The sequence below is a fragment of the Oratosquilla oratoria genome, chromosome 33, assembly GCF_046742065.1.
Source record: "Oratosquilla oratoria isolate Oo_2021 chromosome 33, ASM4674206v1, whole genome shotgun sequence".
Classification (NCBI taxonomy): domain Eukaryota; kingdom Metazoa; phylum Arthropoda; class Malacostraca; order Stomatopoda; family Squillidae; genus Oratosquilla; species Oratosquilla oratoria.
In genome coordinates, this window is record NC_134809.1 from 29797375 (window position 1) to 29869463 (window position 72089).

The 72089-nt window shown below is 39.5% G+C and overlaps 2 protein-coding genes across 4 annotated transcripts in view; both read right to left on the minus strand.

Annotated features, from left to right (window-relative positions):
* Positions 1 to 29191: 29191 nt before the first annotated feature.
* Positions 29192 to 58124, minus strand: LOC143017822 (enoyl-CoA delta isomerase 2-like). 2 transcript variants are annotated; one of them, XM_076172742.1, is made up of 9 exons: positions 57941 to 58124; positions 52109 to 52227; positions 49451 to 49644; positions 48472 to 48600; positions 45965 to 46143; positions 44592 to 44709; positions 36935 to 37054; positions 32838 to 33008; positions 29192 to 29912 (listed from the first exon to the last, which is right to left on the minus strand). In XM_076172742.1, the coding sequence occupies exons 1-9, from the start codon at positions 57982 to 57984 to the stop codon at positions 29820 to 29822; spliced, it is 1167 nt and encodes a 388-aa protein (XP_076028857.1). In that variant the 5' UTR covers positions 57985 to 58124; the 3' UTR covers positions 29192 to 29819. The 2 variants fall into 2 exon arrangements, with proteins under 2 accessions (XP_076028857.1, XP_076028856.1); XM_076172741.1 differs by having other exon boundaries at positions 48472 to 48603.
* Positions 58125 to 69976: 11852 nt separating this feature from the next.
* The window catches only part of LOC143017823 (putative gamma-glutamylcyclotransferase CG2811), a 23876-nt gene continuing 21763 nt past the window's right edge, over positions 69977 to 72089 (minus strand). For both annotated transcript variants that reach the window (XM_076172744.1, XM_076172743.1), the window contains exon 4: positions 69977 to 70873. In XM_076172744.1, coding sequence (XP_076028859.1) covers positions 70652 to 70873 — 222 coding nt within the window. In that variant the 3' untranslated portion in view covers positions 69977 to 70651. The remainder of the gene's footprint in view (positions 70874 to 72089) is intronic.

A 72089-nucleotide genomic window follows, 5' to 3' on the forward strand; every position in this document is an offset into this window, starting at 1 on the left:
AGGTTTCTCACTTCCCAGTTCATGTACTCTCTCTTCCCTGCATGTGATGATCCTGCAAGATAGAAAGTGAAGCTACCCATTTTCAAAACCCATCAGTCCCCTTGCCTCCATCAGGAGGTGCAGCCCTGACACTTGGTCTCCAAACTGGGCCCAAGATCTCTCTTTTTAACTTCAACTGAATTTCTTACACTTTTTTATGCATGGAGAGCTGACAACTTTTCTCCTCTCCCTAATACTTTCAGTTGATGACAAAGAAACAGTCCTATACTGATACAATACAGACAACAGTCCAAAATTTCTTCCCAGAGAGATCTACGAGAAATTCTAAGTACTTGCCAGCCACTGTGAGGATGCAGAATATCAACGTAGTGAAATTCAAGGCAAAAATTGAATAATTGCCTGCTTCACTGTCATACCATATATTCAAAGCTCTTTTCAAAACATAAATTTCAATCTAGGTCTTTCGTTTAAATGCAATCCACTTCTGATTCTGGCATTTTTCACTGGTCTTTCCTCATTCTCAATACTTTTGCCATGTATATTCATATGCCAAGACAAATAACTGTCCATTTTCATGCACTCTTGTATGGGGAGGATCTTAGTTTCTGTGTGTAGATGTTCTCTTGAGATGTAGTTTTAGTGCACCCTGTTATTATTACCCCCTGTGCTGGGGGGAAAGAATACTGCCACCAAGTCTCACTGGAGTCAAAATAGTTGACAAAAATGGGACTGGGATTATGACTAGGCATCCTTCTTCCTGTGGCTCCAAAGGGGACATTCCTAAAAAATGTAAAGGCATAAGAGGGTCTTGTAGTTTTCCAACCAGTACCCTAATGTTTGGGTCTTTTAATGTGTGTGGATGTGGTAGGGATGAGAGTAAAAGGGAAGAGATAGGCAGTATGTTTGTGAGAAGAAAGATGGATGTGTCGGCATTGAGTGAAACTAAGTTGAGAGGAAGGAGCAATTGTGAGTTTGGGAGGTTCTTAGGAGTGAAGACAGGATGAGGAAAAGATGGAGTAGTTATACTAGTAAGTGAAGAGATAGGTAAGCATGAAGTGGAGTGGAAGGAGGGAGGTTTCTTCAAGGTCAGATGTGGGTTTTTGTAAGTGCATATGGGCTTGGTAGTGAGAAGAGTGTAGAGGAGAGGGAGACTTTGGATGGATTTAAACGAGTGCATAGAGGGATTTGGGAGGAATGTCAGTGTAATGGTATTGGGAGACCTTAATGCTAGGGTAGGAAATGAACCAATAGACAGAGTGGTTGGGAAGTGTGGAGTTCCAGGAAAAAATTGTTGTGGAGAGTTGATGGTAATGTGTCATGAGTTGATGATAGCAAATACAGTGTTTAGGAAGAAAGTCAAGCATAAGTACACATGGGAGAGGGTGGTAGATAGTGTTAATGGACTGTATAGTGGTAACCAGGAGTATAGTAGGAAGAGTTAAGGATGTATATGTTCTAAGAGGAGAGAGTGGAGGAATATCAGATCATTTTTTGGAAGGTAAGTTGAGTGTGGAGGATAGATGGAGAAAGAGGAAAAGGACGGAAGGTAGGGAGGTGTTTAAAGTGAGCTGCTTAAATGAGAAAGAAAAGAAGAACCAGAGCCAAGAGTAGGAGGGAGTGAAGGATAAAGTAGAACTAGGAGTGGAGGAGGAATGGGGATGGTTCAAGGAGGGAGTCACAAGGTGTGCAAAGATGATGTGTGGAACAAGGAGGACAGGAGGAAATCGAAGGAAGGGTAGTGAGTGGTGGGATAAGGAAGCAAAGAAGGTTGTAGAAGAGAAGAAGCAGGCTTTCACAGATTGGTAACAAAATAGAATGAAGGAATCATATGAGAGGTACAAAGAAAAGAGAAGAGAAGTAAAGCATAATATAAAGGAAGCAAAGAGGAGAGCAGATGTGAAATGGGGTAAGAGTGTGACAAATTTTTTAAAGTAATAAAAAAATGTTTTGGAAAGAAATTAAGAGAGGAAGAGGAGGCAAATCAGATAGAGAAGAAAAGGTAAAAGGTGCAGATGGAGAGATCATAATGGAAGAGAGGACAGTAAGAAGAAAATGGGCAGATTATTTTAATGAGTTGCTAAATGTGAAGGAGGATAGGGAGGGAAAGGTAATTGCAGTGGGAAGCACTAAGAAAATGACCGTGATGAGTCAGAAGAAATAAGGAAAGATGAAGTGAAGGCAGTTGTTAAGATGATGAGAGCAGGTAAGGCACCTGTGATGGATGGATGTCATGCAGAATGTCTGAAAAAGGAGGTACAGTGATGGTGGACTGGCTGGTGAGGCTATAAATTGTTTGTTTAAGAGAGGGTAGAGTGCCAGAGGACTGGAGGAGTGCCTGTATAGTTCCACTTTAAAAAGGAAAAGGGGACAAGTGTGAGCGTAGTAGTTTCAGAGGGATCACCTTGTTAAGTGTAGTTGGGAAGGCTTATGGGAGGGTGTCAATTGATAGGATTAAGAGAGGAAGAGAGGGAATAATTGGTGAACAGTGTGGGTTTAGGACAGGTAGGGGTTGCATAGATCAGATTTTTGTGGCAAGACAGATATGTGAGAAAGCTATAGGAAAAGGTAAAGATGCTTTTTGGGCTTTTATGGATCTGGAAAAGGCTTATGACAGGGTAGACAGGAAGAAACTGTGGGAGGTATTGCAGGTATATGGGATAGGAGGAAAACTGTTAGGAATAGTCAAGAGTTTTTACAAAAGTAGTAGATCATGTGTTAAGATTAGAAATGGAGAGAGTGGTTTGAGGTAAAGGTGGGACTTTGTCAGGGATGTGCTATGTCATCTTGGCTGTTCAATTTATAAATGGATGGGGTGGTGTGAGAGGTAAATGCAAGGGTAGTGGGTCAGGAATTGGAGATGGTTAAAGAAAATGGAGAAAAGTGGGAGATAAGCCAGTTGTTCTTTGCTGATGACACTGTGCTTTTAGCAGGATCAGAGTAGGGATTGAGGAAGTGTGTCAAGAGTTTGGGAAGGTGTATGAAAGAAGGGAGTTGAAAATGAATGTGGGTAAAAGTAAGGTGATGAGATGTACGAGGGGAGAAAGAGGCAGCAGATTGGAAGTGAGTATTAAGGGAGACTGGAGAAAGTAGATAGTTTTAGATACTTGGGTGCGAATGTGACAGGAAAAGGAGTGGAAGTGGAGGTAGAATGTAGATTGAGAGAAGCAAGTAAATGCCTTGGGTGATTTAAAAGTGTAATGAGAAATAGACATTTGGGAATGGATGCCAAGAGGAGACTGTATGAAGGAGTGATGATTGTGCTGACAGCACTGTATGGGGCAGAAACATGGAACATAAGAGAGGAAAAGAGGAGTTTGAATGTGTTTGAGATGAGGTGCCTGGGATGTATGACGGGGTTACTATGCTGGATAGAGTGAGAGGTGAGGAGGAGAACAGGGGTGGAGAGTTGGGAGACAGAGTTGATGAAAGAGTATTGGGATGGTTTGGATACATGGAAAGAATGAGTGAAGAAAGATTAGTAAAAGAGGTGTGGAAGGAATGAACATGAGAGGTCAACCAAGGATGAGATGGATGGATGGGGTAAAAGGGACATTGGGAAAGAGGGGAATGTCTGTTGAGGAAGAGCAGGAGAGGACAGAAGACAGGGGTGAATGGAGAATGATTGTGTATGGATAATACTGTGATGCATGAGATGGAGTTGGTGGGGGATAGGGGTGAGATAGTATGTGTGAGGAATAAGTTGATGCAGCCCAAAGGGATTTCTCCCCATCTTCTTTTCTGCATGAGGGGATGGAGAGAGGGTGGTCATTGATTTAATGAAACGACCTAGTTGTGGTTGTGCTGTGTCTTGCAACACTGCTTCTGACCCAGGGCAGTGGGCAAGATGCAGGGATGATCCGTCATCTAGGAGGTGCCAAGATAAGAGGGAGGGAAGAGGGTGGAAGGGAGTGGAGTATGTTAGGGATGGAATAGGTGGGAGTGGTTTTTATGCCCTTGTTTTTTTGGCTACCTCCCTTATAAGAAGGAAAAAGCCTTTGATGTATGTTATTATTCATTTAACTTTGTTTTCTGTAGATTTGTAGGGTGCCTATTTTTATTTTCTTGATTGCAAGAAATAATGCCAAGGAGGCACAGTCGAAAGTAGTTCTTATGAATTGCTTGTGGATTGATAGGCTTTCCACTGGACAAAACCTGTGGTTGATACTGATCTTAGTATTTATCCATTTGTTAATTTTTCATTGTTGGATCTTCATATATGGGCTGAACTGTAGCCCTAAGTATCCTTGTATTCCTTGATCACCCCAATCTGTTGGCTCTTCTTTTCACCATTGCTCTCTGCCTCACCTCCACATTTGTTACTCCATCCATCCTTGTAACCCCAATCATACTTATTAAACACTTCTCCTCAAATGTATTTAGGCTTTTCCTTTCTGACTCCTACAAATTGTAGCTGCTCCATACAGTGTCATGGATATATCCACTCCCTCATTCAGTTTTCTCTTGGTTTCATCCCAAGACCATTTTTCATGATGCATGTCATCCCCACACCTTTTATATGTTCTTAATAACTCTCATCCAACCCAACTTCTCCATTCTCTATAATGTGTGTCCCCAAATGCGGTTTTCCACTTTCTCCAGCTTCCTCACCCTCTAAAGTAACTTCCAAACCACTGCCCTCATCACCCTTTGTAAGCTTGCCTTGCTTTTACCCATTGAAAAAGCATCCGTCAGTAAATTCCTAGGCGTGTACTTAGACGATCAACTTAATTGGAAACATCATATAAATCACGTGATAAATAAGATATCCAAAACTTTAGGAATTATGCATAAAATGAGAAATATCCTCAATGAAAATACCCTATGTACCATTTACTGTAGTCTACTACTACCATACCTAAACCATTGTTCAGAAATTTGGGGTAATACTTATCAAACTAATCTTCAACGCATAATTACCTCTCAAAAAAAGGCACTGCGTATAATCTGCAATGTAGGTCGTTTAGAACATACAAATCATTTATTTAATAAACTAAATCTACTGAAATTCAAGGACTTAATAAAGTACAAAACTGTCATTGTTATGCACCAAATCTACAATAAACAGATGAATCAAAACATATTGAAATTTTACTCAACTTACGAAACTCGCTATGCGACTAGGAATACAAACGACTTCTTTAAAACTCAATACAGAACAACCAAAAAAGGCCAATGCTTATCTATTATAGGTGTTAACACATGGAATAAACTGGAAAAGGAATTACCTAAGACAAAATGTTTATCAACATTCAAACGATACTTAAAAAAGTCTTTAATCTATAAGTATTAGTATATTGAACATTTCAGGTCCATTTCATGATTGTATTCATGGAGAAACTGTCATGTACCACCCAAGTCTGCCGCTCTTTTTTTTTTCTTGTTCCAGCAGGTCACGGTGACCCGGACCTGCGCATTAAGCAATTATCGTCCCGTCAACAAGCGACCTGACTTCTCACCTCTCACCTGACCCCCACAAGATGCGATGCTCACACGTGACCCCGATTCCTATGTGAGGTCGGAGTTAGCGGACGTCGTGTCGCATCTCATTGTGTGTGTGTGTGTGTATATGTGTATATGTATGTGTGTATATATGTGTAGATGTGTATGTAAGTATCATACTAACATGTACATACATACATACATATACCAAGGCTTTTTCCCCCTTACAAGGGAGGTAGCCAAAAAGAACAAGGCATAAAAATCATCATTCCCACCCATTCCATCCCCGAAAACACTCCACACCCCTCCACCCTCCCTCCCATCTTAGCACCTCCTAGATGACGGGTCATCCCTGCACCCTGTCAACTGCCCTGGGTCAGAAGCAGTGTTGCAGGACACAGCACATCCACAGCAAGGCCGCTTCATTAAATCGGCGACCCCCCCCTTTCCGTCCCCCCATATAAAGGAGAGGATGGGGAGAAATCCCTTCGGGCTGCGTCAAAATTTTTGCTCACACACACTACCTCACCCCCCATTCCCCCGTCCATTCCACCTCATGCATCACAACATTTTCCATATACAACCATTTTCCATTCACCCATCTTCTGTCCTCTCCCATCCTTCCTCAACAGACATTCCCCTCTTCCCCAAAGCCCCCTTCACCCCATCCATCCATCTCATCCTAGGATGTCCCCTCATGTTCACTCCCTCCACATCTGCCTTCCATACCTCCTTTACTAGTCTTTCTTCACTCATTCTTTCCATGTGTCTAAACCATCCTAATACTCTTTCATCAACCCTATCAGGCCTTTCCACCCCTGTTCTCCTCCTCACCTCCTCATTTCTCACTCTATCAAGCCTAGTAACCCCCATCACACTTCTCAGACACTTCATCTCAAACACATTCAAGTTCCTTCTCTCTTCCTCTCTTATGTTCCATGTTTCTGCTCCATACAGTGCTGTTGGCACAATCACTCCTTCATACAGTCTCCTCTTAGCATCCATTCCCAAATTTCTATTCCTCATTACACTTTTTAAACCACCAAGGCATTCACTCGCTTCTCTCATTCTACATTCTACCTCCACCTTTTCCTGCCACATTTGCACCCAAATATCTAAAACTATCCACTTCCTCCAGTTGCTCTCCCTTAATGCTCACTTACAGATTACTGCCACTTTCACCCCTTGTCATGTTAGTATGCCTAAGCAAAGGCAGAGGCATACTAACATGTAACAAAAATAAATAAAAATAATTTTTTTCCTTAAAGGGAGAGCAACTCCCCATAAGCTTTGCTTCTCGCTCTCCCTTTTCAACTACTAATTTTGTAAAACTTTTGTATACATGTATGTCTAAATTGTATTTTATATTGTTGAATAAACCTTAACTGTTTCCTTTCAACTTCCTCTTGTCACATACCCTCCCAAACTCTGCCACTAACAGTTTGTATACCCTAATCAATTTTAGTAACACCTATCATAGTTCTTAAACACTTTAGTCAACATTCACTTTTCCTTTCTACTTCCCATATATTCCAAGTCTCTCACCCATTTAGTGCCATGGGTACACCCACTGCATGCACCTTCTTTTTGCCTTCATCCCCAAATGCCTGTTTCTCATAACCCATCTAATTCCTCAGAAATTTACCACTTCACATGTCTTATATGCCTTCACATCCTATCATCTGTTTACTGCCATGTGACCCCATATATATATAAAACTTCACTCTCTCTAAACTATATAGCCAGGGATTACCTCCCTTTTAAGGGAGGTGGCCAGTCAAGGCATGCACACACTCCCACCCATTCTTGTCCACTGCTTGGAACAGAAGCAATGCAGCAAGACTATATCCAAAGCAGGGATATACTGTGTCTTGCTGCATTGCTTCTGACCTGGGCAGGAGACAGGGATGGTCCTGCTCTCACCAAACAGGGTAATAAAAAGAAAGAAAAATAAAAGCGAGTTTCAATGTTTAATTGTCACTGTACAATACTAAAGTCTATTCTAATAATAACCTCAGTTTTTCAAATTCTATAGAAAATTTGTTCAGGTACACGCTGTTAAACTATCAAGCAAATTAGGCAATTTGCACAATAGATATATAGTGCAAAAATGTACGAAAGACAATCTGATCTGCTACAATCTTAATACAAGATCACACCACTCAATCAATCCGTTGCCCCTGGTCTCTTACAGAAGACTCACAGATTAAACAAGCCCTAGTGAAAGACTAATACCAACCCATTTCACAAAATGGTCTTCATGGACAGAAGCAGATACAAATTTTCCAACACTTAAGGAAAATAAGAGAATTTATCATTCATCAAAAATTCAGAATGAAAGTAAGATAATGATTACCTGCTCCTCTTACATGTAAAGGGAATCAGCAAATCCTATTTCTTCTGGCATTCATGGTAAAACTTCAGATTTATGATAGATACAAGAAACAATAAATACTTCTGATAAATATAAAGTCAATCTTAAGCATACATACATATACAAATGAATGTTCCCCCCTTACAAGGGATGTAAAAAAAAAAAAAGAATCCACTCCCACCCATTCCATACCCACATCCTCCACTCCCATTCACCCCCCTCCCTCCTTATCTTGGGTCCTCCTGGATGATGGGTCATCCCTACATCTCACCCACTACCCTGGGTCTAAAGCTATACAGCAAGACAACACATCCACAGCAAGGTCACTTCATTTAATTGGTGACCCTGCCTCTCTGTCCCCTCATGCAGAAAAAGAGAAGACAGAGAAAAATCCCTTTAGGCTGCGTCAAAATATCATTTGCACTTCCTCACCCCCTGCCCACTCCCTTCCATGCATCACATCATCATCCATACACAACCATTCTCCACTCACCCCTATCTTCTGTCTTCTCCCTTCCTTCCTCAACACACATTCCCTTCTTTCCTAATGCCTCTTTTACCCCCATCCACCTCATTCTTGGTCACCCTTCATGTTCACTCCTTCCACACCTCTTTTACTAATCTCTCTTCACTCATTCTTTTCATGTGTCCAAACCTTCCCTATACTCTTTCAACCCTATCTCCCAACTCCCTTTCCAACCCCACTCTGCTCATTTCTCACTCTATCCAACCTAGTAACCTCTACCATACTTCTCAGACATTTCATCTCAAACTTAGGCAATAAACATATTTACCACATTGCTAAAAAAAATTCTGTAATCAATACACATGTTTTGGCTGTACATTATATGTCAATAATGAGCATGTGTACTCAAACCTGTTCCCCTGAGCACTCAAGAGGGTTCACAGCAACCAACAGTCAAGTTTTAAGAAAGGAAAGAAAAGAAAAGAAAAGAAAAAAAGTAAAATTCATCTTGGTAAGTATATCTAGGTAAACACTTGAGTGGATGAGAGATTTTCTAAAGGGAAGATACATGAAGATGGTAATAAACGGTGGAGGGCAATGACCTGTGAAATCCCACAAAGGTTGGTACTTGCACCTGTAATGTTCCTTATCTACATAAATGACATGATGGATGATACAAGTTATGCCAACATATTTGCGAATGATGCAAAGAGTATGAAAAGTGTGAGAGATATGGAAAACTATAAGTTACTGTAAAAATATCTAAAAAGCATAAATACCTGAACACAAGTGTAGATAATGGGAAGAAGAAATTACAGAGGCAAAAGAGGAAAAAGATCTAGGAGTACTGACAAGCAACAACCTGTCATTTAAAAAACATCAGGTTGATATCACTGCTGAGAACAGGAGGGAAGTGTGAGACTCAAACCCACAATTAGAAAGATACAAGACCCAAACCATTCCAATTGTGCCACCAGCACAAGAAAAATGTCAAAATAACCGAGGACAAGCAGAAATGGGCTAGAAAGGATTAAATGAGAATTTATGGAGAGAGGAATTTGGAAATGGGTATTATTAATAAAATGTAAAGGATCAAAAGATTGTACAACTGGGTCCCCCCAAGGAACAATGCTATCATCAATGCTATTTAATTTATTCATAAATGACCTCATCATACCAAACCCTGAGCATAACATCAAAACTCAACTATACAGACAACCTAACAATTGCAACCCATCAGTGGTTACAAAATAGCTCCCAAACACACAAATATACTTTGAAAATTATGGCTAAGACAAAACAGATTGATGGCTTCCATTCACAAGTCATGAAGCACCAGTCAAATAAAATGGCTGACTTCTCCCACTTGAAGAGAACTCAAACATACTGCTTCACTTTTGACATGCATCCTTCAACCCACACATTTATATTCAATCCATTGCCCGCACATCAAATACCTAACAATGAAGACACAAGGAGCTTAACATCCTAGGAACAGTAGTAAGAACATATTTCAGTCAACAGGAGATATTGATCACTGGGTACACACAACTTATATAAACCACATTAGAATATGCCTCCAAAGCATGGTACCAAACAGTCAGGAAAACAGACATTCTACAAATGTAAAATGAGGCATTAAGAGTTAGCATCTATATCTATATGCCAAGGGCTTCTTCCCTCTTAAAAGGAGGAAGCTACTCAATGTGCATGCCAACTGCCATCCACCACCCTTGTTTCCCTCTCATCTTAGGTCTTCACAGATGAAGGGTCATCCCTGTCACCTACCCACTGCCCAGGTCAGAAGCAATACAGCAAAACACAGTACATCCACAGCACAGAATAACTGTCGGCATTAAAGCTACCCCAATGATATATCTGAACTCGGAACCAAAATCCTTCTTAGAGAGCAATACATGAAAAATATTTGAACATAGTTCTTCACAAGAGCCCTCAAATCTACCCATCCTTTACATTACATATAAAGAACAAGCAAGTAACATTACTCACACATCCACTATAACCTGCCCCAGTACCTCACAATACATTCATTCAAAAATATGCTCAGATTACAAAACAAGTACTACTTGACAGATCCCCAAATTCCATACTCCCTAAGACCTAAATAAGAAATCACTCACAACAACACTAGCATAATCTATTTACCAAGAGCTTATTCTCCCTTATAAGAGAGGTAGCCAAGTCAAAGGCACACACCCACTCCCACACATTCCACCACCCTTGCTTTCCTCTAATTATAGCTCCTCATGGATGAAGGGTCATCCCTGCTTCCTGCCCACTGCTCAGGTCAAAAGCAATGCAGCAAGATACAGTACATCTACAGCAATGCCACTTCAATTAATTGGTAACCCTGCCCCTCCGATTTGGGTCACAGGCATGATGGCATTCATAAAAATAGTACCAATACAGAATTAGCCTGGCCACAGACACCAACTGCCTCAGCTGGAACCCCTATATGGAAGACACTAAATGCTTTATCCTATACAGTCCCATTCTCATCCTACTCAGACAACACAAAATCTCTTCTCTGAGTGACTTATGGGCCAATCTGAGGGCCATTACTAGTTACCTGAAACCCAAGGGTCTCCTGTAAGACAAGACCTATATCAATAAATGGATTTACTAAACAAGGTAGATGCTTATCTATATACCTGGGGCCTCTTCCTCTTATAAGAGATGTAGCCAGCCAAGGCATGCACCCACCCCATAGTAGATAAAACTGACAAAGATCTCTTGTTTGGGATGGGAGATCACCACAAGGTCATGAGAACAAAATGAAGACCACATTTCTGAAGAATAAAAAAAAAAAAAAAAAAAAATTGTTAAGATACATGAACTCCCAGAATAGCTTCAATGATATAGCCCAAGCTAAAACCATGAGCAAATTCAAAATGATAGAGAAAAAGTGATGGGATCCCTCAAATATAGCTCCTTTCTGGTACAATATGGTAAATACGTATACACACTAAAAACGAAAAAAAAAAGACAAAAAAGGAGAGAGGAGAGGTATGAAAGGTCATATGGTTGATGCTAAGTACAGAAATGTTATTAAATACATGTTAGAAAAATATCATACATACAATGAGTGTATAACAGCTTAAAGCTATGCACAACTGGATTTTTCTACCTGGATGCCTGCCATTATAGCCTTCTGATCATGCTAAAACTATAAAGAAATCACAAATCTGCTGTCTTACCTAAAATAAAATATAAGTTTCTTAAATATTTAATTGCACAATGTTTAAAGGAACTTTCTCCTTCTCTCTTTTTGGTTTGACATAAATACATTGTACACACCACACTCTATACCAATGAACTTTCAAAATACTTATATAGACACACTCAGTATTAATACATATGTATATACCATATGAAATTACAAAATTCTTTTATATACAGGAATAGTGATACTCAAACATTAGCACTGCAACAAATTAAGAAGAGCAAACCATGAGCTCCTGTCACATTGCACTCAATGGTGATTATGCAGTTGAGTACCAACAACTGGACCTATGCCACAACCAGCCAGGCCTTCATGGAAAGATGTCTGCTCCTGATTATTTTTAGTCTTTAGTCTTCATCACAGAACCCAAAGGAGAGCTGAATACTCGAGTTCTGAAACATTGCAAAATGAATATTAATTAGATAATAAATTTCAATAAACATAATTCATATATTGTACATCTATATATTTTTTCATCAGCTTGCACTGTCCACTTCCTTAATAAATCTCGCTGAAAAGGAATAGTGGACTTTTGTCTGTGTTGTATTAGTGTGGATCCATTTCTATGTCTGGATTCCCACTATATACATCATGCAACCAACACCCACACCCACATTAATAATTGCACTCAGTTTCACTGACAAGAAACTCACAACCCCCCCATGGAGCTGACAATTGTGCCTTCCTAGAAATCAATAAATAAATACATAAATAAAAAATATTGTATCAGTTTTCCTTTGTCACCGGTTTATAGAGGTAGGATGGGAGGATTTGCTGGTTGTCAGTTTACCTTTACGTGCTTCATCCACAAGGACTAAGATAGGGGACAACAAATGAGTGGTGGCTGGGTGTGGGATGGGTAAAGGGTGGGTATATGCCTTGGCTGCGTCATTCCCCTTATATGGGGGAAAGGGTCTTTTGATATATGTATGTAACTCCTCAACTACTTAGTTTCCCTTAATTCCATTATTCTTCTACTAACCTTTTCTACGTTTCCTCTTTAAAGCCACAGCCTCCATGCTCTTGCTTCATTTCTTGCACCACTTCGATCTTCCTCTGGCTGATTCCTCCTTGGGTTGGCTGGTGGGACACGAGGTACGGCAATTCTATCCCTTCGGATGTTTTCTACTTCCTCCCTAAGCTCCTGAACCTGGGCTTGTAGGACTTCATTCCGCTCCATCAATCTTTCACTGTATTTGAAGATAATGAATTACGAATCAGAAGCTTTTCCCCCTAATCAAATAAAATTGACTGTTCCCAAGTTTCACTGAATGGAAATTCACACAACCACAGCAGCTGGCAATGGTCTTTGAGTCATCTTACACATCTTCCTTCAAAGAGGCCCTGTACTATTGTGTTGTATTTATATAACTGTAGTATACAGGAAAGGAGCAACGCTTGTTGGGTCCCATCTACTATCCAATTTATCATACCTAGCCTCAAATTTATATGCAGTTCCAACCTAATCTATATCCTTGATTTCCAATTATCATATTTTGATTTTAATTCATGTATTGTTCTAGCTTGAGCTATGCCACCTTCTAAGCTATTCCAAGTATTTATGTATCTATGTGGAAAATGTATTTCTTCACATCCTTTAAACAAATGTTATTAGTGTGCAATTACTTACATTATTGGCTTACAATATTAGAAAATGCGAGTGGTCACTGGTTGTCAGCTGTTCTTACATGAAAAAGTGGAGGAAATACTGTCAAACTTGAGAGAAAAAAGAAAGAGCGAGGAGAGAGGAGAGGGAGAGAGAGACAGAGGAGAGAGAGAGAGACAGAGAGAGGAGAGACAGGAGGGAGGGAGGAAGAGAGAGAGAGAGAGAGAGAGAGAGAGAGAGAGAGAGAGAGAGAGAGAGAGAGAGAGAGAGAGAGAGAGAGAGAGGGAGAGGTACAGAGAGAGGAGAGGTAAAGAGAGAGGAGAGGCAGAGAGAGAGGAGAGGCAGAGAGAGAGGAGAGGCAGAGAGAGAGAGAGAGGAGAGGCAGAGACAAAGAGAGAGGAGAGGCAGAGACAAAGAGAAAGGAGAGGCAGAGAGAGAAAGGAGAGGGGGGGGAGAGAGAGAGAGGGGAGAGAGATAGAGGGGGGGGAGAGAGAGAGGGGGGGAGAGAGAGAGGGGGGGGGGGAGAGAGACAGAGGGGGAGGGGGGGAGAGAGACAGAGGGGGAGGGGGGGGAGAGAGAGAGAGAGAGAGAGAGAGAGAGAGAGAGAGAGAGAGAGAGAGAGAGAGAGAGTGGGAGACAGGTAGAGAGAGGGAGACAGATAGAGAGAGGAAGAGACAGAGACAGAGATATCCAAAGATCAAGTGTCAGCTTGTCAGGGATGCACCTCTAGATGGAGGTGAGAATATTGACAAGTTTTGAACACATTGTATCCAGTCATGTTACTATGACTTCCTCAATATGTCTTGTCTTATTTTGTAGTTATGGTGTTAACACCATGGCTTGTCTGGGGACATATCGCCTTATGTATGGTGAGAAGTGCATGTGAAATTTTTCTGGTATGTTGGAAAGGTTATGGTTGTGAATCAAGTCTGAAATCAGTGTAATTAGTTAAACCATACTGATTAGGTGCTAGCATATATTTATATGTGACACTGATCTACCACACCTCTGATGTCCACCATTGTGGAGAAGAGTTGGAAAGTCATGAAAGTATTTTTGCAATGACTGGGGACTAAACCCAGACCTGCATTCTGAGACAGGGACTGTTCCATGCAATATGAAATAGAACACAGAGAGGGAAAATTCCTTGTCTGCAATCAGACCTATATGCTGAGGCAGGAACTGCTCCAAGCATTATGAAATAAAATATCAAGATGAAAAATTCCTTTTGTCAGCAATTAGACCTATATACCAGCTTTCCACTTTTAGAGATGCCAGTACAGATGTGTCTTGTAAGATATTTAGAATGTTGATGATGATTTAGTTTAATGTCACAAACTTTCCACCTATCAGGAGTCTAAATTAGTGCCCTTTACTTTGTACCATGGAATATGATCCATGCCCTTGGTCCAATTTGCTGGTAGTATGATTTGAACTGTCATCACCTCTAACTCTGCCATGAGTACTCTAACCTGCTCAGCTATTGAGCAACCTACAGTTACTGTCCATGAACCCAGTCTTGGCCACCTGTTCAGTCAATATGTCAATCAGTGAAAAGACTTGTTGTCTGTGTCATGCATCAGAGTATAAGGTGCTCTTGTTCCTTGTACAATCTCAATTCCTACAAAGTATATAATTGTAGTTTCTAAGCTGTCAAGATTAAATTTTGAAAAATTAACTTGGGGTTGGGGGTAAAGAAGAATACCATCGCATATGCTGGTGGCATAATGAGCATAAGGATCTCACTCTCTTTTTATTTTGGGTTCAGGTCCTATACTTCTCTCAGGTTCCCAAGCGACTATTACCTGTCCCACTAGTCCAAATACAGAGGACATGCTCCTCACAGACTTTGCTCTGGTAAGGTTCCCTCTCAGAATATTAGGAATTTGTTGGTGATAATTAGTGCATTTATCCTTTGGGAAAATATTGTACTGAAGATTCACACAAGTATTAGAGATATCTAAGGGCAGAATAAAGAGAGGATAGTAGAAGTTTAAATTGATCAACATTCATTCTTAAGTGGAGATTTGTGTCTAATTATAAAAGAATGTTGCATGACTCTGGTCTGTAGGGATGTCATCAAGTCCCTAACATAAAACTTATTCAGTCTATACCCCAGGACATACACTTTGAGAAGATGTTTACAAAAGAATTGAACTATTCAATGGTTGTGAAATATGGTTTACTATCACCAACACGGAAAATGTCCCAAAGAATGTGGGGAAAAGTACCAAGAAATCCAAGCTGTGGCCAACACAGATACATATGTAAAGTTTGCCCATGGTGAGCAACCTCGACAGACTATCTCATCGTTACTGTGGTCGACGAGGCTTAATTAATTCAATATTGTATCCTTTGTAGTTGGTTTACTGTTTCACTTACTTGTGATAATATCTATTTTTTTTTTTTTTTTTTTACAAATCTATATCAATTACTTACTATATCTTTCAGGATGAAATTCATTTTTTTTTGTCACCATAAAGTTGTACAATCGATTCGCAGTTGTAAGTAGACAAGATGCAGAGCCAAATTCTCAATATTTAAGACACATATTTACTCACATATTCGCAATAGATTCTCTGAAGAAATGTTGGACGGGAGAAATTCTGGTGGGCATCTTGCAGATTATATCGAATCTATCGTTGCCACTGCTGTGGAAGATATTTTATGTAAGTTCTATTTCTACAAGTACTACTGCAGGAAACGTATTGCTGGTTGCCTCTTTCCATTGCACTGTGACTATAAACAGATAAATATTTACCAAATGTCCTTCAATATTTCTCTTTAGAGCGAACATACTAGTTCCTACCTGAACCAATATTTGTAACTAAAGCAATAGGGAACATCTATTAGTGTTCAACATTACATCATACTTACCTACCAGTTGCGCAGCTCAAAGAGTTCACTGCCTACTAACAAAGTTGGCTGACATGAAGTTTCTACAAATTTCCTACCAGAATGTTGCTAGATTTGTCCTTTTAGGGACAACATGTCCTTTTTGTTGTATTTTTATCCTGTTTTAAATAGGACATATAAAGAAATACAGTACAGTGTACATATTGTTCTGTTCATTTTTCCCGGGTATACTTGGGTTAATTATTATTTCAGACGCACCGCATAGTTGTGTGATGTTGGCAAGTCATATACAGACAACAACACAATTTATTTTGGCGGAATGAATAGCATTTGAGATTTTGAGGACATAGACTTTATTGTCTATACCAAAGATCCTATATATATAGTCTTTGGTCTATACAAAGTTTAGTTCCACGTAAACACAAGATACACACGTCTTATATCATCCTATTTTGTGAAATAGCCAACCCTGTCCTTCTGGGTCACGCTTGTGGCAACCCTGCTTCCTGCAGAAGTGAGTGCTCAAACCAAAGTCTTTGGCTCAAACAGACCAGGGAATAAGATAGGACTCATAGGAGTCCTGTAAAATAGGACGATAATCCCACAAAATAGGATATTATGAAAAAGAGACACGCATACATAATTTCAGTATCGCTGCGCTGCGAGCCATTACTCCAACTATTGTGGACGGAGTCTTGTGTGCGTGTGTGTGTGTAAGGTCATAGCATTACCCATAGATCGGTTACATATGAGCTCTCGTCCAGGAAGGTAATAACTGTCAATCACGAGATGAACAAATGATCCAAGACCATGATGAATTGCACACTGTGGTGCAGTGGTACCGATTTGGCTTATTAGTCTTATTCAGTAGTCATGCACCATACAATATGAACAACCTATACGTACCTCCGACGATTCCATCAATTTTGAACTGGTCCGTAACAATATGAAAAATAACATTTGCCTTATCTTACTAAAATATGCTCAGCAAGCATTTTTTCATGTATGATTGGTGTGTTACACTTCATATTGTATAAGATTTCATTTGGCATCTATCATTTCATTCATTTCAATCAACTAACCAATCAGCCATTTTTAGTCCACTGCTGGACATTCCATGATTTCCACGACTGCACCAAAATCTGCAACACCACTCCTGCAAACTTCTTTATCTCCCCTCCACGTTCTGCTTGGTCTCCCTCTTACACGCTTCCCATCTCACGGCGTCCAGTCAGTAACACACTTGCTCCTTCGCTCATCATTCGTTCGTGCTAATTTACCTGCACAATTCCAATTCCTCTCTTTCACCACCTCCACAATATTATTTCATTCCAGTCTGGTCTCTCAATTTGCTTTCTGTCTTCCTGCATTATTCTGCCCATTGATATCTCCATTTTCTTCTGTGCACTCCTTAGCCTTCCTTACATCGCTTTCGTTAGTTTCCGAATATCACATCCGTATATAATGGCTGGCTTTATGCATTGATTGTAAAATTTGTGTTCCAAACATAAAGGTGCCTCTCATGATTTTCCTCTACATACCAGAAAAAAAAAACAATTGCAATACGCCTTTTTATTCCATTACCATAATCTTTAGTCACCCATGATGGTACCCCATATATCTATCTGGAATTTTCCTGTACGCCATCAAGGACGTGCCATTTAGAAGTGGGTCCTGTGGTTCTACGTACGAGCTGCCCGTTGTCTCATGGGTGACCCTGCATAGGTTTCCATCTCTTTCGACATAGTTCTCGTAATCATTAAGATACTCAAGCCTATCCACAACGTCAAGGTATCAACATATATTATATATATATATATATATATATATATATATTTATATATATATATATATATATAATATTATAAATGGGCAGGATATTTTCTCTTAAACAAGTAGAATTAAATGTGATTGCTAGTTCTGCCTTTTGTATTTTCTTTAATACATTCTGTGTTTTAAGGTGGTCTTATTGTCTCTATTGAGATCTGAGATGATTTCTCCGTGAGAGGTCATCTGTGCTGCCAGATCGCGATGAAGTAACCAAGAAAATAACCAACAATTGGCACAAAGAGAGAAAAAAAAAAAAAAAGAGAGAGAAAAAAAGGATGAAATTAAAATATACTATAGGGCAGTGGTTCTTAACCTGTGGGGAATTCCCCGCTGGTGGGGAATGGCGGAGTTGCCAAGTGGGGAATGATCGGTCGGACAGAAGAACCACTGTCTTTTTTTTTTTTTTTTTTTTTTTTTTAATCGATGTGTTTTTGTTTCTTTTTGTTTGTTTCTGGTGTCTTCTTGTTGTCACATTTCGTGAATTTGTTTCCACCCACAAATAATCGATAGTGCTTCAAAATTTAATACATTACATCCAAATGTTGACTTACTTGGCTCACTAAAAAGTGGGGAATTGGAGAAAAAAGGTTAAGAACCCCTGCTATAGGGCATACTTCTCTTCAGCATACAAAGAAGAAGAGAGAATGCTGAAACAAATTGTAAAGAGAAACGTAAAACCAGCAAACCCAGAAAAACATCAATCTATATATATATATATATATATATATATATATATATATATATGTATAATATATATATATGTATAATATATATATATATATATATATATATATATATATATATATATAAAATCAGCCACCCTGAGTCCACTGCTGAACAAAGGCCTCTTTCATAGCATTCCACGATTAACACGACCGCGCTAACCTCTGCCACGTCACTCCTGCAAACTTCTCAATCTCGTCCCTCCACCTTCTGTCTGGTATCCCTCTTCCACGCTTCCCATCTCACGGCGTCCACTCAGTTACACGTTCCATCGCTCATCAGTCGTTCGCACTAACTTACCTGCCCAATTTCACTTCATCACTTTTACCGCCTCCACAATATCTCTCACTTTAGTCTGCTCTCCCATCCAACTTGCTCTCTTTCGGTCTCTCAGCGTTATTCACACCATTTATCTCTCCATTATCCTCTGTGCATTCCTTAGCTTTGCCTCCATCACCATCGTCAGTTTCCAAGTCTCACACCCGTACATCATTGTTGGCAGAATGTGATGGTAAAATTTACGTTTCAAACATATAGGTATAGAGCCTCTTAGGATTTTATTGTACTTACCAAACACTTTCCAACCAACTGTAGTACTTCTTTTTATTTCATTGCTATGATCTTTGGTCACTTTCACCATCTGGCATAAATAATTATACTCTTTAATTTCTTCAGGACTCTCACCGTCGATTATAATCTCTTTACTTTGAACTTTCGTGTTGAACATTACTTTGGTTTTACTCATTCATTTTTAAACCTACTTGGAGACTCCTTGTTCAGATCACTCAGCATGTCTTGTAAGTCTTCTGCTCTCTCTGAAATAGGAATAATGTCGTCCGCAAATCTTAGGTGGTTAAAGTATTCGCCACTAATCTTCAAACCTTTCTCTTCCCAATTCAACCCTCTGAAAATCTCTTCCAAGCAATCTGCAAATAAATTGGGTGAAAATGTATCGCCTTGCCGTACTCCTTTCTCGATCTTGATATTTTCTGTATCTTTATGTAGTCGAATTACAACGGTACCTTTCGCATAAATATTTTCTAGAACCCTTACGATCTGTTCGTTTGTACCCTGTTTGCATAGCGAATTTAGTATTGCTATTTGTTCTTCAGATTCAAAGGCCTTCTCGTAGTCTACAAAATTTAAACAAAGAGGTATATTGTATTCTGTCGTTTTCTCAATTAGTTGGTTCATCGCCTGCAAATGGTCTAGAGTCGAGTATCCGTTTCTAAACCCCGCCTGTTCTCTCGGTTGGTTTCCATTTAAAATCTGACTTAGTTTATTTGTAAGGATCTTAGAGAAGACGAGTACTTTACATAAATTTGATAGCAAGCTAATTGGTCGGTAGTTGCTAAGGTCTTTCTGGTCTCCTATTTTATGAAGCAGAATCACTATAGCATTACACCAGGATTCAGGGAAGCTTTCTTGAAGTAAGCACTGTGTGTACAGCTGAGCCAACTTAATATGAACTTCTTTCCCTGCGTCTTTCAAAAGATCTATCTATATACCATCTTCCCCAGATGCTTTTCCTCGTTTCATATTTTTAGACCAAATTCTACTTCTTTGTAATTTCTGGTACACTACTAACGTCTACAGATTAATTTACTGACCCAACTACGGTCTTTTTACAATTCTGTCTCTGCATTTAATGCTATCTCCATTACTATCTCTCAAAATATAATTTGCTGTCTTCCTAAAGCATGTCTACGCTCGGTCCCTTTAATACTTTTATCTTTCCTAATAGTTTCCTCTATTTCATCCATGTTTCTCTTTCTTTTCTCTAATCTTTGCCTTTTGTTGATAAGTTTGTTTAGTTCTACTCTTTCTACTTTGTCTCTCCTGATTTTAATATACATATTCCTTCTTCTTGTAATTAGGTCATTTGTAGCTTTGGATTATTTGTTTTCTCTAATACTTTTTGTACTTTCTGCTTTCTCTGCCGATTTCCTAATGATATTTACAAAATTCAGATTCATACCTTCGACAGTGTCCTCGTTAGTTCTTAGACCTTCGAATCTATATGCAATTTCTAACTGAATTTTCCTCTTGTTATCTTTAACCTTTGCAAGGCTTATTTTCTTTTTTAATACTAGATTATTTCTCTCGGCTCTGAAATTGAATTTAGTTGTGCAACCTATCATTCTATGGTTATTACCTATGTTGACTTTATTTATGACCGTAACATTGCTAAAGTTCTTGCTCTCATCTGCTAATATGAAATCTACTTCGTTCTTTGTTGCTCCATTTGAACTTTTCCAGGTTTAATTACGACTTACACGCTTTTGTAAGAGTGTTCATTATTCTCATGTTATAGTTATCTGCAAAATTGACTAACATTTCGCCTCTGTCATTTCTTTCACCTACTCTAAACTTCCCAATGCACGACTCATCTCCCATATTCTTCCCCACCTTAGCATTAAAGTCGCCTATTACCAACATATAGTTACTTTTTTCTTGATCCATTACCTGACTTAGATCATCATAGAAGGACTCAATTTCATTGCCTGAAATCTGTGAAGTTGCTGCATAAACCTGAATTATTTTTAGAGTGTATCTTTTGCTCAGCCTAATCACAATCCAAGTTACACTGTCTGGTAAACTACTTAACATGACTACGTTACCAGCAACCTCTTGATTTATCAAGAATCCTATTCCACCAGATATTTCTTTGTCCTTACCTCTATAGTAGAACAGGTGGTGACCATCTTGTAATTGTATGAGCTCTCAGTCCTACGATGTCCCACTTGATGTTGTCTAGTCCTTCCATTAAACTCTCCAGCTTGTGGTTTTCTGAGGGGGTTCTTTCGTTGTAAGAATAGATCTTCATTTTATTCATGCTATTTAATGGCCAAGACTTGGATCTGCTTGGACATTGTTTACTCACATTCAGTGGCACACTAACACACAAGGCAATGCGGTTGGAGCTCTAGGAGACGATGATCCAACAGGAACGCCCGGTTGCCTTTTGGTTGTGCAAATCACGGTTTCTACGAAGGCATTTTGGCAGTGAGCTCACCTCCCTGCCAACTGGTTTCTGGTGAGATATTTCTGTGGTATCATCTTATTCATTATATTCGGTGGAGTCCTATATATTTATAGGGTGCCCAATTGTCCATGCCGTCATTATGACGGTAACCCATATATCTATGAGGAATTTCCCTGTTCGCCATCAGGGACGTGCCAGTTAGCTGGGTCCTGCGACTGTGTGTTCGAGCTGCTCTTTGTCTCATCTTTCTTACAAAACCTGTTCGATATGGGTGCATGCAGATATTTCCTCTCTATCGACATAGCTTTTGTAGTCGTTAAGATTCTCAAGCCTATCCATCACGTCAAGGTTTCAACTCTCGGATATATATATATATATATATATATATATATATATATATATATATATATATTATAATATATGTAATTATATATATATATATATACATATACAGATGCATATATAAACATATATATATAAACATATATATATATATATATATATATATATATATATATACATACATACATATACGAGAGAAATTCGTATATGCTGTTGAAAAGGAGAAAATCAAACCCCTTTCACGCTTCGCCATTGTAACCACGATGAAAGGGATTTGTTCCGGTCCTTACCCCCTCCCACGAGTGGGCTCGGGTCTCGTGTAAAACAGGAATTGGGAGGGGTTAAGGACCGTAACAAATCCCTTTCATCGTAGTTACAATGGCGGAGCGTGAAGGGGATTTGATTTTCTCATTCTTTTCAACAGCCCTTTTCACATAGCGTCTTTGAATGAAAAGTTGGAGGCCTTTGGGACCGTGGAATTTCTGTCGAACGCACACACTACTATTCGGCGTAAATGAATTACCGGTATGTCTATTCTTAAGTAGTAATGCCAGTGAAAATAATTTCTTAAGTTATATATTTTAGACAAACTTGATTATGTCATCCACCAGAAAAAAATCAGCTTCGTTCTCAAAACTGTAAATGGAATCCTTTTTGGCCCCACAAAAAGACCCTTCTTAAACTGAAATATTTTATTCGTGAGTTGGATAATTTCACCACGTGAATCAAGAAGAAAGGAGGATGTTAAATTCACCATTGTTCCCCATAGAGTAAATGTGAAAGGTTTTGGACCCTTGCAAACCCTTCCAGACCCTTCTTAAGCAGTATTGCCGGGGAAATCTTTTCCTAAGTTATGCAATTTAGACAACCTTGGTTATAACATTCACCAGAACAAGTTTCAGCTTCGTTCTCAAAAATGTTAATGGGACCCTTTACAGACCCCCAAAAGGGCCTTTCTTAACTGAAAACCCCAAGATCAATGTGTTCTTATTTTGTATAATTTCACTTAGCAGTACTTTTGCGATGATCAATGCAAATTTCAGTCTTGTTCTCTGAAGTGCAAACGATGGCCCTTTTTGGAGGTGTCTTTAGGCCCTGCCCCTTCTAAACGCCAGGAATGTGGTGCTTAAAAAATGTCTTTTTTCATTCTCTCTGTACATGACTACAAACTTACAGCATCAGACCTTTCGTTCCCAAAAGTGTAATTAATCTCCACTGGGCTCCCCAGCTATGCGAGGAGTCCATGCGGAGGGACTTAAGAAAGTGCAAGTTTGGAAGTAATGAACTGTGAACTGGGCAATGAGGACACATCCTTTCTATAGTGTTCAGGGATGACCGACGCGGTGCAGCACTCCGGGTAGTCACACATAGTGTGGGCACTTGGCGCTGCGTTGACACTGCCAACTGCCTCATGCAGCGCTGCACGTAACCGTATTTACTTTTTCGTCTACAATGTGAACTTCAGAAACAATGTGGGAGGTGGCTCTCATAACCTGTGATTCAATGTTTACTTTTTCTAAGTAAATGGAAATATAATTTTAGCATTACCTTTTTAGAGTAAAGAGTAAATGTTGGGTGTTGGCACTAGTTACTATCGTTACATGTGTAATTCTAGCGTTTTCTATGGTGTGTGTAACAAATAACAGAAAAAAGGTTAGAAAAATGGCACATTACGATTTGAGTGACCTAGTGGAGGCCGCCATATTTGATGACGATTCAGATGTATCCCAATGATAATTGGCTTACGTAAACACTGCTTAGATTATTATTCATTCATTATTAATTTCCACTCACACCTATCTCTTTCTGTCTCCCTTCCCTGCTTGACAGACATTCCCCTTGTGTCTAAGGCCCCCTTCACTCCATCCATCCCATTCTCGATCTTCATATGTAGAGAAATACTATCCATACCCATGCCATTGCTTTGGACACTATCTATATATCAAGGGCCTCATCCCCCTCACAAGGGAGATAGCCAACTAAGGCACTAACTAACCCACTCCCATCCACTGTTTCCCTCTCATCTTAGCTCCTCATGGATGAAGGATCATATCTGTCTCCTGCCCACTTCCTGGGCTAGAAGCAATGCAGCAAGACACAATGCATCCAAATGCTTACCTTAGTGAAAGTAGAAGAGGCAGGAGAGATTAAAGCTCATAGGTGTCTCTTCTCAACTGTCTTACAGCCTCAAACTGGTCTCACACACACACACACGCGCGCGCGACTCGGTGGCGCGGTTGATAGAGTACTGGACTGCCAGTACGGAGGTGCGGCAGTACCTGGTTCAAATCCTGCCCAGGGTCGAAATTATTTCGATATTGCTGCGCTTCGGGTCGTTACTCCGACTCTCGTGGGCGGGGAGTTGTGTGTGTGTGTGTGTAAGATCATAGCATTACCCATAGATCGGTCATACGAGCTCTGAGCTCTCTTCCGGGAGGGAAATAGCTGTCGATCACGAGTCCAACACGTGATCCAAAGACCAAGGTGAATACACACACACAACGAGTGAGTTAGACGTCCTGTGTGACCTCAAGTCACACAGGACGTCTCACTTGTTCAGCACGCTGACCAGTCTGGACATCTGCCCCACTGGGATGGGGTCGAGGTCCTACACACGGGATTAAAAAGAGACATGAGGAAGACTGTTGAAGCTGCCTATATTAATTCTTATGAAAATAACAATGACAGGGAAGGTTTCGTTTGTTTATCGAAGGCAGCAAGTAAATTGATATTAAATACGATTGGTAAACATATACATGGTACGGGAAAGGGAATCCCCAGACAGCCAGCGGGATGACCTGTCCGTGTCCCCGTCTTCGAGTGTATAATTGTAAGGTTCAAGCAGTTTGTAGACAGCTTACTGAAGAAGACCGAGTCGGTCGAAACGTATAAGCAATAAAGGAGTTCCGGCCCATCTTCGCTTTTTCTTCCTCCACCCACACTCTCATCTGTCTAAACCATTCATCCATATATATATATATATATATATAAAATATATATATATATATATAAATATATATATATAACATTGAATGGATCCCAGTGAACAGATATACATTTTTATCAACCACAATACACCTTAACTGTGAGCCATCAACATTGAGGGTGACTCGTGGAGGCCAACATGCAGAAATTGAAACGTGGTACGGCCAAGGACTCGAAACTGGGCTAGCACGTGCCAAGTGTGTTAGTGACTTAGCCGATTGCGCCATCAAGAGAGATACAAGTTGAGCGCAACTTTTCTTATATATTTGTATGCTCGAGTTACATACAAGTACACGAAATTTTGCGTTCAACCCATCTCCACTATGATAGTACAATTGGTAATTATACGAACGCGAGAAAGTATTTGTACAACACTGAACTGATCCCAGTGAACAGATATACATTTTTATCAACCACAGTGCACTTTAATTCTAAGCCATCAACATCAAGGGTGACTCGTGGAGGCCAACATGCAGAAATTGAAACGTGGTACGGCCAAGGACTCGAAACTGGGCTAGCACGTGACAAGTGTGTTAGTGACTTAGCCGATAGCGCCATCAAGAGAGATATAAGTTGAGCGCAACTTTTCTTATATATTTGTATGCTCAAGTTACATACAAGTACACGAAATTTTGTGTTCAACCCATCTCCACTAGATAGTACAATTGGTAAGTATACAAACGAATGCAGGAAAGTATTTGTACAACACTGAATGGATCCCAATGAACAGATAATACGTTTTTATCAACCACAATACACCTTAATTGTGAGCCATCAACATCGAGGGTGACTCGTGGATGCCAACATGCAGAAATTGAAACGATGTCGTAATCGACCAAGTTGCTAACACACTTGTTACGCGCTAGCCCAGGTTCGAGTCCTTGACCGTACCACGTTTCAATTTCTGCATTTTGGCCTCCACAAGTCACCCTCGATGTTGATGGGTTGGAATTAAAGTGTATTGTGGCTGATACACACACACACACACACATGTATATATATATATATATATATATATATATATATATATATATATATATATATATATATATATATATATATATATATATATATCTATGCCAATAATCACATTTTCAGTGAGGCTGTTCCACTTATTCACTACCCTTTAATTAAAAAAAAATCCTCCTTACTGTTTGGTGGCGCCGTTTCATTAACTTGAGGATAATTTGAAAGTTTCTATCACATCTCCTCGGGTCCAACATTCTTCAAGTGTGGTGAGTCTCAGTCTAGCTAATCTCTCCTCACATAAACAGTTTTTTCAGTTCCGAGACTAGTTTAGTAGCCCTTCTTTGTACCTGTTACAGCTTCTTTGTGTCACCTCTTATGTAGAGACCATGCTTGTACACAATACTTAGACACGGCCTTACCATTACCTTATATAGGGACATCATCACATCAACATCAAGACATGTCATTGTCTTTTTTATTAGCCCCAGCATTAAATTAACCTTTGATGCAGCCTTAGCTACCTGTCTCGACGGCTTGAGTTCATGAGTAATGATGACTCCAAGATCTTTTTCCTCTTGTATTTCCTCCAGTAATTTCTGTCCCAAATAGTACTCACAGCCCGGGTTCATTCTTCCAATATCATATACGTATATTACATATAACGTATATTACATTGATTTATTATAATTTACAAAATTAATATTTTTTTCTATTGCTATATCGGGTAGGTGTGCACTTCCGAAAAATATACCTAAGTGTAAAGTTAAGCATATTGAATATGCTTAACTTTACACTTAGGTATTTTTTTCGGAAGTGCACACCTACCCGATATAGCAATAGAAAAAATATTAATTTTGTAAATTATAATAAATCAATGTAATATACGTTTTTCTTGAAGGAAATCCATAAAAAATACTAAAAGCAAATACACTACCGAAGCTGCACGCCATGCTGTCTGTCCAGTCCCGCTAATTGCAAATACACTACCAAACGAAGCTGTGACCATAGGCATTGGAATATGTTCTCAGTACTTCCGTCAGTATCTCGCACGGTACATATTTTAAAACAGTGCTAAGGAGCTTAGATTCATGTATTTCTTAAAGCAATGTAACTCCTGTACATCCCGCAGTCGTATCGGATACCAAAACCAGGCGTCAACATACCTGACGACGACGACGACGACCCTGATGACGTATAGAATTACCGGTATCGCATTACTAAATAAAGGTTAGGTTAGGTTAAGTTAGAATAGACGAATTTATCATACTTTAGTTTCTTCGACCACCGCATCTATCGAAACAAAAATGGCGTTTTAAGCAGTCCCAGTGGCTCAGTTCGTTAATGTATCGCTTTTAGCAACCTTTTCTGTCAGTGATTTCCGCCAAGAAAGACGTATATTACGTGGATTTATTATAATTCACTAAATTTATATTTAATTTTCTAATGCTATATCGCGTAGGTTTGCTTTTAAAAAAAAAAGGCAATTTTCTGCAGTTCTTATCCAATAATAAATTTTTGCATCATCAACTAAGAAATTTCCCTTTGACTGGACATTGTCTAACATACCATTTATGAATACTAGGAATGGTACCGGACCCAATACATTTCCCTGTGAGACGTCCATACCTGCAGCCATTCTGTGGAGGTTCCCATGACACAAACCCTTTCTATTTCTAAGAAAACCCTGTATGAACTGTATGATTGTATCTACCCATATATTTCTCCTCTCTCCTTTCCGTGTGCAATGTATACCTATGTTCCATTCGTCCGACGCATAGTAAGGGGCACAGGGGTCAAAGGGTACTGCAGTAGGTATTCCATGTCTACTTTCCTCTTTGCAACAATAATGGCAATCCGACCAATGAGGTCCCTTGTGCACCTGAGTTCCCTAACAATTGGGTTGGTAGCTTGCTTGTTCCTTCCTCCCTGATCAGCGAATGTCTTCAAGGGATTTTTGGAGATTGGTTTCTAAAACCTTTCAGCGTTTTCCACACACTCTTAAACAAAAACATTGTGCATGTCTCTTCCTTTGCTGTCAATGTTGAGAAATGATGCTGCGATTTCAGCAGTAGCTGCCTTGCCTGTCTGAATATCAACAAGGGACTCTGATGCGACGGTGAATGGGTTGGCAAATCCTTCTTGGACTGTGCTAAGCAAGCTGCCAAGGTCCTTGTTACGTGCTACACGACTAGGAGAAACACTGCATGAGAGTCAGCAGCTTTGGAACGAGTTGCCACAGCACATGATTGAAGCAAATTTAACTCAAATATTTAAGTCCAGACTTTATAGTACCTAAAAGACCTGGGTATAAGCTATAAGGCCAGGCCTACTTATTAATCCTTAAGTGCGAGTGGAATCCAGGAGGTGCTAAGATAGGAGGGAGGGAGGAGGGTGGAGGGGAAGTGAATATATGGGAAATGAAATGGGTGGGAATGATTTCTATGCCTTTTTCTTTATGGCTACCCCCCGTGTAAGGGGGAAAAAATCCTTTGGTATATGTATGTATGTATGTATGTGAGTGGAATTAAGGTCACCCTGCATCATCTTTACACTGTACAGTATAACAATTTGAAAAAGAAATCCTTTGTGTCAGACTGAACACATCAGTTTCAAAGAAGCCCGTAAATGAATATGATCCAGGAAGGTCAAACCAGTAGCAGCACATGCAGAAGCACTAGTCTGTCAGATGAACCCCTCCCCAGTAGTTCCACCTGAACATCAACACCTAGAAAGACCACCCACATGATATAAGAATGCCTTGCACAAATCCCTCCATCCCCCTCAGCTGTCACTAGAATCCCCAACTCTTTCACCCATACCTCATCTGAAATGCAAGAACCTTATATACAACCCCTACACCCTCTCCAATTCATCAAAACTTTCACCCAGAACCCCATTCACCATCTCCCCTTACCTCCACTCTTAATTTTGCTTCCACTTGATAATGATCACACATTCCACCACCTTTTCAACAAGTTCACATCCACATTTCTTCCAGTTCTCCATTTGAATACACCTACATAATCCATTAATGTCCTCTCAACTGCTCTCCGACCAACCACCCTGTCCCATGTGTATTTGTTTATCTTCGTTCTTAAACATTCCATTTGGTACAAATCTCCAACATCCCTCTGTTGTTGTTCCTGCCACACCATAAATCAGCTCATTTCTTATTTTTACATTTAGATCCCCTAACACCAACAGTCACTAAATCATTCTATATACCAAAAGCTTTCCCCCCTTATAAGGTAGCCAAGTCAAAGGCACACACCTACCCCAACCCATTCCCCTCCTGTCCACCACCCTTTCCTCCCTCTCGTGATTTGGTCAGTTTTTCTGATCAAATCATACAAGGAAATTAAAAAAGGACAATGACCCAATTCTTTATTTTATACCATGTGAATGTATAAAATTATCAATATATAGAATAATTCTCTAATTCATACAGGCTAAAACTTTTTACATTCTGTAATGTGTATAATACAATTTCACTTGACCTTGAGCACCACAAGTGATTTTACTTTATCATCCAGGTTTGGTTTACTTTACTACATCTCTGTCTAGACAGGGCCACAGGTCTCCTGCAAGAGAGACCTGGACAATAGACTGATTGATTGATAGGTAACTGTCCTGTAAAAATGTATGTCCAACCAAACATCAAATAAGCCATTCATGCAAATAATGCGTGGAATACATTATCAGAACAGTTCTATGACCAAAATGGATGCAAGACTGGTCAATCATATATGATATCATACAATTCTGCACTGGGTAAAATTACTGGTATCCCCAATGCAGGCACAGGAAATGTGCCCACTGCAAAGCTTATGGCTTATTTCCTAAACTTTGTCTGATATAACATTTCAGATTTCAAATTCAAATGTTTGAAAACATTCTAGAAACAAACCTATTCTAATTGCATTGATAACTCTTGCTTGAAAAAAGCAAATGAGGGAGGAAGGGGAAGAGAAAGAGAATATTCTCTGATTAGTGAATGATCTATTTCTTTCTGCTGAAGAAAGCCATGATGGCCTTTGCACAATCATCAGAAAGCCATCTCTCAACAAGACGATCGCACTCAATGTCATTTACCTGAAAAAGTAAACAAACAGGTGGCAATGAATATTCATTATTAACTTAAGGAGTAAACAGCAACTTAAAAAACATTTAGTGGCAATCACTTAATCCTTTCAATATATACATAAAGAAGAGACCACTCCTGACAGTGTAAACATCTTAGGTGACAGTTGGCAAACAGACCACAATTCACCTTGTGTACTACATGACATCAGACTACTTATGGTACACAACTGGAAAGACTAATTGTACATGTTAATTTCAAGCCATTTGTCCCTAAACATGGATTACATCATACTCTCCCTTCCAATCTCTTACAATTCCACTCTCTATTGTTCACTTTCTTAAGAGCTCTATTTGGGAAGTTGAATTCTTTAAAATCTCTGCTTCTTCTTTTAGTCAGAACCCACCTACCACTGAATAAAACCATTTGGCATTTGACTGAACAAATCAACGTTTATGTAATTATGTTAAAACTGTGGTAAAGCTGTATGATATCAAATATACACTTACATATGCCAAAAGCATTTTCTTCCATATAAAAAGGATGGCAGAGTCAAAGCATACACCCACCTGACACCCATCCAAAAACCTAGTCATTATCACTCCTATCTTGGCTCCTTATGAATAAAAGGTCATCCCTGTCCCCCACCATGCTGCCTGGGTCAGAGGAAATGCAGCAAGACACACTACCTCCACAGCAGGCACCAACACCCAAAGCTGGTTTATTCCCACAGCTTCATTTACATGGTGACCTTCTCTCATCGTCTACTTCAGAAATATACAAACCAGACAAGAAAAAATCCCTTCAAGACAAACAATTCCATCCATTTATAACCATTCTCCATTCGTTCTTATCTTTTGCATTCTTCCTTGCTTGACATTTCTCTTGCATCCAATATCTCCTTCATCCCATCCACCTCGTTCTTGGTGTTCCTTTCAAGATTCCTCCCTCCACTTCTGCTATCCATACTCCTTTTGCTAGCCTTTCTTCGTTCCTTCCTTCTATATGGTCAATCTCAATATTCTTTTATCAATACTGCCAGCTCTCTTTCCAACTCCGCTCTCCACCTGACCTCTACATTTCTCATTCTACCCATCTTTGTAAACCCCACTAGACTTCTTAAACATTTTACCTCAAAAATACATTTAGGCTCTTCCTTTCTATATCCTTCAAATTCCAAGTCTTTGCTCTATACAATGCCTCAGGCACAAACACTCCTTTGTACGATCTTTTTGCGTTCATCCCCCAGATCCTATCTCTCATCATATTTTTATTCCACCACACATTCACTTCCCTTCCTCTATACTTCACCTCCGTCCCCACTCCTCCATTCCCTGCCACATGAAACTCCAAATACTTAAAAGCCATCTACTTCCTCCAGCCACTTGCTCTTCAAACCCACTATCAACCTCACTCCTTGTCCATCTCATCACATCACTTTACTATCTTTACTAGGCTACCTCCACTCCTGCACTCAGCCTCCCGTTTAAAAAAAATATTTAGTACATTGTGTTACCTATTTCCAACTATAATGTAAGATAGCCAGATTTCCTATATTGCAATAGACCAATGAAGGGTTATACTACAATATTACTATATTTAAAAATCAAAAGGGTTATAAATGTATTAATTTTGGCAAGTATAAGTCAGATGACAAGATGTTACAGTTTATACATTTTATTATTAATTGATATATGCATATGTCATTATAGCAAGCTTACAATAAAATGTGTGGTTTACTAAATAATTATGTCATGAACATGATCGTGTTCTTAGATTTTACATACTGAGGATTCAAACCACCCTCACCTTGACCTTCGCCGCAAGTAATGACACCCTAACCCGCTCAGCCAGCGAGCTTCCTATATATACATATATGTAGATTGAGAGAAGCGAGTAAATGCCTTGGTGGATTAAAAAGTGTAATGAGGAATAGACATTTGGGAATGGATGCTAAGAGGAGACTGTATGAAGGAGTGATTGTGCCAACAGCACTGTATGGGGGAGAAACATGAAACATAAGAGAGGAAAAGAGAAGGAGTTTGAATGTGTTTGAGATGAAGTGTCTGAGAAGTATGATGGGGGTTACTAGGCAAGATAGAGTGAGAAATGAGGAGGTGAGGAGGAGAACAGGGGTGGAAAGGGAGTTGGGAGATAGGGTTGATGAAAGAGTATTAGGATGGTTTGGACACATGGAAAGAATGAGTGAAGAAAGACTAGTAAAAGAGGTATGGAAGGCAGATGTGGAGGGAGTGAACATGAGGGGACGTCCTAGGATGAGATGGATGGATGGGATGAAGGGGGCTTTGGGGAAGAGGGGAATGTCTGTTGAGGAAGGACGGGAGAGGACAGAAGACAGGGGTGAATGGAGAATGGTTGTATATGGATGATATTGTGATGCATGAGGCGGAATGGGTGGGGGGATGGGGGGTGAGGTAGTATGTGTGAGCAAAATTTGACGCAGCCCGAAGGGATTTCTCCCCATCTTCTCCTTTAGTGCATGGGGGGACGGAGAGGGGGGTCGCCGATTTAATGAAGTGGCCTTGCTGTGGATGTGCTGTGACTTGCGACACTGCCTCTGACCCGTCATCCAGGAGGTGCTAAGATAAGAGGGAGGGTGGAGGGGAGTGGAGTGTATTTAGGGATGGAATGGGTGGGAATGATTTTATGACTTTCTTTTTGGCTACCTCCCTTGAAAGGGTATATGTGTATATGTGTATATGTGTATATATATATATATATATATATATATATATATATATATATATATATGTATATATATATATATGTATATATATAATATATAATATATATATACACATATATATATATATATATATACATATACATACATATATATATATATATATATATATATATATATATATATATATATATATATATATAATACCAGTAATAATAATTTATAATCTTACCTTATGCAGGACATCCTTTTCCATATCTCTAGTAAGTGCCTTAGAAAAGATAAGGGAATTTATAGGAAGTTTGGAAAGAGCTTGAAGGCGAGGCCACACTTCTTGTTGAAAGGATGAATCAGGAAACACTTCTGAGACAAATCCAATTTTCTCAGCTTCATGAGCAGTAATCTGGCATTAAAAAAATAAAGGTGGTTTATAAAAACAGTCATTATAAGTAAACCTGATTTGTGCCATACTCTAAAATTCTCATTCAACTTTTTGCCCCATGAATTACTTCACTGAGGACCTCCATTTTGCAAGTTATGATCCCAGTGTGCTGAAAAGAAGATTTACTTGTATATCAAAAAGCATCTTTTCTTTTACATGGGAGGTAGTCAGCCAAGGTATACCTTCACCCATCTCACACCTATTAGTTTCCCTTTTAAAAATCTCGACACTTCTTGAAAAGACAGAAATAAACAAAATAGGGATCAACAATGGATACATCTATGTGCTAGTTCTGCAATATGGGCAGAAAATCTGCCCATTTTCAAAACCCGTCAACCTCTCTCACCTCCATCAGGAGATACACAGTCTCTAGATTGGGTCAAGGATCTATATAAAATTCAATTCTACTTCTACACCTTTTCACACATGGAGAGCTGACAACTAGTGACTGGTCCTCTCCTTCTACTACTTTCAGCCAGTGACATCAAAAGAGTTCCACACTAGTACGACACAGACAATCCTTATAGTAATGGTGCAATCATGAGTAGTCACAGCTTCTCAACACCTCACTCTAATTGCAGCAGAATCACTTAGTGGTGTATCATTGCACAAGGTAACTACTTTAAAGGGGATGGCAGCTAAATTTAAATATGTTGTCTTTTTTTTTTTTTTTTCTAAGTAATTTAGTCTGGGAAATACCTTCGTGCAGTAGGCAGCGGATAGGGATGACCTTTCATCTACAAGGAGCTAAGATGAGAGGGAAGCAAAAAGGTGGTGGATGGGAGGGGAATGGGGGGATGGTGGGTGCATGCCTTGGCAGGCTATTTCCTTTATAAGGGGGAAGAGGCCCTTGTTATATACAAATAGTCTGGCAATCTTTTTTGATCATACAATGTGTTTTACTCAAACATCTACAATAACTTGACCCCCAGCACTCCACACTACATTTATCCAAAAACATGTGCATTGTTCACAAAACAAGCATTCCATGAAAGACCACTAGTTATTTTAGCATTTTTGGGTGGTTTTCTCTTCTGGATTTATGTTTTTAGGATACCTGATTAAGTACAGTACAGCATATATTGGTCTTGAGTCATATATTTCTCTAAGGTACCTTGGCTGTTCAATTTATACATGGATGGGGTGGAGCAAGAGGTAAATGCAAGGGTAATGGGCTGGGGATGGGAGATACATACATACATATACCAAAGGCTTCCCCCCCCTTAACCACTTCCATACGAGGACGCCTACGTAGGCGTCATGAGGAGCAAATGGGTACGCGATGATGCCGACGTCGGCGTCTTGATTATATTTATTGTAGTCGTACCTACGTAACCTCCATTCTCTCTAAACTGGCTTCATCATATTTTCTATGGTTATCAAAATTTACAGGTGAAAGAGAACAAACGATTGAGCATTGACTTTATTTTTTATAATGTGATTATTATGACGCAACATCGCACATCGGGCAGCTAATGCTGCCAGATGTGCGATGTGCCCCGGATAGAAGAGGTTAAAAAGGAAGTAGCCAAAAAACAATGGCATAAAATCCACTCTCACCCATTTCATCCACTCCCATTCACCCCCCTCCCTCCCTCTTATCTTGGCTCCTCCTGAATGATGGGTCATCCCTGCATCTCATCCACTGCCCTGTGTCAGAAGCAGTGTCGCAAGACAAAGCACATCCACAGCAAGGCTACTTCATTAAATCTGCACCCCCCCCCCCTCTCTGTCCCCTTGTGCAGGAATGGAGAAGACAAAGAGAAATGCCTTTGGGCTGCATCAATTTATTTTTCACACACACTCCCTCACCCCCCATTCCCCACACACTACCCCTCATGCATCACAGCATCATCCATACACAACCATTCTCCATTCACCCCTATACTCTGTCCTCTCCCGTCCTTCCTCAACAGACATTCCCCTTTTCAATGCCCCTTTTACCCCATCTATCCATCTCATGTAGGGAAGAGGCCAAACGCAGAGTATGGGAGTCCAATATATTTTACGTTTCGCCCAGCAGGGCTTCTTCAGAAATAACATCGATGAAAAACATTTTACTCCTTATATAGCCCGAGCCTTGCGGGGAGAAACAAACATTAAAATGGTGTACTCACAATTTGCGCAAATTGCTTGTTACTTGTAATTAAAATTGCCAATGGTTTGTTAATTGTAAAAAATCCACTATTCTGATTTATATTTTCTATGTTATTTTCGATGTTATTTCTGAAGAAGCCCTGCTGGGCGAAACGTAAAATATATTGGACTCCCATACTCTGCGTTTGGCCTCTTCCCTACAGAGCTGTTGCAGTCATTGCTGCCTTTACTTATCCATCTCATCCTTGGTCACCCCCTCATGTTCACTCCTTCCACACCTCCTTAACTAATCTTTCTTCACTCATTCATTCCATGTGTCCAAACCATCCCAATACTCTTTCATCAACCCTATCTCCTAACTCCCTTTCCACCCGTTCTCCTCCTCACCTCCTTGTTTCTCACTTTATCCAGCCAATAACCCCTATCATACTTCTCAGGCACCTCATCTCAAACACATTCAAACTCCTCTCTTATGTTCCTTGTTTCTGCCTCATACAGTGCTGTTGGCACAATCACTCCTTCATACAATCTCCTCTTAGCATCCACTCCCAAATGTCTATTTCTCGTTACACTTTTTAATCCCCTAAGGCTTCTCTCAATCTACATTCTACCTCCACCTCCACTCCTCCCTTTTCTGCCAAATTCACACCCAAGTATCTAAAACTATCCATTTCATCCAGTCTCTCTCCCTTAATACTCACTCCCAGTCTACTGCCACTTTCTCCCCTTGTACGTCTCTCACTTTACTTTTACCTACATTTACAACTTCCTTCTTTTGAACACCTTCCCAAACTCTTGACACTAACTTCCTCAATCCCTCCTTTGATTCTGCTATAAGTGTGGTGTCATCAGCAAACAACAACTGGCTTATCTCCCACTTTTCTCCATTTTCTTTAATAATTTCCAATTCCGGACACATTACCCTTGCATTTATCTCTTGCACCACCCCATCCATGTATAAATTGAACAGCCAAGGCGACATAACACATCACTGGCAAAGTCCCACCCCAACATCATACCACTCACTCTCTCCATTTCTAATTCAAACACAAGCTCTACCACTCTCATAAAAACTCTTGACTGCTCTTAGCAGCTTTCCTCCTACCCCATATATCTGCAATACCTTCCACAGTGCCTTCCTGTCTACCCTGTCACAAGCCTTTACCAAATCCATAAAAGCCCCCAAAAATCTTTGCCTTTTCCGCTTTTTCACATATCTGTCTTACCACAAAAATCTGATCTACGCAACCCCTACCAGTCCTAAACCCACACTGTTCCTCACCACTCTCTCTGTTCTTTTTTCTCCTAATCCTCTCAATCAAGACCGTCCCATATGCCTTCCCAACTACACTTAACAAACTGATCCCTCTGAAACTACTACACTCATACTTGTCTCATTTTCCTTTGTAAAGTGGAACTATACAGGCACTCTACCCTCTATTAAACATGCATTAAATATCCTTACCAGCCCGTCCACTATCACTGTACCTCCTTTTTTTTTTTTAGACATTCTGCATGACACCTATCCAACCCAGGTGCCTTACTTACTCTCATCTTCTTAATAACTGTCTTCACTTCATCTTTCCTTATTTCTCCTCCATTTTCCTCACTCATCACTCTCATTTTCTTAGTGCTTCCCACTGCAACTACCTTTCCCTCCCTATCCTCCTTCACATTTAGCAACTCCCTAAAATACTCTGCCCATCTTCTTCTTACTGCCTTCATTTAGATACAATTTCTCTATTGTGGGGTACTGGGGGCAAGCTATAATCAACATAAATTAACCTTACCTTTTTATTAAAGAGGAGTAGTTCTGTTGCTTTAGATGTACCCATTATGCGAGGAAAAGTGTATGAAGAACATCCTTCTGGAGACTGACCAAGGGCACTGAATGGTGTGTGGAATGTTGCCTAAAATAATAAATAAAACATAAAATGTACTTTTGAAAACAAATGAGTTAACATATATAAATTACATATTCTAATCCCACATGCCCTCAGGTCATCACAAGTGGCATGAACTCTATTGTAAGCTAAGGGTACGTACAGGCAATGCTTGGTCAAATGTACTAGTGTGTCCTATACACTGTATGGTGACCGAGTAAAAGAAACATGTACATATCTATATCTTAGCTACCTCACTTATAAAGGGGGAGAAGCCTTTGGTTGGATAGATTTACATCTGGTTTGTGATGTTTGCTGGTTCAGTGGGTTTGTGTCACCAATTGTGACCGAGGTCAGGATTGGAGGCAGTTTAAATCCTGCTGGCAGCAAACAAGTTCATAGTATCATAGTATGGGGTACATTAAATTCCCTACTTCAAAAAATCCTTCTTCAGGTGGGACTGTCCTGACCTATTCTGAAAGGGGGAGTTCCTGATGTTAAACATATTTATTGTTCTCTAGAGGAAATGTTTCTGTAGATTTTGAATGTGGAATTGGTGTTGGATTGGGGTGTATTTTAATTTGGACCACATGATTCAAGACAGTGTAAATCCCAGAGGGTAAAGCAAGTCCATATGTGGGGGTGAGGGTAGGGATGGGGGTGGGGATGTGTCTTGAGTTTACTTCTATCTTCATTGCTTTGGAGGTAAAGAGGATACTAGCATGATGTCTTTTATGTAGTGCTGTCATGTTTCGGTTGAAGGGGGCTTTGGGGAAGAGGGGAATGTCTGTTGAGGAAGGACGGGAGAGGACAGAAGACAGGGGTGAATGGAGAATGGTTGTATATGGATGATGTTGTGATTGCATGAGGTGGAATGGGCACGGGGGTGGGGGGTGAGGTAGTATGTGTGAGCAAAATTTGACGCAGCCCGAAGGGATTCCTCCCCGTCCTCTCCTTTTATGCAATGGGGGGACTGAGAGGGGGGTCACCGATTTAATGAAGTGGCCTTGCTGTGGATGTGCTGTGTCTTGCGACACTGCTTCTGACCCAGGGCAGTGGACAAGGTGCAGGGATGACCCATCATCCAGGAGGTGCTCAGATAAGAGGGAGGGTGGAGGGGTGTGGAGTGTATTCAGGGATGGAATGGATGGAAATGATTTTATGCCTTTCCCTTTTTGGCTACCTCCCTTGTAAGGGGGAAAAAGCCTTGGTATATGTATGTATGTATGTCATGTTTCAGGTGGGGAGCTGGTCAAATTAGTTCACACTGTGCATGCGAGTGTGTAAGGGGAGCTCACTACTATGTTATTAATGGGGGGAGGAGGCTTACCAGGTAAGGGGTGGTAGCAGAATGGGGGTTTTGATGCTCCCTCACTTTACCTGATACATGATTATTTGTCCATCTATTTATTTGTTAATTTCTTCATTTATCATCACAGATGAGATGGATGGGGTAAAAGGGGCATTGGGAAAGAGGGGAATGTCTGTTGAGGAAGGAAGGAAGAAGACAGAAGATAGGGGTGAATGGAGAATAGTTGTGTATGGATGATGCTGTGATGCATGGAAAAGAGTGGGGGGATGGGGTGAGGTAGTATGTGTGAATGATATTTTCATGCAGCCCAATGGGAATTCTCCCCATCTTTTTTTCTGCATGAGCAGATGGAGGGGGGAGGGGGTCACTGATTAAATGAAGTGACCTTACTGTGGATGTGCTGCAACTTGCAACACTGCTTCTGACCCATGGCAGTGGGTGAGATGTAGGGATGACCTGTCACCTAGGAGGAGCCAAGATAAGAGGGAGGGAGGGGGGTGAATGGAAGTGGAGTATGTGGGGATAGAATGGGTAGGAGTGGATTTTATGCCTTTGTTTTTTTTTTGCTCCCTTCCTTGTATTTTTCATATATGGGTGGGAATGGATAAGCCTTTGACTTTGGCTACCTCCCTTGTGAGGGGGGGAAAGCCAGTAGTATATGTATTATCTATTATTAGAAATTACGTAAAAGGTGACGTCATATTGAACTCGCTTATTGAACTCTAGAAGTTTAATTTCATTAAAGTAATAAATTATGTATATTTAAATTATTGGATAAAATCTGAATGATTAATAATGTTAATGATCAATTGCTACTGATAATTTGTAGTCTATTGAAAAATTTAAACATTTGAATTAAATACCGAAAATTCTGGTCGGTGAAAAGTAAACAATGGTCGCGAAAATTATAGATATTGCGTGTGGCCTGCGACCGGATTCACTCAAATATTGTTCTCGACAAGTTAAGACGCTTAGAATTTGTGTCAACTGAAACTACAGAAGATCAATTTCGGAGGAACATTTACTCCCAACTGTAAAGAGAAACCTCTCTTTAAAGAATAAAATTACATAATTGAAAATAACGGATAAACTTAAAAGGGCGAAAGGGACGTAAGTATAACTCGGCCGAGTTAAAACCGGTCTCTCGAAAATCCGCCTTTTCTAAAATTTCACATCTAAATTATCAAGAAGAAGGTAAGATCAACTTTCTCTTTTGAATTAGTTTAACTATAGTAAGAATTATTTGTTTGGATGAGGAAAACAGATCCTTTTCCAATACTATATCACACTTGACCCTCATTTATCTGGACCTCATTAATCTAGATTTTGTTTTTTCCGGACAGTGTATGGCTAATAATTTGAATCTGGATGGCCAACAAATGAATTCGAACAATGCATGCCTCTCCTACTGCCAAAAATGCCCAACAGGTGGCAGCAGGAAGTTGTAAACAAGTCTGGCCAACATCTCTCAGTGCTTGTCCATGCCAATGCTAGCGGTACCCACCATCTCAAACTTGCAGTCGTGAGTAAATCTAAGGCACCTAGAGTGCTATGAGCCGTAATTAGTGATTTACCAGGGCACTACTTCGCCTCAGCAAAGGAATGGTTTACTTCTGTCATATTCCTTGAGTGGTTCAAAAAATATCTTGTGCCAGCTGTGTGTGAATACCAGATTCACAGTTTGAAAATTGCTCCAGAAGATGTGAAAGCACTCCTTATTTTGGATAAACACCCCATCCCATCCCAGTGAAAGTCTGCTTGTTTGTGATGATGGTCTCACTCATGTGATGTTTATGTCTCCTAACACAACATCAGTGATACAGCCTATGGATCAGGGCATAATTTCAGTGCTGAAAAGGCGTTACATCACACAATATCTTGAGGTGTTAGCCATCCTTCAAGAAGACAACAAAGCTGAGGACACAAGAGAGGCAAGAACACTTACCAATATAATATTGTTCAGGTAAGCAAAACTATAGTTCTGTTGTCTTTTATCTTTTTCAGAATGGTTATTTAATTTTATTTGCAATATATATATATATATATATATATATATATATATATATATATATATATATATATATATAGTGTATATATATACACACATATACATACATACATACATTTGTGTTATCCAGACTTTTTCATTATCTGAACCAATTCCTGCACCATTTTGTCCAGAAAAACAAGGGTCAAGTGTATATATGTACCATCTCTCTAAATATTCATTTCCTTTTTATGCCTAACCCTGTGGTGGGGGAAAAGAATGCTGCCACCAAGTCTTCCCACTTGAGCCAAAAAAAAAAAAAAAAAAAAAAAAAAAAAAAAAAAAAAAAAAAAAAAAAAAAAAAAAAAAAAAAATAAAAAAGGAAAAAAAAAAGAAGAAAAAAAAGAAAAAAAAAAAAAAAAAAAAAAAAAAAGGGATAGGACTAGGAATCCTGCTACCTGTTGCCCCAAAGGGGACATTTCTAAAAAAAAAAAGTAAAGGCATAAGAGGGTCTAGGAATTTTCCAACTAAGGTGGGGTCTTTTAATGTGCATGGACATGGTACAGATGAGTAAAAGGGAAGGGATAGGCAGTATGTTTGTGAGAAGATAGATGTGTTGGCATTGAGTAAAACTTTGTGAAAATGGAGGGGCGAGTGTGAGTTTGGTGGTTCTCTGGAGTGAAGAGAAGATGAGGGAGAGAAGAGGTGGCTATACTAGTCAGTGAAGAGATAGGTAAGCATGTAGTGGAGTGGAAGGAGGTTACGTTTCTTCATGGTTAATGTGGATGAAGGTGAAGCTGGGAAGGGAGATGTGGGTTTTTGTAAGTGCATCATATGGGCCTGGTAGTGAGAAGAGTGAAGAGGAAAGGGTGGCTTTTGGATGGATTTAAATGAGTGCATAGAGGGATTTGGGAGAAATGTCAATGTAGTTGTGTTGGGAGACCTTAATGCTTGGGTAGGAAATGAACCAATAGACAGAGTGATTGGGAAGTGTGGAGTTCCAGGAAAAAATCATAGTGGAGAGCTGATGGTGGAGACGTGTCTCAAAAGAGAGTTGATGATAGCAAATACAGTGTTTTGGAAGAAAGACGAGCATAAGTACACATGGGAGAGGGTGGTGGATGAAAGGGTAGATAGAGCATTAATGGACTATATTGTGGTAACCAGGTGTATAGTAGGAAGAGTTAAGAATATACATGTTCTAAGGGGAGAGAATGGGGTAATATCAGATCATTTTTTAGTAGAAGGAAAGTTGAGAGTGGAGGATAGGTGGAGAAAGACGAAAAGGGCAGAAGGAAGGGAGGTACTTAAGAGTGAACTGCTTAAATGAGAAAGAAAAGGAGTATAAAAAGTTGAGAGAGGAGTGGGAGGGAGCAAAGGAGGAATGGAGATGGTTCAACAAGGGAGTCATAAGGTGTGCGAAGATGGTGTGTGGAATAAGGAGGCTGGGAGGAAATAGAAGGAAGGGTAGTGAGTGGCGGGATGAGGAAGCAGAGAGGGGTGTAAAAGAGAAGAAGCAAGCTTTCACAGATTGGTCACAAATTAGGATGAAGGAATCATACGAGAGGTACAAAGTAAAGAGAAGAGAAGTAAAGCATAAGATAAAGGAGTCAAAGAAGAGAGCAGATGTGAAATGGGGTAAAAGTATGACAGAAAAATTTGAAAGTAATAAAAAGATGTTTTGGAAATAAATTAAGAGAGGAAGAGGAGGCGAATCAAGTAGAAAAAAGTAAAAGGTGCAGATGGAGAGATGATAATGGAAGAGAAGGCAGTAAGAGGAAGGTGGACAGAGTATTTTAGGGAGTTGCTAAATGTGAAGGAGGATAGGGAGGGAAAGATAGTTGCAGTGGGAAGCGCTAAGAAAATGACTGTGATAAGTGAGGAAAATGGAGGAGAAATAAAGAAACATGAAGTGAAGGCAGCAGTTAAGATCATGAGAGCACGTAACGCACCTGGGTTGGATGGATGCCATGCAAAATGTCTGAAAAATGGAGGTACAGTGATGGTGGACTGGCTGGTGTGGTTATTTAATGTTTGTTTAAGAGAAGGCAGAGTGCTGGAGGACTGGAGGAGTGCCTGTATAGTTCCACTTTAAAAGGGAAAAGGGGACAAGTGTGAGTGTAGTAGATTCAGAGGGATCAGCTTGTTAAGTGTAGTTGGGAAGGCTTATGGGAGGGTCTTGATTGAGAGGATTAAGAGAGGAACTGAGGGAGTAATTGGTGAGGAACAGTGTGGGTTTAGGACAGGTAGGGGTTGCATAAATCAGATTTTTGTGGTAAGAAATATGTGAGAAAGCTATTGGAAAAGGTAAGGATGTGTTTTGGGCTTTTATGGATCTGGAAAAGGCTTATGACAGGGTACATAGGAAAGCACTGTGGGAGGTATTGCAGATATATGGGATAGGAGGAAAGTTGTTAAGAGCAGTCAGGAGTTTTTATGAGGATAGTAGAGCTTGTATTAGGATTAAAAATGGAGAGAGTGGTTTGAGGTAAAGATGGGACTTTGTCAGGTATGTGTTATGTCACCCTGGCTGTTCAATTTATACATGGATGGGGTGCTGTGAGAGGTAAATGCAAGGGTAGTGGGTCAGGGATTGGAGATGGTTAAAGAAAATGGAGAAAAGTTGGAGATAAGCCAGTTATTGTTTGCTGATGACACTGCACTTGTGGCAGGATCAGAGGAGGGATTGAGGAAGTTAGTGACAGAATTTGGGAAGGTGTGCAAAAGGAGGAAGTTGAGGATAGATGTGGGTAAAAGTAAGGTGATGAGATGTACAAGAGGAGAAAGTGGCAACAGACTGGAAATGAGTATTAAGGGAGAGAGATTGGACGAAGTGGATAGTTTTAGATACTTGTTTGTGAATGTGGCACGAAAGGGAGGAGTGTAGGTGGAGGTAGAATGTACACTGAGAGAAGCCTTGGGGGATTAAAAAGTGTAACGTGAAATAAGACATTTGGGAATGGATGCTAAGAGGAAATTGTATGAAGGAGTGATTGTGCAAACAGCACTGTATGAGGCAGAAACAAGGAACATAAGAGAGGAAGAGTTTGATTGTATTTGAGATGAGGTGCCTGAGAAGTATGATAGGGGTTACTAGGCTAGATAAAGTGAGAAACAAGGAGGTGAGGAGGAGAACAGGGGTGGAAAGGGAGTTGGGTGATAGGGTTGATGAAAGAGTATTGGGATGGTTTGGACACATGGAATGAATGAATGAAGAAAAATTAATTAAAGAGGTGTAGAAGGCAGAGGTGGAAGGAGTGAACATGAGGGGGTGACCAAGGATGAGATGGATGGATGGGGTAAAAGGAGCATTGGGAAAGAGGGGAATGTCTGTTGAGGAAGGAAGGGAGAAGACAGAAGATAGGAGTGAATGGAGAATGGTTGTGTATGGATGATGCTGTGATGCATGAAAGGTAGAGGGTGGGGGATGGGGGGTGAGGTAGTATGTGTGAAAAATAATTTTATGCAGCCTGAAGGATTTCTCCCAATCTTCTCTTTTTCTGCATAAGGGGATGGAGAGGGAGGGGGGTGCTGATTAAATGAAGTGGCCTTGCTGTGGACATGCTGTGTCTTGCGACACTGCTTCTGACCCTGGGTAGTTGGTGAGATGCAGGGATGACCCAGGAGGAGCCAAGATAAAAGGGAGGGAGGGGGGGTGAATGGGAGTGGAGTATGTGGGGATGGAATGGGTGGGAGTGGATTTTATGCCTTTATTTTTTTACTACCTCCCTTGTATGGGGGTAAGCCTTTGGTATATGTATGTATATTTTGTTTCTATTACTGTGGCTACAGACTGGGTGACCTTTCTTGCGGGGAGCCTCCTTACCAGGTGAAGCAAGGATAGACCATGTTCAGGGTATCTTTTCTAAGCTGTTCCCATATGGAGTGAACAGAGTGGATTTTGAAATGGCTTTCTGGTTGTAATGTTGCCCAAATCTTGGTACTGCACAACCGCTGCCTAAACACAAGCTCTGACTATAGGCTTCCAAAGATCATTATTTCCTGTCCCCCATCAATTAAGCATCAACACCATGGGAGTTATAGTGAGTTAAGGAAAGGAGACTAAAGGTATTGTTAGATAGTACAGGAAAAGGTACATCAATGATTGAGTATACTGTCACTCCTTCATTTGTTATCTCACAATTACCATGAACTTTCCTGCCAGAAGTCAATCCTTAGGAGCACTACCTGGAGTTGGTTAGGCAGTAATTAGACTCTCCTCTGAGAAGGAATACCTACCCCATTAACTCTATACTAAAACTCACCTTATCTGTTGCGTACACAGCATCAAATAATGCCATTATAGTGACTGAGACCCCAACAGCAGGACCATTTACCACTGCAATAAGAGGTTTCTTGAAGTCTATGAAGGATGACACAAACCTGTGTAGTAAAACAAAATAATGCTGTGACTTCTTACACTTATTATCCATACATATATCAAGGGCTTTTTTTTTTCCCTTACAAGGGAGGTATATAATTCTTTGCTGTGTGGGGATGATATGGGTGGGAGTGGATTTATGCCTTTTGACTTTGGGAAAAAGCTCTTGGTATATGTATGTATGTATATAATTCTGGATGGGTGCATGCCTTTGACTTGGCTAGCTCCCTTATGAGGGGAAAGAAACCTTAGTATATAGAAATATAGATATATATATATAGTTTTCACTGCTTCTGACCCAGGGCGGTGGGCAGGATGCAGGGATGACCAGTCATCCAGGAGGTGCTCAGATGAGAGGAAGGGTGGGAGGGGTGTGGAGTGTATTTAGGGATGAAATGGGTGGGAGTGTTTTTATGCCTTTCCCTTTTTGGCTACCTCCCTTGGAAGGGGGAAAAAGCCTTGGTATATGTATGTATGTATGTACAATATTTTTGGATCTTTCAGTACGAGTCTAATTCAAATGTGCCAAAAACATGATTCAACAGACTAAACTTTAATATCCCTGCAAAAATAATAAGGCTGTTTCTAATCATTCACTCTATCAATCAAAGCAATGATAGATCAGATCACCTTCCCATTTTTTTTTCTCGCAGCCATTATGTCTATACTTTGCCAGACCTCACAGGTTTAAGATTATGCTTTTAATGCCATCACATATTAGCTCTACCTAGACTTCATCCACAATCCATCTAATTTCTCAACTCTAGATGCTAACACCCTATTCCACTCTGTTACCAGGATCCCCATATATTAAGGATTACAGAATTTGTCTTATTAAATGTAGGTTTTCCATGATGAGCTAAGATGAGTGGGAAAGAAAGGGTGGTGGATGGGAGTGGAATGGGTATATACCTTTTGACTTTGGCTACCTCCCTGGGAAAGGGAAAAAAGCCCTTGGTACATAGATAGAATGTAGGTTTTAGAATTATCCTTATTCTGTTCACAAAGCTGATAACCTGCAACTACTTCCCTCCTTATACTTCAAGTTGGAGACAGACTAATATGACATAGACAACAGTCTTAAAGTTTTTCCTGTAGAGATCTTTGGGAGAACCCAAGGACTGCTGTCAGTTGCTGGGGAGTTGCCAGCTTTCAGTTAATGAAACACAAAGCAAATAATTATAATCAAATACTGCAAATGACAATCATGATCCAAATTGTGGGTGATTACTATAGAAAAGATTAAGCATTACAAACCTATTCAAAAGTTTGCCTGAATCTATCGCCATCTGTTTCATTCCCTCAGGAGGAATGTTCATAAAGTTGGAAAGGTCATTGCCAGAGCAGTAGAAGTCCCCAGCTCCTGTAACTGCAGTAATCACAACACCAGGGTCTTCATCTGCTTCTTTAAGAGCTGATGACCATTCATTATACATCTGTCAAAATATAAACATGTAAGTACTGGGATGGTTTGAACACATGAAAAGAATGAGAGAAGAAAGATTAGTAAAAGAGGTGTAGAAGGCAGACGTGGAGGGAGTGAACATGAGGGGGTGACCAGAATGAGATGGATGAATGGGGTAAAAGGGACATTGGGAAAGAGGGAATGTCTGTTGAGGAAGGAAGGGAGAAGACAGAAGATAGGGGTGAGTGGAGAATGGTTGTGTATGGATGATGCTGTGATGCATGGAAGGGAGTGGGTGGGGGATGTGGGGGTGAGGAAGTATATGTAAATGATATATTGATGCAGCCAGAAAGGATTTCTACCATCTCTTTTTCTGCATAAGGGGACAGAGGGAGGGGGGATCACCGATTAAATGAAGTGGCCTTGCTGTGGATAAGCTGTGTCTTGCTATATTGTTTCTGATCCAGGGCAGTGGGCAAGATGTAGGGATGACCTGTCATCCAGGAGCCAAGAAATGAGGGAGGGAGGGGTGGTGAGTGGGAGTGGATTTATGCCTTTGTCTTTGGCTACCTCCCATGTACAGGGGAAAAAGTTGTTGGTATATGTATGTACAAAACACATGAAAACTGTCTTGGCTCAATAAATCCTTTGCCTCTGGTCTCTCTTCCAGAAGACCTGTGGCCCCCAGAAATCAGCAACAGCCTTCACACAGGTCCATAAGTCACTAAGAGAAGAAATATTGCATTGTTGTCTGGGGATAGTCAGTGTGCGGCATTATAGAATTAGGTGTTCTGTGTCCCCTGTGTGGTGATTGCACGTGGGGCAGTTTGAATCTGTAACCAGGCCCAATCTGCATTGATACTGTCTCAATGACACATGGTGACCTCAGTGTAAGCATGTTAGTGTGGTTCTTGTTTGGTGTGTGAGGGTTTTATCTGTGGGACTTATATCTGGGGGTTATTGGCATACTGAGAAAGACAGCTGTCCAGGAATACAGCTAACACAGTATTAGGTTTTATTGCTAGGACTGTTATGAATAAAAGTGCAGAGGTAGTTATCAAACTATCTGGCATTAGTTAGACCCATCCTTGACTATGCGGTATAGTTTTGGTCTCCGTCCTATAGAGTGGACACCAATTCACTAGATTCAGTACAGAGGAGAATGACTAAAATGAAACACTGGCTAATAAATTTACCTTATGAGGACAAAGTTAGGCACCTTAATTTACACTCTTTAGAAAGATGCAGTGTGGGGTGATCTAGTAAAGGTGTTCAAGTGGATCAAGGGCTTTCAGAAGGAGGATGCAGACAGTCATTTTATTAAGAAAGCAGGGGAAGACTCATAGTAATAGATTTCAATTGGACAAATTTAGTTTTAAGAAGGAAATGGGCAGGAACTGGTTTACTAATAGAGTGGTTAACAAATGGAATAGACTTAGTAGCCATGTAGTGAGTGCTGAAACTATTGTTTTATGAAAAGGTAAGACAACTTTATGGATGGGAATGATAGGTGGTAATGGATATGGAATTGCCTAGTGTAGGCCTTATAGTCTCTTGCAGTCTCCTTCATTAAGTTCTTATGTAAGCTTAGTACATGCTTAACTAGAAGAGGACAGTGTGGTTTTCTTAACCTTGTGTTCAGGACACCATCCAGCATTAAAACAGTATGAACACAAGAGTAGGCCTAGCCACAGAATCAAACTGCCCTAGATGCCACTACACAGGACACTGAATACCTCATCTTACAATGCCTGACAATATATTCCCTAGGCAATATATCTCTTTCTTGAATGATTTATGGGCTTGCCAGGAGGCTGTAGCCAATTACCTAGGGGCTATGGGACTTCTGCAAAAGAGACCTGGGGTAAAGGACTGATTGACCGACTCAACCTGAATAAAGCTGCTTTTTAAGAACCTCAAACTTAAAAATATACTTTAACATGTAATGGGTAAACACACCGGATAAGTATAATTGTAAAGTTTCTAAAAGCTACAACGGTACATACAAACACACACATTCCCAAAGACCCTTCTCCCCTTAACAAGAGTGGTAGGCAATGGTACAATAGTATCATAATGGTGGTATGGTGAGATTTGTCAGGTAACAGAAAGTATAGATTGTTAAAACAAAAAATTATCACCATTCCTCTCTGAGTGAAGATTAGTCTCCAATCATAAAAGAATGCTGTGTGCATCTGGTCCATTAGGGTGTCATGTAGTCCTTGAAGTACACTTCATAAAACTTATGGTAACAGATACTGTCTTCGAGTTTTTAAAATTAATTCCGTTTCTTCCTATTTTCTATTGTGTAACTTGAGCTTTCCATCTTTCTATGAATATGTACACAGTTAACACTGACCTGTACAGTAATAGCATTCTTCTTTTTTGGTCGATTAAGTTTGATTACGCAAAGGCCATCTTGTACAGTCACATCAAGACATTCATACTTCTGCGTAGATGATGTGGTCTGGGTTTCTTGTTGTTCCTCCTGCTAAAGTATAAATTGAATAGTAAAGGGAAATATAGTTAAATCATTACAACACTATTCAAATAAATTCTATAGTAAGAGGAAGTATAATCAAATCATTACAATACTATTCAAGTAAATAATGTAAGGGTCAGTGATGGCTGCTTATGAATAGTAATGTGGAATGGATCTTTGGAAGAATTATGTCTCTGCTACATTACTCCAAACCTTATCAACACCTTTGTATCCCGTAAATACAGCTTCAGGTGCCTCATACTCAATTTCCTGACCAAACCCATGATCTATCAACTTCTACTGCTCTTCCACCAATGTTTTACACATGGAGACCTAACAACTAACAACTGCTCCCTTCCTCTTCCTGATGACACAGAAACATTCCTACCACCACACAGCACAGATAGCAGTAAAAAACATTTCTCCTTGAAAAGATCTGCAAGATGGCTATGAATGCAACATGACTGTGTGTCGTGTTTGGGGAATACACCATGACCATCCACCCTACCCTACCCCTAACCTCTATGACTAATCTATGGAAGCACATAATAAATGCCTGTGTGGTGATGTAGTTTTGTTAGTGTTGGCTTGGTTTGGGTTAGGTCAGTGTGGGTCAGGGGTGTGGCTTGTATGAGAGCCTGCTAGGGATGATCTCAAGGAGTTTTCTTTACTCAAGAATCATATCTAAAGGAGCCTGTTTTAATCCTTTGTTATTACAAAAATTCAAGATTTTAATTAACCTATTAGTAAAAATCCTAAGCCAGTTGGTGGGGCTGGGTATATACTTTGGCTGGCTATTTCCCTTATAAGGAAGAAGCCATGCGTTTATGTTTACAAGAATGCTGTAATAACTTACCTCTTCTGCAACTAAGGAGTTGATGTAGTCAATATAGGCTTTTTGAGCTTCTTCTTGACTCATACTTCCTAGGGCATTCCATGCATCCCATTTGGCACGACCAACAAAGTCCATCATCCCAGGCCTTTTGGTGTTCACAGTACCAATGGTTGACTGTTTAAACAGTGCATATATCTTGAGCTTAGCCTCATTGCCTGCAAGTAAAGGATACTTTAGTTTATATTTACAAATAGACAACAAATGAAAGGAACAACATTTTCTTATATAAAATTATTATACATGATGAAGTGGTGGGAATAACATAGCTCCATGTGTTGGGCTCTACTGTGGAAGTGCCGTACTTTGCTGCATTGCCCTTGACCTGAGCAATGTGGTCGTCAGGGATGACCCTTCACCAATGAGTTCCCACAAGGGGCTAACATGTGAAGGAAACAATGGGTGGTGGATAGAAATGGAATGGGTGCAAACCTTGGATGGCATGTATTGTTTCCTTCTCAGCTATTCCAAGTATCTATGCATCTGCATGGAAAACTGTATTTCTTCCCATCCTTTAGACATGCGATTTTTCTCAATTTGTTCTCATGTTTTCTTAACCACTTCGGTATGATGACGCCTACATAGGTATCATGAGGCGTGAGTGAGTACGTGAGGATGCCGGTGTTGGCATCTTCATTATATATTTTTAGAAGTTGGACATGAGTTACTCCCCGATTCTGTGAACTGGTTTGATTACGTTTTCTGTGTTTATTATTACTAGTAAAAGAGAACGAGTAACACAGCAGTGACTTTATATTTCATAATGCGAGTAGTGTGATGAAAATTACCTATGGCAGCTGATGCTGTGCACAAGAATTTGAGTCGTACTAAATTGGTTAAAGCCCTACTATCCCTAATCAAGCTCTTTAATCAATACTGTAATCACATCAGGAGCAGTGCTTTTAATCTCTCCTTACATTGTTTATCTCCCAGGCTGGGAACCAGTTTGGTTGCTATCTCTTCGACTCCCAGTCTTGTTTATATCCCTCATTCTGTGTGAAGACCATACCACTTATGCATATTCTAGTCTTGGAAAGATCCCAGTTTCTATTAGTTTCCTCATCATCTCTTCATCCATATTGTGAAAATGTGAATAAAATGTCTAAATCTTTTTGGCAATTGCTTACAGTCCTCATTTTTCACTCTTCTCATGACTTTTGCACCATCAGTATATATATTGACATAACTTATTGTACTTTCCATCATGTCATTAATATAGATACTAGTAAGAAACATTATAGATGCCAGCACTGAACCTTGTGGAACTCTGCTGGTCACTACCCTCCATTCTGGTATCTTATCCTTTTCTACTGTTCTTGTGTACCTTCTCTTCAATTTTCTTTTTTTTATCCATTTGAGTAGTTTACCTCTTAGACCTCCAATATACTCTAATTTCATCATAAGGTGACAGGTACTTTATCAAAAGCCTTCTTTAAACTGAGGTCCACATAGTCCACCCAGCCCTCCCTCTCTTGCAACACATCAATCACTCAACTAAAAGAGGTGTGTATGTGTATGTGTGTGTGTATTTACCTAGTTGTATCTTACGGAAAGGGGAGCTACACTCATGGTGTCCCATCTCTGTATCTCGCCATATTTAATCTGCTATATTTCTTCATGATGAAGTCCACTTCCCACTTCTGACTCCATTCCCAAACCCTGTTCGGATCTCTTTGCAGTGAGTCACAGTCGGTGTTGTATCTTATGGGATGGGGAGCTACGCTCGTGGTGTCCCGTTTTTGTATCTCACAATATCTAGTTTGTTCAATTTGTTCCACACTCTGTGTGGAAAGCTGTTCTTTTTCAGGTCCCTTCTATAACTGTCCTTTTTGAGTTTCTTTTCTCTTGTATTTCTCTTATCCCAATTTAGTGAGTCATCAATGACTTCCATGCCTCTCATGATTCTATAGATGATCAATAGGTCACCTCTTTCTCTTCTTTGTTCCAGTCGGTAATTCCAGCTTTGACAATCTCTCCTCATATGACAGTTTTGAAAATGTTGGGGCCATCTTCATAATTGCTCTTTGGATTCTTTCAATTTTCTTTATATTCTTTTTAGTACTGAGTGTCCATAGTGTTGCTGCATACTCCAGTCTTGGCCTTATAAGTGTGACTAATATTTTCTTCACCATTTCTTCGTCCAAGTTGGTAAAAGCCACCTTTACTGATCTTAGCAAGTTGTAGGTTTCTCTGACAATTTTATTTATCCGTTTATCAGTAATCATGTCTTTTGTGATAATCACTTCAAGGTCTTTTTCTGAACCCACTTTCTTTACTTCCTTTGTACCAATTTTATATTGTCCTGTGTGTATGTTTATCTGATTGTAGGTAAAAACATGTGTGTGCATATGCACACACACAACAAAAAGCCTTTTCCACTTTATAAGGGGAGGCAGAATCCAATTATACATTCATCTTACACCCATCCAAAACCCATTTGTTGTCCATCTAATCTTAGCCCCTTATGGATCTAAGGTGACCTACATATATTGAACTGGTCAGTGCATTTAATGTGTAAATACAGTACATGTCTAGTAGTTACATGCATTACAACTGGAATATAGAACATACAGAATATGTAAGCTCATTGTATATGACATATACCATTGCTGTACTACTTACCTGGGTCATTCTTTAGCTTTGAAAGACGATTTTTGGACTCCTCAAACTGAGCAGACAAACCACTCATGCATCGCAAGGAATTTACAGAAGCCAATCTTGTTAACTGTTGGACAACCCCACTGCAAAACAAGAATACCCTTATAATGTGCAGCTCCATATCTGTCACAAAAAAGTGGTTTACATAATACAGTAGAGAACCAAGTTTCAAGTGATCCTTGAATCTATGAAATTATATGGAAAGAAAAGAAAAGAAAAAATAATACATGTATATATATATATATATATATATATATATATATATATATATATATATATATATATATATATATATATATATATATATATATATATATATATATGGTAAAGTACTGGAAATGGGTAATAGTGGCAAAGGTCATCCTTAAACAATTCCCAGGAACGTGAACCCACTACAAAATCAAGAGAAAGATTTGGTAGTGTTGATAAAAGACAACCTCTCATCTGACAGACATATCAACAGAACTGTGGGAGAGACATATGGACTGCTGCAGAAGATTAAAGTGGTTTTTCACTATATTGATGAAGAGATGATGAAAATACTCATTGAAATCCTGATCCATCCAAGACTGGAATATGCATCAGTTGTATGTTCCCCATACAGAGTGAAGGATATAAGAAGATCAAGAGAATAGAAAAGGTAGCAACCAAATTTGTTCCCAGCCTGGCAGGTAAACAATATGTAAGATAAGCAAATTTTAGGCCAGGTATGACAAGATCAGAGAATAGGAGACATGACCTAACGAGCATTGCTCATTTCCTGTATACAGATTGACCTCTCATTAACGGACGTTAATTAGCTGTGTTTGTGGTGTTTTCGCTGTGTTTTTGGTGCTGTTGTTTAGTGCTGTGCAATCACTATGCCACCCAAAAACCACTCCAAATCAACGGATTATTCACATCAACGGACACCATTACCCCCCTTTTAGTCCATTAATGAGAGGTCAATCTGTACTACAATTAAGTAAAGACACACACATTGAAACAAAGGAAAAGAGGCGACTCGCTGACCATTTACAGAATTATGAAATGCACAGAAGTCCTTGATAGAGAGGACTTACTAAATTGGGATAAGAGAAATACAAGGGGACATAAGCTCAAAAAGGATAGTTATATAAGAGACCTGGAGAGAGAGAAAAAAAAAAAAAAAAATCACACAAACTGGATAAAACAATACTGTGTGCAGAAACTATACACGAATTTATAAGCAAACTAGACACTGCAAGATACAAAGATGGAACACTATGAGCATAGCTCCCCTTCCCGTAAGATACAACTAAGTAAATACACACATTCCAGCAGCAGTTGAAGTAAGATGTACAGAAAACAAGCTCCAAACCTCCGAAGTGCTAAGCAGCACTTCGCTGACTGACAAATTTGGAACCAATCGTAGTTGTTTACAAAAATAGGGAGAAATATACTACAAGTGACCAATAATGTAACTGTCTTTGTGTCTTTATTTCTTTTCAGTTACTCAAAAAATGGAAGGAAAAATGGAAACCCAATGGATAAAGAACCAAGAAAAAGATGCCTAGACATGAGTAGGGTTGAATCGCCTTTGGGGGTAATCCCCAAAAGGGCATGCCTGAACGAAACACTGAAGATGTACCACAGGATTGAATTTTTTTTTCTGGTTTTGACAGAGTGGAATTATTTATAGAGGGATAGAAATGGAAAGAGAACCCAGGTTTAAAAATATAACGAGATATGGGGAAATCAACGACTTGTTGGATGAAGTAATCAAACTCAAAAGTGAGTATAAAATGATGTACAAAGAGGTAGCCCTACTAAGGAGGGCCAATGAAGAAAATAACAGGGAAATAGACGAGTTGAAAAAGGAACTAAATAGGATAAAGGGAGAGAATGAAAGATTGAAAAATGAAGATATCAATAGAAATGAGGCATTAAAGAAAGATTTAAAGGATCAAATGCAGGCAGTGACCAAGAAAGTGGAACAGATCAAAGAAAATGGTTTCCAAGAAATAAAGAAACAGTGGAAAGTAGAACAGGAAAGTCAAAAATTATCTTTTAAAGAAATAGTGGAGCAACAGATCAAGGCAAATGCTAAGGAAATGGTAATTCAAGTAATTAAAAAGAAAGGTAATTTGGTCAGGGACACAATGGATAAAAAGATGCATTATAATCTATGGTATTAAAGAGAAACATGATGTTCCTAGATAGAGAGAAAAAGAGAAAGAGATCACTAAAGAAATTCTGAAAGAGATTCAAGAGGAAGGACAATGTATAGATAAAGAAATTGAGGAGACATATAGAAAAGGAAGATACTCAAATGAAAAACAATATAGGCCACTAAAAGTAAAACTTAGGTCACAAATGATTGCAGAGGAAGTACTATCTAGAACAACAAAACTAGCAAATAATGAACATTACAGATGACAATATACTATAATTTATACAGCATTTTATTATTGATTTATATGTCATTATAGCAAGCTTACAATAAAACGAGTGGTTTAATAAATAACTATTTCATGAACACGATGATGTTCTTAGATCTTACATACAGATAAATATAGAATTTCACAAATGTTTCATTTTCTCTTGTATAATAGTTGAGAAAAGTTGAAAAAGGTAACACAATGTACTAAATATCTTTTTTAAATGGGAGGCTGAGTGCAGGTAGCTAAGTAGCAGTCCTACAAACCTATGGGAGCTGTACCATACACATCGACAGAGATTTCCTGAATGAACAGACTGTAGTTCCCCATGGAATAATACTCACACCTGCATTACTTACCCTCTCTCTCTCTCTCTCTCTCTCTCTCTCTCTCTCTCTCTCTCTCTCTCTCTCAAAAAAAAAAAAAAAAAAAAAAAAAAAAAAATATATATATATATATATATATATATATATAATTTATATATATATATATATATATATATATACAAAAAATATACAAACGAATATACATATACCAATATTTATTTCCCCCTTACAAGGGAGGTAGCCAAAAAATAAAGGCACAAAATCCACTCCCACCCATTCCATCCTCACATACTCCACTACCATTCACCTCCCTCCCTTTTATCTTGGCTCCTCCTGGATGATGGGTCATCCTTGCATGTTGCCCACTGCCCTAGGTCAGAAGTAGTGTAGCAAGACACAACATATCCACAGCAAGGCCACCTTATTTAATTGGCAACCCCCCATCTCCATGTGTAGAAAAAGAGAAGACGGGGAGAAATCACTTTGAACTGTGTCAAAATATCATTCACACATATTCCCTCACCCCACTCCCATGCATCACAGCATCATCCATACACAACCATTTTCCACTCACCCCTATCTTCTGTCTTCTCCTGTCCTTCCTCAACAGACATTCCCCTCTTTCCCAATACCCCTTTTACCCCATCCATCTCATCCTTGGTCACCCCCTCATGTTCACTCCTTTTACCTCTGCCTTCTACACCTCTTTTACTAATCTTTCTTCATCCATTCTTTCTGTGTGTCCAAATTATCCCAATACTCTTTCATCAACCCTATCACCCAACTCCCTTTCCACCCCCCACTCTCCTCCTCACTTCCTCGTTTCTCACTCTATCCAGCCTAGTAATCCCTATCATGCTTCTCAGGCACCTCATCTCACACACATTCAAATTCTTCCTCTCTTATGTTCCATGTTTCTGATCCATACAGTGCTGTCGGCACAATCACTCCTTCATACAATCTCCTTTCAACATCCATTCCCAAATGTCTATTTCTCATTATACTTTTTGATCCCTCAAGGTATTTACTAGCTTCTCTAAATCTACATTCTACCTCCACCTCTGCTCTTCCCTTTCCTGCCACATTCACACCCAAGTATCTAAAACTATCAACTTCCTCCAATCTCTCTTAATACTCACCTCTAATTTGCTACCACATTTTCCCCTTGTACATCTCATCACCTTACTTTTATGCACATTTATCTTCAACTTCCTTCTTTTGCACACCTTCCCAAACTCTGACACTAACTTCCTTAATCCCTCCTCTGATCTTGCCACAAGTGCAGTGTTGTCAGCAAACAATAACTGGTTTGTCCCTCACTTTTCTCCAATTTATTTAACTATCTCCAATCTCCAGCCCATTACCCTTGTGTTTACCTCTTGTACCATCCCCATCTATGTTAACTGAACAGCTAAGGTGACATAACACATTCCTCAAACCACTCACTCTTTCCATTTTTTATTCTAATACAGGCTCTACTATAAAAAAAAGACTGATCTTAACAGCTTTCTCCTATCCCATATATCTGTAATACTTCCCACAGTGCCTTCCTGTCAACCACATCATAAGCCTTTTCCAAATCCACAAAGCCCCAAAAACCATCCTTACCTTTTCTTAAAGCTTTCTCACATATCTGCCTTACCACAAAAATCTGATCCATGCAACCTCTACCTGTCCTAAACCCACACTGCTCTTCACCAATTACTCCCTCTGAAACTACTACTCACACTTGTCCCCTTTTCCCTTGTAAAGTGAAACTGTACATGCACTCCTCCAGTCCTCTGGCACTCTACTTTAAAAAAAAAACATTAAACAACCTGATCAGACAGTCCACCATCACTGTTCCTCCCTTTTTTAGACACTCCTCATTAATACATATCAATAATAATTAAAATTACATACACAAAAAAATAAATAGTACAGTAGAGTTCGGGAAAAAATTACTTTCCTACATATAACACATGCAACTAGTCCAGATACGTACAAAAACACAAACTTGCGATTCTCTATTCTTAGTTTCCTACAGTACACATAAAGCAGGCAACTAGTCCAGATAAGTACAACAACAGAAATTTGTGATTCTCTATTCTTACTAAGTTATTTCTGATGTTCTGGGGAATATAACCTATTTGCCTTCTATTCAAATACCCATTAGGTGCCTCAACTAAATCCATCTAATCAAGTGCCATGTATTGTGCCACAAATAGAAAGGCTATTATTATTTAGTTTTGGTGATTTCATGTTGAAAGTAATTCTGGCATATTTAGTTTCCTGAAATTTCTGAAGCTGGTTAGTTAGGGTAGGTTAGGTTTAGGATAGCCAAATATTGCCTTTTTTTTTAATACCACAATAATAACAGCAGTAGTACTAACCAAATAGTATTACCGCACTTATATAGTGACAATAGTGTCATATTACTGAAATAAATAACACAGGATAGTACCAATGCCAATTGACGAGCAAATTCACCAGGCTATATAGTAAAAAATAATAATAATAACAACAGCACATATATGATATAGGCCTAAGATGGCCTTTGGTATTCCAAATTGTGGAATGACAGTCACAATGGAACGATTACAATCTTATATTTAAAGGTAGAGGTCATTACAATTTTCAATTCCACCTACAAACCTATTTCGTTTTATCATCATCATGTTCCAACCACCCAAGCAAGAAATGAATTTACATTTAACATATCAACTTAGCGCCCTGGCTATCAACCATTTCAGGAATTATTCTTTCAAAGATGAAAGTCATAAATTCTGAACCCAGCATTTATTTTATGTCAAATACATTAAAGTTCATTTCACAATTGTATTTGGAGGTAGTTGAAATAAAGCACATGAGAATGAAAACAAAGTTTAAACGTATATGAAAAGGTATTATCAAACGTTAGCGTTTGTAAAAAACACATGAAAACATATTAGTAGTGAAAGTAATATATTTAAAAAGGTAACATTCTCTGTGGGATATTTGGCCCTTCGATAACAGAAAATAAACACCAAAACTGGATTGTGCAAGGGTCTACTTCACTCTTGAGCTAATTGTTTTCCTCAATTTTTATTCACCTGTAATATGGAGAGAGGCGGGAAAATCTACATAAGGTAGCCATTCTGTACAGTACTCCAGCAAAAGTTCCACCGGTAACTATGGGATAACAAAGTGCTCTCTGCCCTGTGATGCAAGCCTGCTGATACTACAGGCTGTTTTTTTTTTTATCAAGATGTATTTTATTTAGGATTCACACACCGATAATATTTTACTGCATTTTGTATGCCATGGTGAAGCAACATTCATGGAATGGCAAATGGAGACATCTGTATATTTATACAAAAAGGGATCTTAACTTTCGTAACCCATATATTTTTTGTAAACATCAAATACAAATGGCGGAATAATTTGAACACTCCCAATTACATATGTATACGTATGTATGGATACTGTACATATACAGCTATTACAAAGGATTACAAAGGCGGAGCATGCCGACAGGAGACCTTTTGGTCCATATCTAGGTCGGATGCGAAAAAAATCATAATAATAATAAAATAATAAATAAAAACTATAATACTGTAAATAACAAATAAAATACATAAATAAATGGATAGGTATAGTTAAATAATAAACAAACAGGTAAATAGTAAATGATAATAAATTGACATATAACTAATAATAAATGAAAATCAGACAGACAAATGATAACAAAACAAAAACAAATAATATAAAATAAATTATAATCAGCTATTACCCTCTCGGATGAGAGTTCAGAGCTTATACATGCCCAATCTGTAGTCAATGCTGTGACCTTACACACACATATCCCAAACACCTTGACACGACACACGAGGGTTAGAATACTGGCTTGCGGGAATCGAACTCGGACCGCTGGATGAGCTGTCACAAACAGTAACACTGCACCGTTAAGCCGTGTGTGTGCTTTCACCTACTTGTATTTTGCGGGAGAAGAGCTATGCTCGTAGTGTCCCGCAGACCGCAGTTGTATCTTTCCGCATCCAGTCCTTTCTTAAAATCATGTATAGTTTTAGCACTCACTGTTTTCTCTTTGAATTTGTTCCGTGTATCTATTACTCTGTGGAAAACTTCTTTTTCAGATCTCTTCTGTAACTGTCTTTCTTTCTTCTCGTGTCTTCTTGTATTTCTTTTGTCCCATTTCCCTATGAAGGCTTTCCATTCCTTTTATAATTATGTAAATGGTTATCAAATCACTTCTTTCTCTTATTTGTTCCAGAGTTGATAAGCTTAGTTTGTGCAATCTTTGTTCGTATGTCAACTTGCTAAGTGTTGGTGCCATCTTTGTCATTGCTCTTTGAATTCTTTCTATTTTTTTTTTTGTACTAGGTGTCCATAGTGATGCTGCATATTCTAATTTTGGTCTTACCAGTGTAACTAGTATCCTTTTTACCATTTCCTCGTCCATGTGGTCAAAGGCCACTTTCATTGATCTTGTGGTTTAGTTCGGATAAGCCAGGGAAATTAAACTCACAATAACACTGACACTGATTTAATGGTTAATAGGCTCGGAGGTCACGGACGAGGGCTCGTAGAGGGAAGGTCCGGAGTGAGGCCCTCTTCAAGTGTCGTGGTTGAGAGCAAAGGGCCACAGGAGGGAACGAGGCGACTTGCTGGAGAGAACTGGTCCCGAGGCGGCTTGCTGGAGAAAACTGCTGCTTGGAGTTATGTCCGGGAGAGAACTGTCGACTAGCTAGGACAGACCACCCTCCTACATCGGTAGTTGTAGGAGGGGAAGAGATGTCTGTATGAAAATGAAAACACAGTTGTGTATAAAAGAGGGCTTCTGCCATCGGGCGATTAGTGATATTTATTTCGTGATGTCGTGGGTTTGGAGGTGTGGGCAGGAGACTTGGGGATGAAGGCTGGGATTATGTGTATCCGTGAGGTCACGTTGGAATATTTATTCTTCTTATCTTCATCCAGCAAAGTTAGAAAACGAGTAGGAGGCTTAGTCTTAGGGAAAGATAGAGAAATTGGAAATAATTTTAGTGGTAGGTAAACTGAAATGAGAAGATGTAGTAGGAGAGAAAGTTAGAGATGAAAATAATTTCAGTAGAAGAATTTTTTTATGTAGGTGTTTGTGCATGTAGTTATGCTATTTTTGTATGCGATATGGTTGTGTGTATTTACGCATAGAGGGTTGTTGCCTCCAACGTGTGTACTTACAACCTGACAATTGATGGCCTATATACATTATTATTATCATTATTATTATCATTACTATTATTATTACTATTATTATTATTATCATTATTATTATTATATCATTATTACATTATATTATCATTATCTCCATTATTATTATTACTATTATCACCACCATCATCACTATCATTACAATTATTATTGTTATTATCACCAGTCAAAGCTGGTGAAGGGATACATTATTGATATGCACGGCTATACACGACTTATCGTGTACACCGCACGTGGGAGAGGAGCAGCTGACAAATAGTCTGTACAGTGTGGTCTGGGTGTGAGGTGTTGTATTAGGTGTTAATGTCTGTCGTGCAGTCTTTCTAGGTGTCTCATGTGAGGTTTGTGTTGGTTGAGTGGACGGATGTTGGAAACTCGGTGTAGGGACTCAGCGGTTCTGAAGTCGCTCCATCGCGAACCCGTGATGAACTTCACAGCGGCATTCTGAACCCTCTGATGGTCGTAGTTGTTAGTGGGACATGTCAGCTGGCTCAGTCCCGGGGACTGACACAGAATCGGTCTGACATGGACTAGGTACAATCAACGTTTGGTGGACAGTGTTGCAGTTTTGAAGCGTCTTAGCCTTCCCAGCACAGCCTTAACCTTCGCTCCCTGTTTGCGGAAGTGTGGGGTCCAGGTAAGGCCACTATCCAGTGTGCTACCCAGCACACAGGCATGGCCTTTCACTGGGACGTTTCTGTTGTTTGTTTTAAGAGGAGTGTTCGTGATTGTTCTGTTGGTTCACTTGCAGCAGAAGTATACAGCTTTGCATTTCGACGCGTTGGTCTTAATGCGCGGCTGTAGTGGCTGCAGTGGCGGAAGCGGCGGTGACTGCGGCTGTAGTGGTGGCAGCGGCGGTGGCTGTGGCTGTAGTGGCGGCTACGGCGTCCACCCTTAGGTGCCGGTCCTGCTTACGTGTCTAGTGTGTAAGCGATGTTCACGGGCAGTGGGCTTGGCCAGAGCAGTCCGGGGGTGGACAGACCGGGTCTGCGGGGCTGGACAGGCCGGGGCAGCGGAGCTGGGCTGGGCATGCCTGGGCGTGAAGTTTAACTTGTGAGCCTGCCATCTTCCTGGTTGTCCTCACTCGAGGTCACCACTTTGTCGTGGTTTGGTTCGGACAAGCCAGGGAATTGAGACTCACAATAACACTGGCACTAAGATTTAATGGTTAATAGGCTCGGAGGTCATGGACGAAGGCTCGTAGAGGGAAGGTCCGGAGTGAGGCCCTCTTCAAGTGTCGTGGTTGAGAGCGAAGGGCCACAGGAGGGAACGAGGCGACTTGCTGGAGAGAACTGGTCCCGAGGCGGCTTGCTGGAGAGAACTGATCCCGAGGCGGCTTGCTGGAGAGAACTGCTGCTTGGAGTTGTGCCTGGGAGAGAACTTGCGACTTGCGACCTGCAAGGTAAGACCACCCGCTTGCGCGGGATCGGTTTTTGTGGGAGGGGAAGAATGTCTGTAAGAAAATGAAAAGATAGCAGTGTATAAAAGAGGGCTATTGCCACCGGGCGATTAAGCGAGCGTTCAGGGGCTGTTGGTGGTCGTGGCTCGGGAGAAATGGACAGGGAACTCGGACGGCGGCGCCGACACCGGGATTACAATCACCAAAAGTTCAGAAAATGGTAGGAGGCGTAGTAGTAGAGAAAGGTGGAAAAACGGAAAAATCTTTAGTGGGAGGTAAACTGAAATGAGAAGATGTAGTATAAGAGAAAGTTCGAAAGGAAGCGAATTTTAGTCGAAGAAAAAGTAAGTGTAGATTTTGTACGTGGGTCGTGGCTATGTTCGTGAGATGTGTGTGTATGTATCTTACGGGAAGTGAGTAGAGTTCACTTCCCGCGTGTAGAGCGCGTTCCTGTTTAGCCCCAGGTAAGGCCTGAGCTGTTCCTGCTTTTCCCCAGGTTGGGTTTGAGAGTTGTTTGTGTATGCTTATAGCCTGTCAATTAATGGGCTACATGCAATATTATTATTACTATTATTATTATTATTATTATTATTATTATTATTATTATTATTATTATTATTATTATTATTGCTATCACCAGTCAAAGCTGGTGAAGGGGTGCATTATTGATAGGTACGGTTATACACGTCTTATCGTGTACACCGCACGTGGGACAGGCGCAGCTGACAGATAGTCTGTACGGTGTGGTCTAGGTGTAATGTGTTGTATCAGGTGTTTGTGTCTGTCGTGCAGTTTTTCTAGGTGTCTTGTGTGAAGTTTGTGTTTGTGTTGGTTGAGTGGACGGATGTTGGAAATTCGGTGTACACACTCAGTACTTCTGAAGTCGCTCCATCGCGAACCCGTGATGAACTTGACAGAACCGATCGTCTCGGCTAGGTGTCATCCTTTTAAAGAAGGCTGGTGGGAACCCGGGGATCTTTCCCGAGTTTCTGATTGGCTGCCGGCTGGCTGCCCTAGACGTCTTTGCGAACTATGCCTGCCAACTACAGCGAGTACAAAGGCCCAGCTCGAGTTGTGTGACGGCCAGTCTGTTTTTGACCAGCGGCGCGTCACCACAATCTTATTGAATTGTAAGTTTCTCCAACTATTTTGTTTACATGTTTGTTTGGTGTCATGTCGATTGAGATAATTACTCCTGGGTCTCTTTCTGAGTTTACTTTTGTAACTTCCTTTGTACCAATTTTGCATTGACCCGGTATTCTATTTTTGTTTTTTCCAAATTTCATTATATTACATTTCTTTATGTTGAAATTAATTTTGTTCTTTATACTCCATTTCCAGACTTTGTCCAGGTCTTATTGAAAAGATTTGCAATCTTCTTTTGTACTTACTCTCTTCAATAGTTTTGGATCATCTGCAAAGAAGTTTATATAACATTCGATGCCTTCATCCATGTCGTTTATATAAACAGCAAACATTATCGGAGCCAATACGGAACCTTGGGGGACTCCACTTATCATACTTACCCAATTTTAGTTCTTTTCTCTAAGTACCACTCTAATTTGTCTTCCGCGTTCGCGCGCGTGTGTCGGAGAGAGGAATAAATGTGTTTTGCATACTACGACAACAATATGTAGCCCTCTTAAGCATATATGAAAACTATTAGGTCAGATCGTTCGCTTTCGCAGGACCAATTTTTAGAGAAAGGGAAGTCTGTATGAAAAGTATATTAATGTTTATGTGGGGTTATCGCCAATGAGCTATTTTTAGTTCTCTAAATATTTATGACGGCTCGGGCGGTCTAGTTAGAAACAGGTGTAGAGAAAGGCAGGAAGACGGATTTGTTAAAATCTGTTTATACACACACACACACACATATATATGTATATATATATATATATATATAATCTCGCTATTCAACATAGCTGCCATCTCCCTTCGATGCCTAGCGTGCACACGCGCGCACGCACACATATGCTACAACGTGGTACTCTCGACGACGGCAACCATCTCCCTAGGGATTGTTCATTGTTCCAAGTGACCCAGCTATCCGACCTTTCCAACAACACCCTTCAACGACAATAGATTCTCTGCAGCTCGGGTCAAGCCTCTACTTGCACAAAGGAACACCTGTTCGGACAATGGCGAGCCCGGTTTCTCTCGTCGCGTCGGTAGCCGACGCGACCCAACCTTCCAATTTCCTTACAACTCATATGGCAACAGCCTCCTTATTCAATGATTGGCAACCCGTGTTAATATGTACATAGAATATGTTTCTGAGAACCCTCCGATTTTTGATCGGAGCTTGCCGTGTATATTGTAGACAGAACTAAGCCTGGCCCAATAAAGCCAGCAATTTCTCCCGAGTTTATTTCACCACAGATTTCCCAATGTAGAGCTCCACTGCAACCTACATCCTGGTGACAGCGGGGTGGCACAGGCGGAACTACTAAACTTACAACCTACATTCTGGTGGACAGCAGTGGCATTACGAAACACAACAACCTACACACACACACACAATATATATATATATATATATATATATATATATATATACACACACACATTATTTAAGACAAATGAGAGATAATTGGGTGGGGAAGGGCAAACGAAGATGTGTTTGGAGCAGAAGACCAAGTTGGTCGCAACGTTAGGGCAATAAACTCTATTCCCAACACATCTTCGTTTGTCCTTCCCCACCTAATTCTCTCTCATATGTATATGTATATATATATGTATATATATAAATATATATATATATATATATATATATATATTTATACATATATATGTGCGACAGGTGGTATCTGGGACAAGGGTTGCAACGGACTGCCGCACACCCTCGTATATCAAGCAGTGGGCGCCTTCTTAGCCAGTCCGTCTGGCATTGGTTCCCACACTGGCACCCAGCTCTCACCTGTGGCTCCAAGAAGCTGGCATATGATGACCAGCGGCCACACCCCGGTAAACTGCTCGACCAGCAGGCAAAACCAGGTGAGGGTAGCTGTAGGGAGATCTTTCCCCTAAGTGAAAGAAAGCCCATATATATATATATATATATACATATATATACATATATATATATATATATATATATATATATATATTATATAAGTAAAAAATAAACTGACCCTTCGCGTTTGGTGGTAAATCGGTTACACCGCCAACTACGGTGAAGAAGAAGAACTCGAAGAAGAGGAAGAAGAAGAACTCGAAGAACTCGAAGAAGAAGAAGTAGAACTCGAAGAAGAAATCGAAAAACTCGAAGAAGAAGAACTCGAAGAACTCGAAAAAGAAGAACTCGAAGAACTCGAAAAAGAAGAACTCGAAGAACTCGAAAAAGAAGAACTCGAAGAACTCGAAAGAGAAGAACTCGAAGAAGAACTCGAAGAAGAAGAACTCGAAGAAGAAGGAGAACTCGAAGAAGAAGAACTCGAAGAAAAAGAAGAACTCGAAGAACTCGAAAAAGAAGAACTCGAAGAACTCAAAAGAGAAGAACTCGAAGAACTCGAAGAAGAAGGAGAACTCGAAGAAGAAGAACTCGAAGAAGAACTCGAAGAACTCGAAGAAGAACTCGAAGAACTCGAAAAAGAACTCGAAGAGCTCGAAGAAGAACTCGAAGAACGCGCCTAAGGCGCAGCGCCGCAGGCCAAGGCCCCCGGTGTAGCCGGGCCGGCGCAGCCGGTGGGCTTGTGTATATATATATATATATATATATATATATATATATATATATATATTATATATATATATATATACAGTATATATATATAATTTCTATGAGCACCATATAATAAAAAACAGCAGTTTCCAAGAACTTTTGTAAACAGTTTTTCATTATGTGGTGTTCATACTGTATCATGCGTTTACATTGTTTTTATTCTGCATTTGTTTTGAAACAAATAAATGTTGAATGATTTGATTACAGTATTATACACAAACTTATGGTCTCTAATGCAAAATCTTACGGCAAGACACCACAGTAGCTTGACAAGTATGATAAAGTTTGAAATTATATTTACTTAAGAAGAAAATTCACAAGTACGTTCGCGCCTGTGGGCGTGTTGTTTGTTCATGTGAACTGTCTGGAGTAAAATACTGATTTAACGAATCCCAAATTAGCGGAAGCCCGACTTATCGAAAGTTTAAATTCAATAGCGGAATCTCCTGGTTCAGAGGAAACATATTCGCTGGGTTGGTTGCTTTTCCGTTATCTGCTGCTATATATATTTTTGCCATGTCATACTAATGGCTAATGGTATTCGGCGGAAACAACATATGTAACGGAAAAGTCCGTTAATTGGACATCCGATTTAGCGAAACATTCGATTTAGTGAACCCTCCCTTGGCTGAATTAGTTTGCTAAATCGGGCTTCTTCTGTATTTCCTACGAGAAGTCAGTTGATTTCACTTCCCATATGTATCAGTGAATATTACACTAAACTATATCCACATAAATTATTCTCGACTTTTCGTGTTTACAAGTGGGTAGAATGACACAGGAGACTGTATAGCGAGGTCCGGGCATTATTTACCTAGTTGTATTTTGCGGAAAGGGGAGCTACGCTCGTAGTGTCCCGCCATTGTATCTTGCAATGTCTGGTTTACTCTTAAACTCATGGATAGTTTTTGCGCACACTATTTTTTCGTCCTGTTTGTTACAAGTATCCACCACGCTATGTGGAAAACTGTTTTTCTTCATATCTCTTCTGTAGCTATGTTTTTTTTTTCTTTCCATGTCTTTTTGTGATTCTCTTGTACCAGTTTAACAAGTCCTCTCTATTGAGTATTTTTGTGCCCTTCATGATTCTGTAGATGGTCAGTAGGTCACCTCTCTCTCTCCTTTGCTCCAGAGTCGGTAACTCCAGTTTAGCCAATCTCTCCTCATATGACAGGTTTGCAAGTGCAGATGCCATTTTTGTGGCTGCTCTCTGGATTCTTTCTATTTTCTTTATATTCTTTTTGGTAGTGGGTGACCACAATGTCGCCGCTTATTCTAGTCTAGGCCTTATCAGTGTGATCAATATTTTTTTTAATAATTTCTTCATCCAAATATGTAAATGCCACTTTTATTTATCTTAGCAAGTTGTACAATTCTCCAACAATTTTGTTTATATGTTTATCATAGGACAAGTCATTTGAGATAATTACACTCAATTTTTTTTTTCGGATCTCTCCTTCTTTACCTCCTTGGTTCCAATTTTATATTGTCCTGACATTCTATTTTTACTTTTTCCAAACTCCATTATGCTACACTTCTTAATATTGAAGTCCACTTCCTATTTCTGACTCCAGTTTACCTTATTCAGGTCTTCCTGCAGTGATTCACAATCCTTTTCAGTTTTTACTTTCCTTAACAGTTTGGCGTCATCTGCAAAGAAGCTCATGTAACATTTCACATCATCATCCATGTCATTCATATAAATAGTCAAAATTATTGGAGCCAATACAGATCCTTGCGGTACTCCAGTGATCACCTCTTTCCAACCTGAATATTTTTCTATGAGCACTACTCTCATCTTTCTACCAATCAGGAAGTCCTCCATCCATTTTAGTAGGTTCTCTTGTACCCCTCCTATATGTTTCATTTTTTTTTTTTAAATAAGTTTTTGTGTGGTACTTTGTCAAAAGCTTTTTTTAAGTCCAGGAAGGCACAATCAGCCCATCCATTCCTTTCTTGCACTATGTCTGTTAATCTTGAGTAGAAACATATTAAGTTTGTGGTACATGATCTTCCTTGTCTGAACCCAAATTGTCTTGGTGTTTTACCCATCTATTCTTGATAATTTTCTCACAAATTTTGGCTATAGTGCTTATTAGTAAGACTGGCCTATAGTTAGTTGGTTCTTCCTTGTTTCCTCCTTTATATATTGGTACAATGTTAGCATTTTTCCAGTCTTTTGGTATTTTTCCTTCTTTAAATGAGCAAATTATTATGTTATGTATTTAGTCTGTTAGTTCTTCTTTGCATTCTTTTAGAATCCAATTTGCGATTCTGCCCGGGCCATGTGATTTCCTTACATTTCCTGATAGATGTTCCATTATTTCTTTTTGTGTTATTATTATCTCGCTCATGAGGGGGGAGATCGCCTTTCATTTCCTTCGTCCCAATATTGTGCTTTCTCTCTAGGGAAAACAGACTTGAAGTGATTATTCATGACTTCGGCCATTTCTAATTCTTCTGTGTATTCTATATTCCCTTGGCGTAGTTTCACCATTTCCTGTTTGCTTTTAAGTTTACCATTCACATATCGATAGAATAGCTTGGGTTTCTCTTTGCATTTATCTATAATGTCCTTTTCATGGTTCCTTTATTCGTCTCTTTGCACTTTAACATACTCATTTCTATAGTTTATATATAGTTGCCATTTTCCAGGTTTTTTATCTTTTCTCCATCTTTTTCAAGCTCTGTCCCTTCTATCATTTGCCTCACTGCATCTTTTGTTGAACCAGCATTTAATGTACACTCTCTCTAACTTCTGTCTTGGTACATGCCTATTCACCCCTTCATTGTAATTATCCATTAAGATAATCCATTTCTCTTCCACTTTTGTCTCTTTCATGTAAAATTTTTCCCAATTTGCATTCTGGAAGAATTTTTAGTTTTCCAAAGTCCGTTTTGTTGTATATCAATCTTCCTTTCCTATGCTTTTCATTTCTCTCTAAGTATATTTCTTCCTGTAGTTCAGTCTCAATGGGTATATGGTCACTCTTTCCAATTGGTGTCTTGTATTGGATTTTATCCACAATTTCAGGTTCTGTTGTAAATATTAAATCTAGTTTCAACGGCTCCTCGTTATTTCTGTATCGGTGTTTTCACTGACCCACTGAGTCATTGTATATTCCATGGTCATGTCCAGTAGTACATTACCCCACAAGTCTTCTCTGCCTCTCACTGTCATGTTCTCCCAACAAATTTCTTTGCAATTAAAGTCCCCCATAATTACCAGATTAACCCCACCCATTAGTATCTCATTTAATGATTGCCTTGTATCTTCTAGCATTTTTGTATGCTTGTTTTCTTTCCAAGCGTTCGTTTTTGGGGGCACATAAGTCACCACAAACTTTCTACTTTTCATGTCCTTGTCTTTGACTTTTATTATGATCAGTTCTACATTACCTTAACCCTCTGCAATTTTTGTCACATTCAAGTTTTTCTTGGCCAAGAACATCATTCCTCCTCCCTGTTTCTTGTTTCTCTTTTTAATCCAGTAATTGTATAATCCATGTCTAACATTGATGGATGGTATTTCACCCCTTAGTTTAGTCTCATGTTTGGTGTGCAGTCTTTCAAGATGCCAGGAGTGCAATTCATGTTTGTGTTGATTGAGTGGGTGAATGCTTGCAGCATAGTAAAGTGATTCAGTCATTTATGCGGTATAGGGATGTAAACAATAACTGCACAATAAATTCTAACATTTATTTTGCCTCATTGTGCAGAAAGATATTACAATTTCCATTTTTACCTGTTGCATTTGATTAATAGTGGCTTTTCAATCCATACAAGAGTCAAAATTACTTTGGACTATATCATAGTCTTGATATCATGATATCATAACATATACTATGGTGATGAAGGAATGTCAAAATGTAAATTTGTTAGTCAAATGCATGCAAATAATAGTTCACATCTACTTTTATCTAGGAAAGTAGCATCAAATAAGTCAACAAGGAATAATCTATATCAGTGAGCCTGGAATGAAAATATAAATGCACACTTTCTAATGGTAACTGGTCTTAAACCATTAGGACTCCACACAATAACAGATCATTATCACAACCTTGGAAATTTTACTTCTATAGTGTATTGTAAATCATGTCAAGGAATGTTAAGTATTATTTTTTCATTGAAACTATAATAATAATAATCATCATCAGTTCAAGTTTCACTAAGTGCAAAACTTGTAGTCCCATAGTAGCTGGCAACAATCCCTGGTCTCTCAAAATCTTTGAACTGTTGTTTGTGTTGTATTGATGTGGTACTGTTTCTATGTCACTGTCTGAAAGTAGTAGGAAGGGAGCTGTCACCAGTTCTCAGGTCTCCATGTGTGAAAGGGTATAAGAGATACAATTGAAATTGACAGAGATATCTTGGGCTCAATCCAGAGACTAAAGGTCATCCTCCCAGGGCTGTATCTCCTGATGGTGGAGAAAATGCATTTTGTGTTATAATGTACAATGCACATACTTATACAGTTGTACCATAATTATGCATTTTAAGAGCAATTTTTAATATGTTCATGCAAAAAATATTTGTCATATATGGCTTCCTGATTGAATTTTATGACCTATATGAGAGAAAAAACATATTTTCATACAGTATGACCCTTATAAGTTCACAAATTCTCACCAATCTATATTTCAATGATCATGAGGTCTTGTAATACCACAACTACATTACATCATCCACACAGCCTGTGCTGCCTGGTATATGACATGTAAAATCCTGAACCCTTGAACATTATTTCTATAATTCCTTGTTGCACATCTACAATTAGCTTACTTCATTCATTCCTGTTTATTAAATGTTTATTAAATATTATTTCATTAATACACCTTATTTCATGAGGCACTTTTAAGTTATATTTTGGTTGGGAATGCATTCCAACATTCATGTCCTACATATTTGATTTGGTACAAATCTTGTACTGAGCTCAACTTGTAGAACATTACATTCTACTTTGAATATATTAGCAATTATAATACTTCCTAATTGGTGTATATATCAAGATCATTTATAATAGCACCAAGTATTTATAATAGATTATATTTACTCCTCTTTATATACTTATGCTGTCAGATAAGCGAGACATGTTTATTTTGTATTCTAATTTAAAATGTATCTATGCTGGAATTTGGCAAATGGAATAATTTGAAATTCCTATAAATGAAATATGTTTATACGATGGAAATCATATTGATTCCATAAACCAGTATATGTGAGCATCAGTAAATTTTCCCAAACATATGGCAATGATCTATTATCATTTTGTATCCTATTAAATAATATCCTTTGCTTCTTACTATGTACACTATATACCAAAAGGCTCTTTCCCACTTATAAGGGAGGTAGCCAGCAAAGGCATGCACCTATCTTCCACCCATTTTACATGCATCCAACATCCATTTGTTTCTTAGGTATTTGTTCTCAATCATTTTTGGTTGGAAAGCCAACATCTTTGACATCTGTCCAGTACTCAGGACCCTGGACTTCACGCAAGTATGAAGGTATATAATCCTCTGTACCATCATTCTTAGAAGAGTAGGATACCAAATTAGGAAGGTCAGGCATGAAGGACTTGTAGGAATGCAGTAAGTAGATCCATGCAGTAGTTTCTTCTCCACTTTCAAGAAATACTACAGGGATTTCCTAAAGAGTGAAAGAAATATATGTATTTTTACTACTATGTAATACTCTATTATCATTAAACTAGGTTTCAACAGCAAAAAATTAAATAATTGTCTTCAGAAAAAAATTAACACCAAAAACATAAGACTAATTTTTGTATATACATACACATACATATATCAGTCCCCCCCCCCCTTACAAGGGAGGTAGTCAAAGTCAAGGGCATAAATCCATTTCCACCCATTTCATCCCCACATACTCAACTCCCATTCACCATCCCTCTCTTCCTCTTGTTTTGGCTCCTCCTGGAAGACAGGTCATCCCTGCATCTCACCCACTGCCCTGGGTCAGAAGCAATGCAGCAAGACACAGCACATCCATAATAGAGGCCACTTCATTTAATCGGCAACCCCCCCCTCTCCACCCTAATGCAGAAAAAGAGAGGGTGGTGATAAATCCCTTCAAGCTGCGTCAAAATATCATTCACATATACTTCTTCAACACCCCATCCCCCACCCATTCCCTTCCATGCATCACAGCATCATCCATACACACCCATTCTCCACTCACCCCTATCTTCTGTCTTCTCTCTTCCTTCCTCAAAAGACATTCCTCTCTTTCCCAATGCCCCTTTTACCCCATCCATCCATCTCATCCTTGGTCACCCCCTCATGTTCACTCCTTCCACCTCTGCCTTCCACACCCCTTTCACTAATCTTTCTTTACTCATTCTTTCTGCGTGTCCAAACCATCCCAATACTCTTTCATCAACCCTATCTCCCAACTCCCTTTCCACCCCCGCTCTTCTTCTTACCTCTTTTCTTACTCTATCCAGCATAGTAACTCCTATCATACTTCTCAGGAATTTCATCTCAAACACATTTAAACTCTTCCTCTTTTATGTTCCATGATTCTGCCCCATACAGTGGTGTTGGCACAATTACCCCTTCATACAACCTCCTCTTAGCATCCATTCCCAAATGTCTCTTTCTCATTACTTTTTAATCCCCCAAGGCATTTACTTGCTTCTCTCAATCTACATTCTAACTCCATCTCCACTCCTTCCTTTCCCACCACATTTGCACCCAATTATCTAAAGGTATCCACATCCTCCAATCTCTTTCCCTTAGTACTCACTTCCAACTTAGTACTCTGATCCTGTTACAAGTGCATTGTCATCAGCAAACAACAACTGGCTTATCTCCCATTTTCTTCATTTACTTTAACTACCTCCAAT

Bases quoted from the DNA above. Each gene is read 5' to 3' on its own strand.
- LOC143017822 (XM_076172741.1), bottom strand. From the start codon at position 57,984: ATGGCTACCTTATGTAGATTTTCCCGCCTCTCTCCATATTACAG. The intron at 48,604-49,450 runs GTAAGTTATTAC...TTTATACTTTAG, and splicing joins ACTCCTTAGTTGCAGAAGAG to CAGGAGGAACAACAAGAAAC. The intron at 33,009-36,934 runs GTAAGGTTAATT...TTTTAATGCCAG, and splicing joins TACTCCTCTTTAATAAAAAG to ATTACTGCTCATGAAGCTGA.